Below are 68913 nucleotides of genomic sequence, written 5' to 3'. Positions count from 1 at the left end.
TGTAGCTAGGTTGTATTAGGGGTTGTGATGTAGCTAGGTGGTTGTATTAGGAGTTGTGATGTAGCTAGGTGGTTGTATTAGGGGTTGTGATGTAGCTAGGTCGTTGTATTAGGGGCTGGTTGTTATGTAGCTAGGTGGTTGTATTAGGGGTTGGTTGTTATGTAGCTAGGTGGTTGTATTAGTGGTTGTGATGTAGCTAGGTGGTTGTATTAGGGGTTGGTTGTGATGTAGCTATGTGGTTTTATTAGGGGTTGTGATGAAGCTAGGTGGTTGTATTAGGGGTTGTGATGTAGCTAGGTGGTTGTATTAGGGGTTGTAATGTAGCTAGGTGGTTGTATTAGGGGCTGGTTGTGATGTAGCTAGGTGGTTGTATTAGGGGCTGGTTGTGATGTAGCTAGGTGGTTGTATTAGGGGTTGTGATGTAGCTAGGTGGTTGTATTAGGGGTTGGTTGTGATGTAGCTATGTGGTTGTTTTAGGGGTTGTGATGAAGCTAGGTGGTTGTATTAGGGGTTGTGATGTAGCTTGGTGGTTGTATTAGGGGTTGTGATGTACCTAGTTGGTTGTATTAGGGGTTGTGATGCAGCCAGGTGGTTGTATTAGGGGTTGTGATGTAGCTAGGTGGTTGTATTAAGGGTTGTAATGAAGCTTGGTGGTTGTATTAGGGGCTGTGATGTAGCTAGGTGGTTGTATTAGAGGTTGTTATGTAGCTAGGTGGATGTATTAGGGGTTGTGATGTAGCTAAGTGGTTGTATTAGGGGTTGTGATGCAGCTAGGTGGTTGTATTAGGGGTTGTGTGTAGCTAGGTGGTTGTATTAGGGGTTTTGTTGTAGCTAGGTCTTTGTATTAGGGGTTGTAAGGTAGCTAGGTGGTTGTATTAGGGGCTTGTTGTGATGTAGCTAGGTGGTTGTATTAGGGGTTGTAATGTAGCTAGGTGGTTGTATTATGGGTTGGTTGTGATGTAGCTAGGTGGTTTTATTAGGGGTTGTGTGTAGCTAGGTGGTTGTATCAGGGGTTATAATGTATCTAGGTGGTTGTATTAGGGGTTGTGTTGTAGCTAGGTGGTTGTATCAGGGGTTGTGATGTAGCTTGGTGGTTGTATTAGGGGTTGTGATGTAGCTAGGTGGTTGTATTAGGGGCTGGTTGTGATGTAGCTAGGTGGTTGTATTAGGGGCTGGTTGTGATGTAGCTAGGTGGTTGTATTAGGGGCTGGTTGTGATGTAGCTAGGTGGTTGTATTAGGGGTTGTGATGTAGCTAGGTGGTTGTATTAAGGGTTGTGATGTAGCTAGGTGGTTGTATTAGGGGTTGTGATGTAGCTAGGTCGTTGTATTAGGGGCTGGTTGTTATGTAGCTAGGTAGTTGTATTAGGGTCTGGTTGTTATGTAGCTAGGTGGTTGTATTAGGGGTTTTAATGTAGCTAGGTGGTTGTATTAGGGGCTGGTTGTTATGTAGCTAGGTGGTTGTATTAGGGGTTGTGATGTAGCTTGGTAGTTGTATTAGGGGTTGTGATGTAGCTAGGTGGTTGTTTTAGGGGTTGTGATGTAGCTTGGTGGTTGTATTAGGGGCTGGTTGTGATGTAGCTAGGCGGTTGTATTAGGGGCTGGTTGTGATGTAGGTAGGAGGTTGTATTAGGGGCTGGTAGTGATGTAGCTAGGTGGTTGTATTAGGGGTTGTGATGTAGCTAGGTTGTTGTATTAGGGGTTGTGATGTAGCTAGGTGGTTGTATTAGGAGTTGTGATGTAGCTAGGTGGTTGTATTAGGGGCTGGTTGTGATGTAGCTAGGTGGTTGTATTAGGGGCTGGTTGTGATGTAGCTAGGTGGTTGTATTAGGGGCTGGTTGTTATGTAGCTAGGTGGTTGTATTAGGGGTTGTGATGTAGCTAGGTGGTTGTATTAGGGGTTGTGATGTAGCTAGGTGGTTGTATTAGGGGTTGTGATGTACCTAGTTGGTTGTATTAGGGGTTGTGATGCAGCCAGGTGGTTGTATTAGGGGTTGTGATGTAGCTAGGTGGTTGTATTAAGGGTTGTAATGAAGCTTGGTGGTTGTATTAGGGGTTGTGATGTAGCTAGGTTGTTGTATTAGAGGTTGTGATGTAGCTAGGTGGATGTATTAGGGGTTGTGATGTAGCTAAGTGTTTGTATTAGGGGTTGTGATGCAGCTAGGTGGTTGTATTAGGGGTTGTGTGTAGCTAGGTGGTTGTATTAGGGGTTTTGTTGTAGCTAGGTCTTTGTATTAGGGGTTGTAAGGTAGCTAGGTGGTTGTATTAGGGGCTTGTTGTGATGTAGCTAGGTGGTTGTATTAGGGGTTGTAATGTAGCTAGGTGGTTGTATTATGGGTTGGTTGTGATGTAGCTAGGTGGTTTTATTAGGGGTTGTGTGTAGCTAGGTGGTTGTATCAGGGGTTATAATGTATCTAGGTGGTTGTATTAGGGGCTGGTTGTGATTTAGGTAGGTGGTTGTGTTAGGGGTTGTGATGTAGCTAGGTGGTTGTATTAGGGGTCGTGATGTAGCTAGGTGGTTGTATTAGGGGTTGTGATGTAGCTAGGTGGTTGTATTAGGGGTTGTGATGCAACTAGGTGGTTGTATTAGCGGTTGTGATGTAGCTAGGTGGTTGTATTAGGGGTTGTAAGGTAGCTAGGTGGTTGTATTAGGGGTTGGTTTTGATGTAGCTAGGTGGTTATTTTAGGGGTTGTGATGTAGCTAGGTTGTTGTATTCGGGGTTGTAATGTAGCTAGGTGGTTGTATTAGGGGTTGGTTGTGATGTAGCTAGGTGGTTATATTAGAGGTTGTGATGTAGCTAGGTGGTTGTATTAGGGGCTGGTTGTTTTGTAGCTTGGTGGTTGTATTAGGGGTTGTGATGTAGCTAGGTGGTTGTATTAGGTGTTGTTATGTAGCTAGGTGGTTGTATTAGGGGCTGGTTTTGATGTAGCTAGGTGGTTGTATTAGGGGCTGGTTGTGATGTAGCTAGGTGGTTGTATTAGGGGTTGTGATGTAGCTAGGTGGTTGTATTAGGGGTTGTGATGTAGCTTGATGGTTGTATTAGGGGTTGTGAGGTAGCTAGGTGGTTGTATTAGGGGTTGTAATGTAGCTAGGTGGTTGTATTAGGGGCTGGTTGTGATGTAGCTAGGTGGTTGTATTAGGGGCTGGTTGTGATGTAGCTAGGTGGTTGTATTAGGGGTTGTGATGTAGCTAGGTGGTTGTATTAAGGGTTGTGATGTAGCTAGGTGGTTGTATTAGGGGTTGTGATGTAGCTAGGTCGTTTTATTAGGGGCTGGTTGTTATGTAGCTAGGTGGTTGTATTAGGGTCTGGTTGTTATGTAGCTAGGTGGTTGTATTAGGGGTTGTGATGTAGCTAGGTGGTTGTGTTAAGGGTTGGTTGTGATGAAGCTATGTGGTTGTATTAGGGGTTGTGATGAAGCTAGGTGGTTGTATTAGGGGTTGTGATGTAGCTTGGTGGTTGTATTAAGGGTTGTGATGCAGCCAGGTTGTTGTATTAGGGGTTTTAATGTAGCTAGGTGGTTGTATTAGGGGCTGGTTGTTATGTAGCTAGGTGGTTGTATTAGGGGTTGTAATGTAGCTAGGTGGTTATATTAGGGGTTGTGATGTAGGTAGGTGGCTGTATTAGGGGCTGGTTGTGATGTAGCTAGGTGGTTGTATTAGGGGCTGGTTGTGATGTAGCTAGGTGGTTGTATTATGGGTTGTGATGTAGCTAGGTGGTTGTATTAGGGGCTGGTTGTTTTGTAGCTTGGTGGTTGTATTAGGGGTTGTGATGTAGCTAGGTGGTTGTATTAGGTGTTGTTATGTAGCTAGGTGGTTGTATTAGGGGTTGTGATGTAGCTAGGTGGTTGTATCAGGGGTTGTGATGTAGCTTGGTGGTTGTATTAGGGGTTGTGATGTAGCTAGGTGGTTGTATTAGGGGCTGGTTGTGATGTAGCTAGGTGGTTGTATTAGGGGCTGGTTGTGATGTAGCTAGGTGGTTGTATTAGGGGCTGGTTGTGATGTAGCTAGGTGGTTGTATTAGGGGTTGTGATGTAGCTAGGTGGTTGTATTAAGGGTTGTGATGTAGCTAGGTGGTTGTATTAGGGGTTGTGATGTAGCTAGGTCGTTGTATTAGGGGCTGGTTGTTATGTAGCTAGGTAGTTGTATTAGGGTCTGGTTGTTATGTAGCTAGGTGGTTGTATTAGGGGTTTTAATGTAGCTAGGTGGTTGTATTAGGGGCTGGTTGTTATGTAGCTAGGTGGTTGTATTAGGGGTTGTGATGTAGCTTGGTAGTTGTATTAGGGGTTGTGATGTAGCTAGGTGGTTGTATTAGGGGTTGTGATGTAGCTTGGTGGTTGTATTAGGGGTTGTGATGTAGCTAGGTGGTTGTATTAGGGGTTGTAATGTAGCTAGGTGGTTGTATTAGGGGCTGGTTGTGATGTAGCTAGGTGGTTGTATTAGGGGCTGGTTGTGATGTAGGTAGGAGGTTGTATTAGGGGCTGGTAGTGATGTAGCTAGGTGGTTGTATTAGGGGTTGTGATGTAGCTAGGTGGTTGTATTAATGGTTGTGATGTAGCTAGGTTGTTGTATTAGGGGTTGTGATGTAGGTAGGTGGTTGTATTAGGAGTTGCGATGTAGCTAGGTGGTTGTATTAGGGGCTGGTTGTGATGTAGCTAGGTGGTTGTATTAGGGGCTGGTTGTGATGTAGCTAGGTGGTTGTATTAGGGGCTGGTTGTTATGTAGCTAGGTGGTTGTATTAGGGGTTGTGATGTAGCTAGGTGGTTGTATTAGGGGTTGGTTGTGATGTAGCTATGTGGTTGTTTTAGGGGTTGTGATGTAGCTAGGTGGTTGTATTAGGGGTTGTGATGTAGCTAGGTGGTTGTATTAGGGGTTGTGATGTACCTAGTTGGTTGTATTAGGGGTTGTGATGCAGCCAGGTGGTTGTATTAGGGGTTGTGATGTAGCTAGGTGGTTGTATTAAGGGTTGTAATGAAGCTTGGTGGTTGTATTAGGGGTTGTGATGTAGCTAGGTTGTTGTATTAGAGGTTGTGATGTAGCTAGGTGGATGTATTAGGGGTTGTGATGTAGCTAAGTGTTTGTATTAGGGGTTGTGATGCAGCTAGGTGGTTGTATTAGGGGTTGTGTGTAGCTAGGTGGTTGTATTAGGGGTTTTGTTGTAGCTAGATCTTTGTATTAGGGGTTGTAAGGTAGCTAGGTGGTTGTATTAGGGGCTTGTTGTGATGTAGCTAGGTGGTTGTATTAGGGGTTGTAATGTACCTAGGTGGTTGTATTATGGGTTGGTTGTGATGTAGCTAGGTGGTTTTATTAGGGGTTGTGTGTAGCTAGGTGGTTGTATCAGGGGTTATAATGTATCTAGGTGGTTGTATTAGGGGCTGGTTGTGATGTAGCTAGGTGGTTGTGTTAGGGGTTGTGATGTAGCTAGGTGGTTGTTTTAGGGGTTGTGATGTAGCTAGGTGGTTGTATTAGGGGTCGTGATGTAGCTAGGTGGTTGTATTAGGGGTTGTGATGTAGCTAGGTGGTTGTGTTAGGGGTTGTGATGCAACTAGGTGGTTGTATTAGCGGTTGTGATGTAGCTAGGTGGTTGTATTAGGGGTTGTAAGGTAGCTAGGTGGTTGTATTAGGGGTTGGTTGTGATGTAGCTAGGTGGTTATTTTAGGGGTTGTGATGTAGCTAGGTGGTTGTATTCGGGGTTGTAATGTAGCTAGGTGGTTGTATTAGGGGTTGGTTGTGATGTAGCTAGGTGGTTATATTAGAGGTTGTGATGTAGCTAGGTGGTTGTATTAGGGGCTGGTTGTTTTGTAGCTTGGTAGTTGTATTAGGGGTTGTGATGTAGCTAGGTGGTTTTATTAGGTGTTGTTATGTAGCTAGGTGGTTGTATTAGGGGTTGTGATGTAGCTAGGTGGTTGTATCAGGGGTTGTGATGTAGCTTGGTGGTTGTATTAGGGGTTGTGAGGTAGCTAGGTGGTTGTATTAGGGGTTGTAATGTAGCTAGGTGGTTGTATTAGGGGCTGGTTGTGATGTAGCTAGGTGGTTGTATTAGGGGCTGGTTGTGATGTAGCTAGGTGGTTGTATTAGGGGTTGTGATGTAGCTAGGTGGTTGTATTAAGGGTTGTGATGTAGCTAGGTGGTTGTATTAGGGGTTGTGATGTAGCTAGGTCGTTGTATTAGGGGCTGGTTGTTATGTAGCTAGGTGGTTGTATTAGGGTCTGGTTGTTATGTAGCTAGGTGGTTGTATTAGGGGTTGTGATGTAGCTAGGTGGTTGTTTTAGGGGTTGTGATGTAGCTAGGTGGTTGTATTAGGGGTCGTGATGTAGCTAGGTGGTTGTATTAGGGGTTGTGATGTAGCTAGGTGGTTGTATTAGGGGTTGTGATGCAACTAGGTGGTTGTAGTAGCGGTTGTGATGTAGCTAGGTGGTTGTATTAGGGGTTGTAAGGTAGCTAGGTGGTTGTATTAGGGGTTGGTTGTGATGTAGCTAGGTGGTTATTTTAGGGGTTGTGATGTAGCTAGGTGGTTGTATTCGGGGTTGTAATGTAGCTAGGTGGTTGTATTAGGGGTTGGTTGTGATGTAGCTAGGTGGTTATATTAGAGGTTGTGATGTAGCTAGGTGGTTGTATTAGGGGCTGGTTGTTTTGTAGCTTGGTGGTTGTATTAGGGGTTGTGATGTAGCTAGGTGGTTGTATTAGGTGTTGTTATGTAGCTAGGTGGTTGTATTAGGGGTTGTGATGTAGCTAGGTGGTTGTATCAGGGGTTGTGATGTAGCTTGGTGGTTGTATTAGGGGTTGTGAGGTAGCTAGGTGGTTGTATTAGGGGTTGTAATGTAGCTAGGTGGTTGTATTAGGGGCTGGTTGTGATGTAGCTAGGTGGTTGTATTAGGGGCTGGTTGTGATGTAGCTAGGTGGTTGTATTAGGGGTTGTGATGTAGCTAGGTGGTTGTATTAAGGGTTGTGATGTAGCTAGGTGGTTGTATTAGGGGTTGTGATGTAGCTAGGTCGTTGTATTAGGGGCTGGTTGTTATGTAGCTAGGTGGTTGTATTAGGGTCTGGTTGTTATGTAGCTAGGTGGTTGTATTAGGGGGTTGTGATGTAGCTAGGTGGTTGTGTTAAGGGTTGGTTGTGATGAAGCTATGTGGTTGTATTAGGGGTTGTGATGAAGCTAGGTGGTTGTATTAGGGGTTGTGATGTAGCTTGGTGGTTGTATTAGGGGTTGTGATGCAGCCAGGTTGTTGTATTAGGGGTTTTAATGTAGCTAGGTGGTTGTATTAGGGGCTGGTTGTTATGTAGCTAGGTGGTTGTATTAGGGGTTGTGATGTAGCTTGTTGGTTGTATTAGGGGTTGTGATGTAGCTAGGTGGTTGTATTAGGGGTTGTGATGTAGCTTGGTGGTTGTATTAGGGGTTGTGATGTAGCTAGGTGGTTGTATTAGGGGTTGTAATGTAGCTAGGTGGTTGTATTAGGGGCTGGTTGTGATGTAGCTAGGTGGTTGTATTAGGGGCTGGTTGTGATGTAGGTAGGAGGTTGTATTAGGGGCTGGTAGTGATGTAGCTAGGTGGTTGTATTAGGGGTTGTGATGTAGCTTGGTGGTTGTTGTATTAGGGGTTGTGATGTAGCTAGGTTGTTGTATTAGGGGTTGTAATGTAGCTAGGTGGTTGTATTATAGGTTGGTTGTGATGTAGCTAGGTGGTTTTATTAGGGGTTGTAAGGTAGCTAGGTGGTTGTATTAAGGGTTGGTTGTGATGTAGCTAGGTGGTTGTTTTAGGGGTTGTGATGTAGCTAGGTGGTTTTTTTCGGGGTTGTAATGTAGCTACGTGGTTGTATTAGGGGTTTGGTTGTGATGTAGCTAGGTGGTTGTATTAGAGGTTGTGATGTAGCTAGGTGGTTGTATTAGGGGCTGGTTGTTTTCTAGCTTGGTGGTTGTATTAGGGGTTGTGATGTAGCTAGGTGGTTGTATTAGGTGTTGTTATGTAGCTAGGTGGTTGTATTAGGGGTTGTGATGTAGCTAGGTGGTTGTATCAGGGGTTGTGATGTAGCTTGGTGGTTGTATTAGGGGTTGTGAGGTAGCTAGGTGGTTGTATTAGGGGTTATAATGTAGCTAGGTGGTTGTATTAGGGGCTGGTTGTGATGTAGCTAGGTGGTTGTATTAGGGGCTGGTTGTGATGTAGCTAGGTGGTTGTATTAGGGGTTGTGATGTAGCTAGGTGGTTGTATTAAGGGTTGTGATGTAGCTAGGTGGTTGTATTAGGGGTTGTGATGTAGCTAGGTCGTTGTATTAGGGGCTGGTTGTTATGTAGCTAGGTGGTTGTATTAGGGTCTGGTTGTTATGTAGCTAGGTGGTTGTATTAGGGGTTGTGATGTAGCTTGGTGGTTGTATTAGGGGTTGTGATGTAGCTAGGTGGTTGTATTAGGGGTTGTAATGTAGCTAGGTGGTTGTATTAGGGGCTGGTTGTGATGTAGCTACGTGGTTGTATTAGGGGCTGGTTGTGATGTAGGTAGGACGTTGTATTAGGGGCTGGTAGTGATGTAGCTAGGTGGTTGTATTAGGGGTTGTGATGTAGCTAGGTGGTTGTATTAGGGGTTGTGATGTAGCTAGGTTGTTGTATTAGGGGTTGTGATGTAGCTAGGTGGTTGTATTAGGAGTTGTGATGTAGCTAGGTGGTTGTATTAGGGGTTGTGATGTAGCTAGGTCGTTGTATTAGGGGCTGGTTGTTATGTAGCTAGGTGGTTGTATTATGGGCTGGTTGTTATGTAGCTAGGTGGTTGTATTAGGGGTTGTGATGTAGCTAGGTGGTTGTATTAGGGGTTGGTTGTGATGTAGCTATGTGGTTGTATTAGGGGTTGTGATGAAGCTAGGTGGTTGTATTAGGGGTTGTGATGTAGCTAGGTGGTTGTATTAGGGGTTGTGATGTACCTAGTTAGTTGTATTAGGGGTTGTGATGCAGCTAGGTGGTTGTATTAGGGGTTGTATTGTAGCTAGGTCATTGTATTAGGGGTTGTAATGTAGCTAGGTGGTTGTATTAGGGGCTGGTTGTGATGTAGCTAGGTGGTTGTATTAGGGGTTGTGTGTAGCTAGGTGGTTGTGTTAGCGATTGTAATGTAGCTAGGTGGTTGTATTACGGGATGGTTGTGATGTAGCTAGGAGGGTTGTATTAGGGGCTGGTTGTGATGTAGCTAGGTGGTTGTATTAGGTGATGGTTGTGATGTAGCTAATTGGTTGTGTTAGGGGTTGTAATGTAGCTAGGTGGTTGTATTAGGGGTTGTGATGTAGCTAGGTGGTTGTATTAGGGGCTGGTTGGGATGTAGCTAGGTGGTAATATTAGGGGTTGTGATGTAGCTAGGTGGTTGTATTAGGGGTTGTGATGTAGCTAGGTGGTTGTATTAGGGGTTGTGATGTAGCTAGGTGGTTGTATTAGGGGTTGTGATGTACCTAGGTGGTTGTATTAGGGGTTGGTTGTGATGTAGCTAGGTGGTTGTATTAGGGGTTGTGATGTAGCTAGGTGGTTGTATTAGGGGTTATGATGTTACTAGGTGGTTGTATTAGGGGTTGTGATGTAGCTAGGTCATCGTATTAGGGGCTGGTTGTTATGTAGCTAGGTGGTTGTATTAGGGGTTGGTTGTGATGTAGCTATGTGGTTGTATTAGGGGTTGTGATGTAGCTAGGTGGTTGTATTAGGGGTTGTGATGTAGCTAGGTGGTTGTATTAGGTGTTGTGATGTACCTAGTTGGTTGTATTAGGGGTTGTGATGCAGCCAGGTGGTTGTATTAGGGTTGTGATGTAGCTAGGTGGTTGTATTAAGGGTTGTAATGAAGCTTGGTGGTTGTATTATGGGTTGTGATGTAGCTAGGTTGTTGTATTGGGGGTTGTGATGTAGCCAGGTGGTTGTATTAGGGGTCGTGATGTAGCTAGGTGGTTGTATTAGGGGTTGTGATGTTGCTAGGTGGTTGTATTAGGGGTTGTGATGTAGCTAGGTCATCGTATTAGGGGCTGGTTGTTATGTAGCTAGGTGGAAGTATTAGGGGTTGGTTGTGATGTAGCTATGTGGTTGTATTAGGGGTTGTGATGTACCTAGTTTGTTGTATTAGGGGTTGTGATGCAGCCAGGTGGTTGTATTAGGGTTGTGATGTAGCTAGGTGGTTGTATTAAGGGTTGTAATGTAGCTAGGTGGTTGTATTAGGGGTTGTGATGTAGCTAAGTTGTTGTATTAGTGGTTGTGATGCAGCTAGGTGGTTGTATTAGGGGCTGGTTGTTATGTAGCTAGGTGGTTGTATTAGGGGTTGTGATGTAGCTTGTTGGTTGTATTAGGGGTTGTGATGTAGCTAGGTGGTTGTATTAGGGGTTGTGATGTAGCTTGGTGGTTGTATTAGGGGTTGTGATGTAGCTAGGTGGTTGTATTAGGGGTTGTAATGTAGCTAGGTGGTTGTATTAGGGGCTGGTTGTGATGTAGCTACGTGGTTGTATTAGGGGCTGGTTGTGATGTAGGTAGGACGTTGTATTAGGGGCTGGTAGTGATGTAGCTAGGTGGTTGTATTAGGGGTTGTGATGTAGCTAGGTGGTTGTATTAGGGGTTGTGATGTAGCTAGGTTGTTGTATTAGGGGTTGTGATGTAGCTAGGTGGTTGTATTAGGAGTTGTGATGTAGCTAGGTGGTTGTATTAGGGGTTGTGATGTAGCTAGGTCGTTGTATTAGGGGCTGGTTGTTATGTAGCTAGGTGGTTGTATTATGGGCTGGTTGTTATGGAGCTAGGTGGTTGTATTAGGGGTTGTGATGTAGCTAGGTGGTTGTATTAGGGGTTGGTTGTGATGTAGCTATGTGGTTGTATTAGGGGTTGTGATGAAGCTAGGTGGTTGTATTAGGGGTTGTGATGTAGCTAGGTGGTTGTATTAGGGGTTGTGATGTACCTAGTTGGTTGTATTAGGGGTTGTGATGCAGCTAGGTGGTTGTATTAGGGGTTGTATTGTAGCTAGGTCATTGTATTAGGGGTTGTAATGTAGCTAGGTGGTTGTATTAGGGGCTGGTTGTGATGTAGCTAGGTGGTTGTATTAGGGGTTGTGTGTAGCTAGGTGGTTGTGTTAGCGATTGTAATGTAGCTAGGTGGTTGTATTACGGGATGGTTGTGATGTAGCTAGGAGGTTGTATTAGGGGCTGGTTGTGATGTAGCTAGGTGGTTGTATTAGGTGATGGTTGTGATGTAGCTAATTGGTTGTGTTAGGGGTTGTAATGTAGCTAGGTGGTTGTATTAGGGGTTGTGATGTAGCTAGGTGGTTGTATTAGGGGCTGGTTGGGATGTAGCTAGGTGGTAATATTAGGGGTTGTGATGTAGCTAGGTGGTTGTATTAGGGGTTGTGATGTAGCTAGGTGGTTGTATTAGGGGTTGTGATGTAGCTAGGTGGTTGTATTAGGGGTTGTGATGTACCTAGGTGGTTGTATTAGGGGTTGGTTGTGATGTAGCTAGGTGGTTGTATTAGGGGTTGTGATGTAGCTAGGTGGTTGTATTAGGGGTTATGATGTTACTAGGTGGTTGTATTAGGGGTTGTGATGTAGCTAGGTCATCGTATTAGGGGCTGGTTGTTATGTAGCTAGGTGGTTGTATTAGGGGTTGGTTGTGATGTAGCTATGTGGTTGTATTAGGGGTTGTGATGTAGCTAGGTGGTTGTATTAGGGGTTGTGATGTAGCTAGGTGGTTGTATTAGGTGTTGTGATGTACCTAGTTGGTTGTATTAGGGGTTGTGATGCAGCCAGGTGGTTGTATTAGGGTTGTGATGTAGCTAGGTGGTTGTATTAAGGGTTGTAATGAAGCTTGGTGGTTGTATTAGGGGTTGTGATGTAGCTAGGTTGTTGTATTGGGGGTTGTGATGTAGCCAGGTGGTTGTATTAGGGGTCGTGATGTAGCTAGGTGGTTGTATTAGGGGTTGTGATGTTGCTAGGTGGTTGTATTAGGGGTTGTGATGTAGCTAGGTCATCATATTAGGGGCTGGTTGTTATGTAGCTAGGTGGAAGTATTAGGGGTTGGTTGTGATGTAGCTATGTGGTTGTATTAGGGGTTGTGATGTACCTAGTTTGTTGTATTAGGGGTTGTGATGCAGCCAGGTGGTTGTATTAGGGTTGTGATGTAGCTAGGTGGTTGTATTAAGGGTTGTAATGTAGCTAGGTGGTTGTATTAGGGGTTGTGATGTAGCTAAGTTGTTGTATTAGTGGTTGTGATGCAGCTAGGTGGTTGTATTAGGGGTTGTGATGCAGCTAGGTGGTTGTATTAGGGGTTGTGTTGTAGCTAGGTCATTGTATTAGGGGTTGTAATGTAGCTAGGTGGTTGTATTAGGGGCTGGTTGTGATGTAGCTAGTTGGTTGTATTAGGGGTTGTGTGTAGCTAGGTGGTTGTGTTAGCGATTGTAATGTAGCTAGGCGGTTGTATTACGGGATGGTTGTGATGTAGCTAGGAGGTTGTATTAGGGGCTGGTTGTGATGTAGCTAGGTGGTTGTATTAGGGGATGGTTGTGATGTACCTAGGTGGTTGTATTAGAGGTTGTTATGTAGCTAGGTGTTTGTATTAGGTGGTTGTGATGTAGCTAGGTGGTTGTATTAGGGGTTGTGATGTAGCTTGGTCGTTGTATTAGGGGCTGGTTGTTATGTAGCTAGGTGGTTGTATTAGGGTCTGGTTGTTATGTAGCTAGGTGGTTGTATTAGGGGTTGTGATGTAGCTAGGTGGTTGTATTAAGGGTTGGTTGTGATGTAGCTATGTGGGTGTATTAGAGGTTGTGATGAAGCTAGGTGGTTGTATTAGGGGTTGTGATGTAGCTTGGTGGTTGTATTAGGGGCCGGTTGTTATGTAGCTAGGTGGTTGTATTAGGGGTTGTGATGTAGCTAGGTGGTTGTATTAGAGGTTGTTATGTAGCTAGGTGTTTGTATTAGGTGGTTGTGATGTAGCTAGGTGGTTGTATTAGGGGTTGTGATGTAGCTTGGTGGTTGTATTAGGGGTTGTGATGTAGCTAGGTGGTTGTATTAGGGGTTGTAATGTAGCTAGGTGGTTGTATTAGGGGCTGGTTGTAATGTAGCTAGGTGGTTGTATTAGGGGTTGTGATGTAGCTAGGTGGTTGTATTAGGGTCTGGTTGTTATGTAGCTAGGTGCTTGTATTAGGGGTTGTGATGTAGCTAGGTGGTTGTATTAGGGGCTGGTTGTGATGTAGCTAGGTGGTTGTATTAGGGGTTGTGATGCAGCTAGGTGGTTGTATTAGGGGTTGTGATGTAGCTAGGTGGTTGTATTAGGGGCTGGTTGTAATGTAGCTAGGTGGTTGTATTATGGGTTGGTTGTGATGTAGCTAGGTGGTTGTATTAGGGGTTGTGATGTAGCTAGGTGTTGTATTATGGGTTGGTTGTAATGTAGCTAGTTGGTCGTATTAGGGGATGTGATGTAGCTAGGTGGTTGTATTAGGGTCTGGTTGTTATGTAGCTAGGTGGTTGTATTAGGGGTTGTGATATAGCTAGGTGGTTATATTAGGAGTTGTGATGTAGCTACGTGGTTGTATTAGAGGTTATGATGTAGCTAGGTGGTTGTATTAGTGGTTGTGATGTAGCTAGGTGGTTGTATTAGGGGTTGTGATGTAGCTAGGTGGTTGTATTAGGGGTTGTGATGTAGCTAGGTGGTTGTATTAGGGGCTGGTTGTGATGTAGCTAGGTGGTTGTATTAGGGGTTGGTTGTGATGTAGCTAGGTTGTTGTATTAGGGGCTGGTTGTGATGTAGCTAGGTGGTTGTATTAGGGGCTGGTTGTGATGTAGCTAGGTGGTTGTATTAGGGGTTGTGATGTAGCTAGGTGGTTGTATTAGGGCTTGTAATGTAGCTAGGTGGTTGTATTAGGGGCTGGTTGTGATGTAGCTAGGTGGTTGTATTAGGGTTTGTGATGCAGCTAGGTGGTTGTATTAGGGGTTGTGAGGTAGCTAGGTGGTTGTTTTATTGGCTGGTTGTGATCTAGCTAGGTGTTTGTATTATGGGTTGGTTGTGATGTTGCTAGGTGGTTGTATTAGGGGTTGTGATATAGCTAGGTGGTTGTATTAGGGGTTGGTTTTGATGTAGCTAGGTGGTTGTATTATTGGCTGGTTGTGATGTATCTAGGTGGTTGTATTAGGGGCTGGTTGTGATGTAGCTAGGTGGTTGTATAAGGGGTTGTGCTGTAGCTAGGTGGTTGTATTAGGGGTTGTGTTGTAGCTAGGTGGTTGTATTATGGGTTGTGATGTAGCTAGGGGGGTGTATTAGGGGTTGTGATTTAGCTAGGTGGTTGTTTTAGGGGCTGGTTGTGATGTAGCTAGGTGGTTGTATTAGGGGTTGTGATGTAGCTAGGTGGTTGTATTAGGGGTTGTAATGTAGCTAGGTGGTTGTATTAGGTGTTGCGATGTAGCTAGGTGGTTGTATTAGGGGCTGGTTGTGATGTATCTAGGTGGTTGTATTAGGGGTTGGTTGTGATGTAGCTAGGTGGTTGTATTATTGGCTGGTTTTGATGTATCTCGGTGGTTGTATTAGGGGCTGGTTGTGATGTAGCTAGGTGGTTGTATAAGGGGTTGTTCTGTAGCTAGGTGGTTGTATTAGGGGTTGTGTTGTAGCTAGGTGGTTGTATTAGGGGTTGTGATGTAGCTAGGTGGTTGTATTAGGGGCTGGTTGTGATGTAGCTAGGTGGTTGTATTAGGGGCTGGTTTTTATGTAGCTAGGTGGTTGTATTAGGTGTTGTTATTTAGCTAGGTGGTTGTATTAGGGGTTGTGAGGTAGCTAGGTGGTTGTATTAGGGGTTGTGATGTAGCTTGGTATTTGTATTAGGGGTTGTGATGTAGCTAGATGGTTGTATTAGGGGTTGTAATGTAGCTAGGTGGTTGTATTAGGGGCTGGTTGTGATGTAGCTAGGTGGTTGTATTAGGGGCTGGTTGTGATGTAGATAGGTGGTTGTATTAGGGGCTGGTTGTGATGTAGCTAGGTGGTTGTATTAGGGGTTGTGATGTAGCTAGGTGGTTGTATTAGGGGTTGTGATTTAGCTAAGTGGTTGTATTAGAGGTTGTGATGTAGGTTGGTCGTTGTATTAGGGGCTGGTTGTTATGTAGCTAGGTGGTTGTATTAGGATCTGGTTGTTATGTAGCTAGGTGGTTGTATTAGGGGTTGTGATGTAGCTAGGTGGTTGTATTAAGGGTTGGTTGTGATGTAGCTATGTGGTTGTATTAGGGGTTGTGATGTAGCTTGGTGGTTGTATTAGGGGTTGTGATGCAGCCAGGTTGTTGTATTTGGGGTTTTAATGTAGCTAGGTGGTTGTATTAGGGGTTGTGATGTAGCTAGGTCGTTGTATTAGAGGTTATGTAGCTAGGTGTTTGTATTAGGTGGTTGTGATGTAGCTAGGTGGTTGTATTAGGGGTTGTGATGTAGCTTGGTGGTTGTATTAGGGGTTGTGATGTAGCTAGGTGGTTGTATTAGGGGTTGTAATGTAGCTAGGTGTTTGTATTAGGGGCTGGTTGTGATGTAGCTAGGTGGTTGTATTAGGGGCTGGTTGTGATGTAGGTAGGTGGTTGTATTAGGGTCTGGTTGTGATGTAGCTAGGTGGTTGTATTAGGAGTTGTGATGTAGCTAGGTGGTTGTATTGGGGGTTGTGATGTAGCTAGGTGGTTGTATTAGGGGTTGTGATGTAGCTAGGTGGTTGTATTAGGGGTTGTGATGTTGCTAGGTGGTTGTATTAGGGGTTGTGATGTAGCTAGGTCGTCGTATTAGGGGCTGGTTGTTATGTAGCTAGGTGGTTGTATTAGGGGTTGTGATGTAGCTAGGTGGTTGTATTAGGGGTTGTGATGTAGCTAGGTGGTTGTATTAGGGGTTGTGATGTAGCTAGGTGGTTGTATTAGGTGTTGTGATGTACCTAGTTGGTTGTATTAGGGGTTGTGATGTAGCTAAGTGGTTGTATTAGGGGTTGTGATGCAGCTAGGTGGTTGTATTAGGGGTTGTGATGTAGCTAGGTGGTTGTATTAGGGGTTGTGTTGTAGCTAGGTCATTGTATTAGGGGTTGTAATGTAGCTAGGTGGTTGTATTAGGGGCTGGTTGTGATGTAGCTAGGTGGTTGTATTAGGGGTTGTGTGTAGCTAGGTGGTTGTGTTAGCGATTGTAATGTAGCTAGGTGGTTGTATTACGGGATGGTTGTGATGTAGCTAGGAGCTTGTATTAGGGGCTGGTTGTGATGTAGCTAGGTGGTTGTATTAGGGGGTGGTTGTGATGTAGCTAATTGGTTGTGTTAGGGGTTGTAATGTAGCTAGGTGGTTGTATTAGGGGTTGTGGTGTAGCTAGGTGGTTGTATTAGGGGTTGTGATGTACCTAGGTGGTTGTATTAGGGGTTGGTTGTGATGTAGCTATGTGGTTGTATTAGGGGTTGTGATGTAGCTAGGTGGTTATATTAGGAGTTGTGATTAAGCTTGGTGGTTGTATTAGGGGTCGTGATGTAGCTAGGTGGTTGTATTAGAGGTTGTGATGTAGCTAGGTGGTTGTATTAGGGGTTGAGATGTAGCTAAGTGGTTGTATTAGGGGTTGTGATGTAGCTAGGTGGTTGTATTAGGGGTTGTGTTGTAGCTAGGTCATTGTATTAGGGGGTTGTAAGGTAGCTAGGTGGTTGTATTAGGGGCTGGTTTTGATGTAGCTAGGTGGTTGTATTAGGGGTTGTAATGTAGCTAGGTGGTTGTATTAGGGCTTGGTTGTGATGTAGCTAGGTGGTTGTATTAGGGGCTGGTTGTGATGTAGCTAGGTGGTTGTATTAGGGGTTGTGATGTAGCTAGGTGGTTGTATTAGGGGTTGTGATGTAGCTAGGTGGTTGTATTAGGGGTTGTGATGTAGCTAGGTCGTTGTATTACGGGCTGTTTGTTATGTAGCTAGGTGGTTGTATTAGGGGTTGTGATGTAGCTAGGTGGTTGTATTAAGGGTTGGTTGTGATGTAGCTATGTGGTTGTATTAGGGGTTGTGATGAAGCTAGGTGGTTGTATTAGGGGTTGTGATGTAGCTAGGTGGTTGTATTAGGGGTTGTGATGTAGCTAGTTGGTTGTATTAGGGGTTGTGATTCAGCCTTGTTGTTGTATTAGGGGTTTTGATTTTGCTAGGTGATTGTATTAGGGGCTGGTTGTAATGTAGCTAGGTGGTTGAATTGGGGGTTGTGATGTAGCTAGGTGGTTGTATTAGGGTCTGTTTGTTATGTAGCTAGGTGGTTGTATTAGGGGTTGTGATGAAGCTAGGTGGTTGTATTAGGGGTTGTTATGTTGCTAGGTGGTTGTAATAGGGGTTGTGATGTAGCTAGGTGGTTGTATTAGGGGTTGTGATGTAGCTAGGTGGTTGTATTAGGGGCTGGTTGTAATGTAGCTAGGTGGTTGTATTAGGGGTTGTGTTGTAGCTAGGTGGTTGTATTAGGGTCTGGTTGTTATGTAGGTAGGTGCTTGTATTAGTGGTTGTGATGTAGCTCGGTGGTTGTATTAGGGGCTGGTTGTGATGTAGCTAGGTGGTTGTATTAGGGGTTGTGATGCAGCTAGGTGGTTTTATTAGGGGTTGTGATGTAGCTAGGTGGTTGTATTAGGGGCTGGTTGTGATGTAGCTAGGTGGTTGTATTATGGGTTGGTTGTGATGTAGCTAGGTGGTTGTATTAAGGGGTTGTGATGTAGCTAGGTGTTGTATTATGGGTTGGTTGTAATTTAGCTAGTTGGTTGTATTAGGGGATGTGATGTAGCTAGGTGGTTGTATTAGGGTCTGGTTGTTATGTAGCTAGGTGGTTGTATTAGGGGTTGTGATATAGCTAGGTGGTTGTATTAGGGGCTGGTTGTAATGTAGCTAAGTGGTTGTATTAGGGGTTTTAATGTAGCTAGGTGGTTATATTAGGAGTTGTGATGTAGCTACGTGGTTGTATTAGAGGTTATGATGTAGCTAGGTGGTTGTATTAGGGGTTGAGATGTAGCTAGGTGGTTGTATTAGGGGTTGTGTTGTAGCTAGGTCATTGTATTAGGGGTTGTAAGGTAGCTAGGTGGTTGTATTAGGGGCTGGTTTTGATATAGCTAGGTGGTTGTATTAGGGGTTGTAATGTAGCTAGGTGGTTGTATTAGGGGTTGGTTGTGATGTAGCTAGGTGGTTATATTAGAGGTTGTGATGTACCTAAGTGGTTTTATTTGGGTTGTGATGTAGCTTGGTGGTTGTATTAGGGTTTGGGAGGTAGCTAGGTGGTTGTATTAGGGGTTGTAATGTAGCTAGGTGGTTGTATTAGGGGCTGGTTGTGATGTAGCTAGGTGGTTGTATTAGGGGCTGGTTGTGATGTAGCTAGGTGGTTGTATTAGGGGTTGTGATGTAGCTAGGTGGTTATATTAGGAGTTGTGATGTAGCTACGTGGTTGTATTAGAGGTTATGATGTAGCTAGGTGGTTGTATTAGGGGTTGAGATGTAGCTAGGTGGTTGTATTAGGGGTTGTGTTGTAGCTAGGTCATTGTATTAGGGGTTGTAAGGTAGCTAGGTGGTTGTATTAGGGGCTGGTTTTGATATAGCTAGGTGGTTGTATTAGGGGTTGTAATGTAGCTAGGTGGTTGTATTAGGGGTTGGTTGTGATGTAGCTAGGTGGTTATATTAGAGGTTGTGATGTACCTAAGTGGTTTTATTTGGGTTGTGATGTAGCTTGGTGGTTGTATTAGGGTTTGGGAGGTAGCTAGGTGGTTGTATTAGGGGTTGTAATGTAGCTAGGTGGTTGTATTAGGGGCTGGTTGTGATGTAGCTAGGTGGTTGTATTAGGGGCTGGTTGTGATGTAGCTAGGTGGTTGTATTAGGGGTTGTGATGTAGCTAGGTGGTTGTATTAGGGGTTGTGATGTAGCTAGGTGGTTGTATTAGGGGTTGTGATGTAGCTAGGTCGTTGTATTAGGGGCTGGTTGTGATGTAGCTAGGTGGTTGTATTAGGGGTTGGTTGTGATGTAGCTAGGTTGTTGTATTAGGGGCTGGTTGTGATGTAGCTAGGTGGTTGTATTAGGGGCTGGTTGTGATGTAGCTAGGTGGTTGTATTAGGGGTTGTGATGTAGCTAGGTGGTTGTATTAGGGGTTGTAATGTAGCTAGGTGGTTGTATTAGGGGCTGGTTGTGATGTAGCTAGGTGGTTGTATTAGGGTTTGTGATGCAGCTAGGTGGTTGTATTAGGGGTTGTGAGGTAGCTAGGTGGTTGTTTTATGGGCTGGTTGTGATCTAGCTAGGTGTTTGTATTATGGGTTGGTTGTGATGTTGCTAGGTGGTTGTATTAGGGGTTGTGATATAGCTAGGTGGTTGTATTAGGGGTTGGTTTTGATGTAGCTAGGTGGTTGTATTATTGGCTGGTTGTGATGTATCTAGGTGGTTGTATTAGGGGCTGGTTGTGATGTAGCTAGGTGGTTGTATAAGGGGGTTGTGCTGTAGCTAGGTGGTTGTATTAGGGGTTGTGTTGTAGCTAGGTGGTTGTATTATGGGTTGTGATGTAGCTAGGGGGTGTATTAGGGGTTGTGATTTAGCTAGGTGTTTGTTTTAGGGGCTGGTTGTGATGTAGCTAGGTGGTTGTATTAGGGGTTGTGATGTAGCTAGGTGGTTGTATTAGGGGTTGTAATGTAGCTAGGTGGTTGTATTAGGTGTTGCGATGTAGCTAGGTGGTTGTATTAGGGGCTGGTTGTGATGTATCTAGGTGGTTGTATTAGGGGTTGGTTGTGATGTAGCTAGGTGGTTGTATTATTGGCTGGTTTTGATGTATCTCGGTGGTTGTATTAGGGGCTGGTTGTGATGTAGCTAGGTGGTTGTATAAGGGGTTGTTCTGTAGCTAGGTGGTTGTATTAGGGGTTGTGTTGTAGCTAGGTGGTTGTATTAGGGGTTGTGATGTAGCTAGGTGGTTGTATTAGGGGCTGGTTGTGATGTAGCTAGGTGGTTGTATTAGGGGCTGGTTTTTATGTAGCTAGGTGGTTGTATTAGGTGTTGTTATTTAGCTAGGTGGTTGTATTAGGGGTTGTGAGGTAGCTAGGTGGTTGTATTAGGGGTTGTGATGTAGCTTGGTATTTGTATTAGGGGTTGTGATGTAGCTAGATGTTTGTATTAGGGGTTGTAATGTAGCTAGGTGGTTGTATTAGGGGCTGGTTGTGATGTAGCTAGGTGGTTGTATTAGGGGCTGGTTGTGATGTAGATAGGTGGTTGTATTAGGGGCTGGTTGTGATGTAGCTAGGTGGTTGTATTAGGGGTTGTGATGTAGCTAGGTGGTTGTATTAGGGGTTGTGATTTAGCTAAGTGGTTGTATTAGAGGTTGTGATGTAGGTTGGTCGTTGTATTAGGGGCTGGTTGTTATGTAGCTAGGTGGTTGTATTAGGATCTGGTTGTTATGTAGCTAGGTGGTTGTATTAGGGGTTGTGATGTAGCTAGGTGGTTGTATTAAGGGTTGGTTGTGATGTAGCTATGTGGTTGTATTAGGGGTTGTGATGTAGCTTGGTGGTTGTATTAGGGGTTGTGATGCAGCCAGGTTGTTGTATTTGGGGTTTTAATGTAGCTAGGTGGTTGTATTAGGGGCTGGTTGTGATGTAGCTAGGTGGTTGTATTAGAGGTTATGTAGCTAGGTGTTTGTATTAGGTGGTTGTGATGTAGCTAGGTGGTTGTATTAGGGGTTGTGATGTAGCTTGGTGGTTGTATTAGGGGTTGTGATGTAGCTAGGTGGTTGTATTAGGGGTTGTAATGTAGCTAGGTGTTTGTATTAGGGGCTGGTTGTGATGTAGCTAGGTGGTTGTATTAGGGGCTGGTTGTGATGTAGGTAGGTGGTTGTATTAGGGGCTGGTTGTGATGTAGCTAGGTGGTTGTATTAGGAGTTGTGATGTAGCTAGGTGGTTGTATTGGGGGTTGTGATGTAGCTAGGTGGTTGTATTAGGGGTTGTGATGTAGCTAGGTGGTTGTATTAGGGGTTGTGATGTTGCTAGGTGGTTGTATTAGGGGTTGTGATGTAGCTAGGTCGTCGTATTAGGGGCTGGTTGTTATGTAGCTAGGTGGTTGTATTAGGGGTTGGTTGTGATGTAGCTATGTGGTTGTATTAGGGGTTGTGATGTAGCTAAGTGGTTGTATTAGGGGTTGTGATGTAGCTAGGTGGTTGTATTAGGTGTTGTGATGTACCTAGTTGGTTGTATTAGGGGTTGTGATGTAGCTAAGTTGTTGTATTAGGGGTTGTGATGCAGCTAGGTGGTTGTATTAGGGGTTGTGATGTAGCTAGGTGGTTGTATTAGGGGTTGTGTTGTAGCTAGGTCATTGTATTAGGGGTTGTAATGTAGCTAGGTGGTTGTATTAGGGGCTGGTTGTGAAGTAGCTAGGTGGTTGTATTAGGGGTTGTGTGTAGCTAGGTGGTTGTGTTAGCGATTGTAATGTAGCTAGGTGGTTGTATTACGGGATGGTTGTGATGTAGCTAGGAGGTTGTATTAGGGGCTGGTTGTGATGTAGCTAGGTGGTTGTATTAGGGGGTGGTTGTGATGTAGCTAATTGGTTGTGTTAGGGGTTGTAATGTAGCTAGGTGGTTGTATTAGGGGTTGTGGTGTAGCTAGGTGGTTGTATTAGGGGTTGTGATGTACCTAGGTGGTTGTATTAGGGGTTGGTTGTGATGTAGCTATGTGGTTGTATTAGGGGTTGTGATGTAGCTAGGTGGTTATATTAGGAGTTGTGATTAAGCTTGGTGGTTGTATTAGGGGTCGTGATGTAGCTAGGTGGTTGTATTAGAGGTTGTGATGTAGCTAGGTGGTTGTATTAGGGGTTGAGATGTAGCTAAGTGGTTGTATTAGGGGTTGTGATGTAGCTAGGTGGTTGTATTAGGGGTTGTGTTGTAGCTAGGTCATTGTATTAGGGGTTGTAAGGTAGCTAGGTGGTTGTATTAGGGGCTGGTTTTGATATAGCTAGGTGGTTGTATTAGGGGTTGTATTGTAGCTAGGTGGTTGTATTAGGGGCTGGTTGTGATGTAGCTAGGTGGTTGTATTAGGGGCTGGTTGTGATGTAGCTAGGTGGTTGTATTAGGGGTTGTGATGTAGCTAGGTGGTTGTATTAGGGGTTGTGATGTAGCTAGGTGGTTGTATTAGGGGTTGTGATGTAGCTAGGTCGTTGTATTACGGGCTGTTTGTTATGTAGCTAGGTGGTTGTATTAGGGGTTGTGATGTAGCTAGGTGGTTGTATTAAGGGTTGGTTGTGATGTAGCTATGTGGTTGTATTAGGGGTTGTGATGAAGCTAGGTGGTTGTATTAGGGGTTGTGATGTAGCTAGGTGGTTGTATTAGGGGTTGTGATGTAGCTAGTTGGTTGTATTAGGGGTTGTGATTCAGCCTTGTTGTTGTATTAGGGGTTTTGATTTTGCTAGGTGATTGTATTAGGGGCTGGTTGTAATGTAGCTAGGTGGTTGAATTGGGGGTTGTGATGTAGCTAGGTGGTTGTATTAGGGTCTGTTTGTTATGTAGCTAGGTGGTTGTATTAGGGGTTGTGATGAAGCTAGGTGGTTGTATTAGGGGTTGTTATGTTGCTAGGTGGTTGTAATAGGGGTTGTGATGTAGCTAGGTGGTTGTATTAGGGGTTGTGATGTAGCTAGGTGGTTGTATTAGGGGCTGGTTGTAATGTAGCTAGGTGGTTGTATTAGGGGTTGTGTTGTAGCTAGGTGGTTGTATTAGGGTCTGGTTGTTATGTAGGTAGGTGCTTGTATTAGTGGTTGTGATGTAGCTCGGTGGTTGTATTAGGGGCTGGTTGTGATGTAGCTAGGTGGTTGTATTAGGGGTTGTGATGCAGCTAGGTGGTTTTATTAGGGGTTGTGATGTAGCTAGGTGGTTGTATTAGGGGCTGGTTGTGATGTAGCTAGGTGGTTGTATTATGGGTTGGTTGTGATGTAGCTAGGTGGTTGTATTAAGGGTTGTGATGTAGCTAGGTGTTGTATTATGGGTTGGTTGTAATTTAGCTAGTTGGTTGTATTAGGGGATGTGATGTAGCTAGGTGGTTGTATTAGGGTCTGGTTGTTATGTAGCTAGGTGGTTGTATTAGGGGTTGTGATATAGCTAGGTGGTTGTATTAGGGGCTGGTTGTAATGTAGCTAAGTGGTTGTATTAGGGGTTTTAATGTAGCTAGGTGGTTATATTAGGAGTTGTGATGTAGCTACGTGGTTGTATTAGAGGTTATGATGTAGCTAGGTGGTTGTATTAGGGGTTGAGATGTAGCTAGGTGGTTGTATTAGGGGTTGTGTTGTAGCTAGGTCATTGTATTAGGGGTTGTAAGGTAGCTAGGTGGTTGTATTAGGGGCTGGTTTTGATATAGCTAGGTGGTTGTATTAGGGGTTGTAATGTAGCTAGGTGGTTGTATTAGGGGTTGGTTGTGATGTAGCTAGGTGGTTATATTAGAGGTTGTGATGTACCTAAGTGGTTTTATTTGGGTTGTGATGTAGCTTGGTGGTTGTATTAGGGTTTGGGAGGTAGCTAGGTGGTTGTATTAGGGGTTGTAATGTAGCTAGGTGGTTGTATTAGGGGCTGGTTGTGATGTAGCTAGGTGGTTGTATTAGGGGCTGGTTGTGATGTAGCTAGGTGGTTGTATTAGGGGTTGTGATGTAGCTAGGTGGTTATATTAGGAGTTGTGATGTAGCTACGTGGTTGTATTAGAGGTTATGATGTAGCTAGGTGGTTGTATTAGGGGTTGTGATGTAGCTAGGTGGTTGTATTAGGGGTTGTGTTGTAGCTAGGTCATTGTATTAGGGGTTGTAATGTAGCTAGGTGGTTGTATTAGGGGCTGGTTTTGATATAGCTAGGTGGTTGTATTAGGGGTTGTAATGTAGCTAGGTGGTTGTATTAGGGGTTGGTTGTGATGTAGCTAGGTGGTTATATTAGAGGTTGTGATGTACCTAAGTGGTTTTATTTGGGTTGTGATGTAGCTTGGTGGTTGTATTAGGGTTTGGGAGGTAGCTAGGTGGTTGTATTAGGGGTTGTAATGTAGCTAGGTGGTTGTATTAGGGGCTGGTTGTGATGTAGCTAGGTGGTTGTATTAGGGGCTGGTTGTGATGTAGCTAGGTGGTTGTATTAGGGGTTGTGATGTAGCTAGGTGGTTGTATTAGGGGTTGTGATGTAGCTAGGTGGTTGTATTAGGGGTTGTGATGTAGCTAGGTCGTTGTATTACGGGCTGGTTGTTATGTAGCTAGGTGGTTGTATTAGGGGTTGTGATGTAGCTAGGTGGTTGTATTAAGGGTTGGTTGTGATGTAGCTATGTGGTTGTATTAGGGGTTGTGATGAAGCTAGGTGGTTGTATTAGGGGTTGTGATGTAGCTAGGTGGTTGTATTAGGGGTTGTGATGTAGCTAGTTGGTTGTATTAGGGGTTGTGATGCAGCCAGGTTGTTGTATTAGGGGTTTTGATTTTGCTAGGTGATTGTATTAGGGGCTGGTTGTAATGTAGCTAGGTGGTTGAATTGGGGGTTGTGATGTAGCTAGGTGGTTGTATTAGGGTCTGTTTGTTATGTAGCTAGGTGGTTGTATTAGGGGTTGTGATGTAGCTAGGTGGTTGTATTAGGGGTTGTTATGTTGCTAGGTGGTTGTAATAGGGGTTGTGATGTAGCTAGGTGGTTGTATTAGGGGTTGTGATGTAGCTAGGTGGTTGTATTAGGGGCTGGTTGTAATGTAGCTAGGTGGTTGTATTAGGGGTTGTGATGTAGCTAGGTGGTTGTATTAGGGTCTGGTTGTTATGTAGGTAGGTGCTTGTATTAGTGGTTGTGATGTAGCTCGGTGGTTGTATTAGGGGCTGGTTGTGATGTAGCTAGGTGGTTGTATTAGGGGTTGTGATGCAGCTAGGTGGTTGTATTAGGGGTTGTGATGTAGCTAGGTGGTTGTATTAGGGGCTGGTTGTGATGTAGCTAGGTGGTTGTATTATGGGTTGGTTGTGATGTAGCTAGGTGGTTGTATTAGGGGTTGTGATGTAGCTAGGTGTTGTATTATGGGTTGGTTGTAATTTAGCTAGTTGGTTGTATTAGGGGATGTGATGTAGCTAGGTGGTTGTATTAGGGTCTGGTTGTTATGTAGCTAGGTGGTTGTATTAGGGGTTGTGATATAGCTAGGTGGTTGTATTAGGGGCTGGTTGTAATGTAGCTAAGTGGTTGTATTAGGGGTTGTGATGTAGCTAGGTGGTTATATTAGGAGTTGTGATGTAGCTATGTGGTTGTATTAGAGGTTATGATGTAGCTAGGTGGTTGTATTAGTGGTTGTGATGTAGCTAGGTGGTTGTATTAGGGGTTGTGATGTACCTAGGTGGTCGTATTAGGGGTTGTGATGTAGCTAGGTGGTTGTATTAGGGTCTGGTTGTGATGTAGCTAGGTGGTTGTATTAGGGGCTGGTTGTGATGTAGCTAGGTGGTTGTATTTGGGGCTGGTTGTGATGTAGCTAGGTGGTTGTATTAGGGGTTGTGATGTAGCTAGGTGGTTGTATTAGGGGTTGTAATGTAGCTAGGTGGTTGTATTAGGGGCTGGTTGTGATGTAGCTAGGTGGTTGTATTAGGGGTTGTGATGCAGCTAGGTGGTTGTATTAGGGGTTGTGAGGTAGCTAGGTGGTTGTATTAGGGGCTGGTTGTGATCTAGCTAGGTGTTTGTATTATGGTTTGGTTGTGATGTTGCTAGGTGGTTGTATTAGGTGTTGAGATGTAGCTAAGTGGTTGTATTAGGGGTTGTGATGCAGCTAGGTGGTTGTATTAGGGGTTGTGAGGTAGCTAGGTGGTTGTATTAGGGGTTGTGTTGTAGCTAGTTCATTGTATTAGGGGTTATAATGTAGCTAGGTGGTTGTATTAGGGGCTGGTTGTGATGTAGCTAGGTGGTTGTATTAGGGTCTGGTTGTGATGTAGCTAGGTGGTTGTATTAGGGTTTGTGATGTAGCTAGGTGGTTGTATTAGGGGTTGTGATGTAGCTAGGTGGTTGTATTAGGGGTTGTGATGTAGCTAGGTCGTTGTATTACGGGCTGGTTTTTATGTAGCTAGGTGGTTGTATTAGGGGTTGTGATGTAGCTAGGTGGTTGTATTAAGGGTTGGTTGTGATGTAGCTATGTGGTTGTATTAGGGGTTGTGATGAAGCTAGGTGGTTGTATTAGGGGTTGTGATGTAGCTAGGTGGTTGTATTAGGGGTTGTGATGTAGCTAGTTGGTTGTATTAGGGGTTGTGATGCAGCCAGGTTGTTGTATTAGGGGTTTTGATTTTGCTAGGTGATTGTATTAGGGGCTGGTTGTAATGTAGCTAGGTGGTTGAATTGGGGGTTGTGATGTAGCTAGGTGGTTGTATTAGGGTCTGTTTGTTATGTAGCTAGGTGGTTGTATTAGGGGTTGTGATGTAGCTAGGTGGTTGTATTAGGGGTTGTTATGTTGCTAGGTGGTTGTAATAGGGGTTGTGATGTAGCTAGGTGGTTGTATTAGGGGTTGTGATGTAGCTAGGTGGTTGTATTAGGGGCTGGTTGTAATGTAGCTAGGTGGTTGTATTAGGGGTTGTGATGTAGCTAGGTGGTTGTATTAGGGTCTGGTTGTTATGTGGTAGGTGCTTGTATTAGTGGTTGTGATGTAGCTCGGTGGTTGTATTAGGGGCTGGTTGTGATGTAGCTAGGTGGTTGTATTAGGGGTTGTGATGCAGCTAGGTGGTTGTATTAGGGGTTGTGATGTAGCTAGTTGGTTGTATTAGGGGCTGGTTGTGATGTAGCTAGGTGGTTGTATTATGGGTTGGTTGTGATGTAGCTAGGTGGTTGTATTAGGGGTTGTGATGTAGCTAGGTGTTGTATTATGGGTTGGTTGTAATTTAGCTAGTTGGTTGTATTAGGGGATGTGATGTAGCTAGGTGGTTGTATTAGGGTCTGGTTGTTATGTAGCTAGGTGGTTGTATTAGGGGTTGTGATATAGCTAGGTGGTTGTATTAGGGGCTGGTTGTGATGTAGCTAGGTGGTTGTATTAGGGGTTGTGATGTAGCTAGGTGGTTATATTAGGAGTTGTGATGTAGCTATGTGGTTGTATTAGAGGTTATGATGTAGCTAGGTGGTTGTATTAGTGGTTGTGATGTAGCTAGGTGGTTGTATTAGGGGTTGTGATGTACCTAGGTGGTCGTATTAGGGGTTGTGATGTAGCTAGGTGGTTGTATTAGGGTCTGGTTGTGATGTAGCTAGGTGGTTGTATTAGGGGCTGGTTGTGATGTAGCTAGGTGGTTTTATTAGGGGCTGGTTGTGATGTAGCTAGGTGGTTGTATTAGGGGTTGTGATGTAGCTAGGTGGTTGTATTAGGGGTTGTAATGTAGCTAGGTGGTTGTATTAGGGGCTGGTTGTGATGTAGCTAGGTGGTTGTATTAGGGGTTGTGATGCAGCTAGGTGGTTGTATTAGGGGTTGTGATGTAGCTAGGTGGTTGTATTAGGGGTTGTGATCTAGCTAGGTGTTTGTATTAGGTTTGGTTGTGATGTTGCTAGGTGGTTGTATTAGGTGTTGTGATGTAGCTAAGTGGTTGTATTAGGGGTTGTGATGCAGCTAGGTGGTTGTATTAGGGGGTTGTGATGTAGCTAGGTGGTTGTATTAGGGGGTTGTGTTGTAGCTAGGTCGTTGTATTAGGGGTTATAATGTAGCTAGGTGGTTGTATTAGGGCGTTGTGATGTAGCTAGGTGGTTGTATTAGGGTCTGTTGTGATGTAGCTAGGTGGTTGTATTAGGGTGTTGTGATGTAGCTAGTGGTTGTATTAGGGGTTTGTGATGTAGCTAGGTGGTTGTATTAGGGTCGTTGTGATGTAGCTAGGTGGTTGTATTAGGGTTGGTTGTGATGTAGCTAGGTGGTTGTATTAGGGGTTGTGATGTAGCTAGGTGGTTGTATTAGGGGTTGTGATGTAGCTAGGTGGTTGTATTGGGCTGTTTATGTAGCTAGGTGGTTGTATTAGGGGTTGTGATGTAGCTAGGTGGTTGTATTAGGGGCTGGTTGTGATGTAGCTAGGTGGTTGTATTAGGGGTTGTGATGTAGCTAGGTGGTTGTATTAGGGGTTGTGATGTAGCTAGGTGGTTGTATTAGGGGTTGTGATGTAGCTAGGTGGTTGTATTAGGGTGGTTGTGATGTAGCTAGGTGGTTGTATTAGGGGTTGTGATGTAGCTAGGTGGTTGTATTAGGGGTTGTGATGTAGCTAGGTGGTTGTATTGGGGCGTTGTGATGTAGCTAGGTGGTTGTATTAGGGGTTGTGATGTAGCTAGGTGGTTGTATTAGGGGTTGTGATGTAGCTAGGTGGTTGTATTAGGGGGTTGTGATGTAGCTAGGTGGTTGTATTAGGGGTTGTGATGTAGCTAGGTGGTTGTATTAGGGGCGGTTGTGATGTAGCTAGGTGGTTGTATTAGGGGGTTGTGATGTAGCTAGGTGGTTGTATTAGGGGTTGTGATGTAGCTAGGTGGTTGTATTAGGGGTTGTGATGTAGCTAGGTGGTTGTATTAGGGGTTGTGATGTAGCTAGGTGGTTGTATTAGGGGTTGTGATGTAGCTAGGTGGTTGTATTGGGGGTTGTGATGTAGCTAGGTGGTTGTATTAGGGGTTGTGATGTAGCTAGGTGGTTGTATTAGGGGTTGTGATGTAGCTAGGTGGTTGTATTAGGGTTGTGATGTAGCTAGGTGGTTGTATTAGGGGTTGTGATGTAGCTAGGTGGTTGTATTAGGGGCTGTTGTGATGTAGCTAGGTGGTTGTATTAGGGGTTGTGATGTAGCTAGGTGGTTGTATTAGGGGTTGTGATGTAGCTAGGTGGTTGTATTAGGGGCTGTTGTGATGTAGCTAGGTGGTTTATTGGTTGTGATGTAGCTAGGTGGTTGTATTAGGGGTTGTGATGTAGCTAGGTGGTTGTATTAGGGGTTGTGATGTAGCTAGGTGGTTGTATTAGGGGTTGTGATGTAGCTAGGTGGTTGTATTAGGGGTTGTGATGTAGCTAGGTGGTTGTATTAGGGGTTGTGATGTAGCTAGGTGGTTGTATTAGGCGGGTTGTGATGTAGCTAGGTGGTTGTATTAGGGGTTGTGATGTAGCTAGGTGGTTGTATTAGGGGTTGTGATGTAGCTAGGTGGTTGTATTAGGGGTTGTGATGTAGCTAGGTGGTTGTATTAGGGGCTGGTTGTGATGTAGCTAGGTGGTTGTATTAGGGGTTGTGATGTAGCTAGGTGGTTGTATTAGGGGTTGTGATGTAGCTAGGTGGTTGTATTAGGGTGTTGTGATGTAGCTAGGTGGTTGTATTGGGGGTTGTGATGTAGCTAGGTGGTTGTATTAGGGGTTGTGATGTAGCTAGGTGGTTGTATTAGGGTTGTGATGTAGCTAGGTGGTTGTATTATGGTGTTGTGATGTAGCTAGGTGGTTGTATTAGGGGTTGTGATGTAGCTAGGTGGTTGTATTAGGGTTTGTGATGTAGCTAGGTGGTTGTATTAGGGGTTGTGATGTAGCTAGGTGGTTGTATTAGGGGTTGGATGTAGCTAGGTGGTTGTATTAGGGGTTGTGATGTAGCTAGGTGGTTGTATTAGGGGTTGTGATGTAGCTAGGTGGTTGTATTAGGGGTTGTGATGTAGCTAGGTGGTTGTATTAGGGGTTGTGATGTAGCTAGGTGGTTGTATTAGGGGTTGTGATGTAGCTAGGTGGTTGTATTAGGGGTTGTGATGTAGCTAGGTGGTTGTATTAGGGGTTGTGATGTAGCTAGGTGGTTGTATTAGGGGTTGTGATGTAGCTAGGTGGTTGTATTAGGGGCTTTGTGATGTAGCTAGGTGGTTGTATTAGGGGTTGTGATGTAGCTAGGTGGTTGTATTGGGGGTTGTGATGTAGCTAGGTGGTTGTATTAGGGGTTGTGATGTAGCTAGGTGGTTGTATTAGGGGTTGTAATGTAGCTAGGTGGTTGTATTAGGGGTTGTGATGTAGCTAGGTGGTTGTATTAGGGGTTGTGATGTAGCTAGGTGGTTGTATTAGGGGTTGTGATGTAGCTAGGTGGTTGTATTAGGGGTTGTGATGTAGCTAGGTGGTTGTATTAGGGGTTGTGATGTAGCTAGGTGGTTGTATTAGGGGTTGTGATGTAGCTAGGTGGTTGTATTAGGGGCTGGTTGTGATGTAGCTAGGTGGTTGTATTAGGGGGTTGTGATGTAGCTAGGTGGTTGTATTAGGGGTTGTGATGTAGCTAGGTGGTTGTATTGGGGGTTGTGATGTAGCTAGGTGGTTGTATTGGGGGTTGTGATGTAGCTAGGTGGTTGTATTAGGGGTTGTGATGTAGCTAGGTGGTTGTATTAGGGGTTGTGATGTAGCTAGGTGGTTGTATTAGGGGTTGTGATGTAGCTGGTGGTTGTATTAGGGGGTTGTGATGTAGCTAGGTGGTTGTATTAGGGGTTGTGATGTAGCTAGGTGGTTGTATTAGGGGTTGTGATGTAGCTAGGTGGTTGTATTAGGGGTTGTGATGTAGCTAGGTGGTTGTATTAGGGGTTGTGATGTAGCTAGGTGGTTGTATTAGGGGTTGTGATGTAGCTAGGTGGTTGTATTAGGGGTTGTGATGTAGCTAGGTGGTTGTATTAGGGGTTGTGATGTAGCTAGGTGGTTGTATTAGGGGTTGTGATGTAGCTAGGTGGTTGTATTAGGGTGTTGTGATGTAGCTAGGTGGTTGTATTAGGGGTTGTGATGTAGCTAGGTGGTTGTATTAGGGGTTGTGATGTAGCTAGGTGGTTGTATTAGGGTGTTGTGATGTAGCTAGGTGGTTGTATTAGGGGTTTGTGATGTAGCTAGGTGGTTGTATTAGGGGTTTGTGATGTAGCTAGGTGGTTGTATTAGGGGTTGTGATGTAGCTAGGTGGTTGTATTAGGGGTTGTGATGTAGCTAGGTGGTTGTATTGGGGGTTGTGATGTAGCTAGGTGGTTGTATTAGGGGTTGTGATGTAACTAGGTGGTTGTATTAGGGGTTGTGATGTAGCTAGGTGGTTGTATTAGGGGTTGTGATGTAGCTAGGTGGTTGTATTAGGGGTTGTGATGTAGCTAGGTGGTTGTATTAGGGGTTGTGATGTAGCTAGGTGGTTGTATTAGGGGTTGTGATGTAGCTAGGTGGTTGTATTAGGGGTTGTGATGTAGCTAGGTGGTTGTATTAGGGGTTGTGATGTAGCTAGGTGGTTGTATTAGGGGTTGTGATGTAGCTAGGTGGTTGTATTAGGGGTTGTGATGTAGCTAGGTGGTTGTATTAGGGGTTGTGATGTAGCTAGGTGGTTGTATTAGGGGTTGTGATGTAGCTAGGTGGTTGTATTAGGGGTTGTGATGAAGCTAGGTGGTTGTATTAGGGGTTGTGATGTAGCTAGGTGGTTGTATTAGGGGTTGTGATGTAGCTAGGTGGTTGTATTAGGGGTTGTGATGTAGCTAGGTGGTTGTATTAGGGGCTGTTGTGATGTAGCTAGGTGGTTGTATTAGGGGTTGTGATGTAGCTAGGTGGTTGTATTGGGGCTGTTGTGATGTAGCTAGGTGGTTGTATTAGGGGTTGTGATGTAGCTAGGTGGTTGTATTAGGGGTTGTGATGTAGCTAGGTGGTTGTATTAGGGGTTGTGATGTAGCTAGGTGGTTGTATTAGGGGTTGTGATGTAGCTAGGTGGTTGTATTAGGGGTTGTGATGTAGCTAGGTGGTTGTATTAGGGGCTGGTTGTGATGTAGCTAGGTGGTTGTATTAGGGGTTGTGATGTAGCTAGGTGGTTGTATTAGGGGGTTGTGATGTAGCTAGGTGGTTGTATTAGGGGTTGTGATGTAGCTAGGTGGTTGTATTAGGGGTTGTGATGTAGCTAGGTGGTTGTATTAGGGGTTGTGATGTAGCTAGGTGGTTGTATTAGGGGTTGTGATGTAGCTAGGTGGTTGTATTAGGGGTTGTGATGTAGCTAGGTGGTTGTATTAGGGGTTGTGATGTAGCTAGGTGGTTGTATTAGGGGTTGTGATGTAGCTAGGTGGTTGTATTAGGGGTTGTGATGTAGCTAGGTGGTTGTATTAGGGCTTTGTGATGTAGCTAGGTGGTTGTATTAGGGGTTGTGATGTAGCTAGGTGGTTGTATTAGGGGTTGTGATGTAGCTAGGTGGTTGTATTAGGGTGTTGTGATGTAGCTAGGTGGTTGTATTAGGGGTTGTGATGTAGCTAGGTGGTTGTATTAGGGTTGTGATGTAGCTAGGTGGTTGTATTAGGGGTTGTGATGTAGCTAGGTGGTTGTATTAGGGGGTTGTGATGTAGCTAGGTGGTTGTATTAGGGGCTTTGTGATGTAGCTAGGTGGTTGTATTAGGGGTTGTGATGTAGCTAGGTGGTTGTATTAGGGGTTGTGATGTAGCTAGGTGGTTGTATTAGGGGTTGTGATGTAGCTAGGTGGTTGTATTAGGGGTTGTGATGTAGCTAGGTGGTTGTATTAGGGGTTGTGATGTAGCTAGGTGGTTGTATTAGGGGTTGTGATGTAGCTAGGTGGTTGTATTGGGGGTTGTGATGTAGCTAGGTGGTTGTATTAGGGGTTGTGATGTAGCTGGGTGGTTGTATTAGGGGGTTGTGATGTAGCTAGGTGGTTGTATTAGGGGTTGTGATGTAGCTAGGTGGTTGTATTAGGGGTTGTGATGTAGCTAGGTGGTTGTATTAGGGGTTGTGATGTAGCTAGGTGGTTGTATTAGGGGTTGTGATGTAGCTAGGTGGTTGTATTAGGGGTTGTGATGTAGCTAGGTGGTTGTATTAGGGTGTTGTGATGTAGCTAGGTGGTTGTATTAGGGGGTTGTGATGTAGCTAGGTGGTTGTATTAGGGGTTGTGATGTAGCTAGGTGGTTGTATTAGGGGTTGTGATGTAGCTAGGTGGTTGTATTAGGGGTTGTGATGTAGCTAGGTGGTTGTATTAGGGGTTGTGATGTAGCTAGGTGGTTGTATTAGGGGTTGTGATGTAGCTAGGTGGTTGTATTAGGGGTTGTGATGTAGCTAGGTGGTTGTATTAGGGGGTTGTGATGTAGCTAGGTGGTTGTATTAGGGGTTGTGATGTAGCTAGGTGGTTGTATTAGGGGCTGGTTGTGATGTAGCTAGGTGGTTGTATTAGGGGTTGTGATGTAGCTAGGTGGTTGTATTAGGGGTTGTGATGTAGCTAGGTGGTTGTATTAGGGGTTGTGATGTAGCTAGGTGGTTGTATTAGGGGTTGTGATGTAGCTAGGTGGTTGTATTAGGGGCTTGTGATGTAGCTAGGTGGTTGTATTAGGGGTTTGTGATGTAGCTAGGTGGTTGTATTAGGGGTTGTGATGTAGCTAGGTGGTTGTATTAGGGGTTGTGATGTAGCTAGGTGGTTGTATTAGGGGCGTTGTGATGTAGCTAGGTGGTTGTATTAGGGGTTGTGATGTAGCTAGGTGGTTGTATTAGGGTTGGTTGTGATGTAGCTAGGTGGTTGTATTAGGGGTTGTGATGTAGCTAGGTGGTTGTATTAGGGGTTGTGATGTAGCTAGGTGGTTGTATTAGGGTTGTGATGTAGCTAGGTGGTTGTATTGGGGGTTGTGATGTAGCTAGGTGGTTGTATTAGGGGCTGGTTTTGATGTTGCTAGGTGGTTGTATTAGGGGCTGGTTGTGATGTAGCTAGGTGGTTGTATTAGGGGTTGTGATGTAGCTAGGTGGTTGTATTAGGGTGTTTGTGATGTAGCTAGGTGGTTGTATTAGGGGTTGTGATGTAGCTAGGTGGTTGTATTAGGGGTTGTGATGTAGCTAGGTGGTTGTAATAGGGGTTGTGATGTAGCTAGGTGGTTGTATTAGGGGTTGTGATGTAGCTAGGTGGTTGTATTAGGGGTTTGTAATGTAGCTAGGTGGTTGTATTAGGGGTTGTGATGTAGCTAGGTGGTTGTATTAGGGGTGGTTGTGATGTAGGTTGGTGGTTGTATTAGGGTGGTTGTGATGTAGCTCGGTGGTTGTATTAGGGGTGTTGTGATGTAGCTAGGTGGTTGTATTAGGGGTTGTGATGTAGCTAGGTGGTTGTATTAGGGGTTGTGATGTAGCTAGGTGGTTGTATTAGGGGTCTTGTGATGTAGCTAGGTGGTTGTATTAGGGGTTGTTGTGATGTAGCTAGGTGGTTGTATTAGGGGTTGTGATGTAGCTAGGTGGTTGTATTAGGGGTTGTTGTGATGTAGCTAGGTGGTTGTATTAGGGGTTGTGATGTAGCTAGGTGGTTGTATTAGGGGCTGTTGTGATGTAGCTAGGTGGTTGTATTAGGGGTTGTGATGTAGCTAGGTGGTTGTATTAGGGGGTTGTGATGTAGCTAAGTGGTTGTATTAGGGGTTGTGATGTAGCTAGGTGGTTGTATTAGGGGTTGTGATGTAGCTAGGTGGTTGTATTAGGGGTTGTGATGTAGCTAGGTGGTTGTATTAGGGGTTGTGATGTAGCTAGGTGGTTGTATTAGGGGTTGTGATGTAGCTAGGTGGTTGTATTAGGGGTTGTGATGTAGCTAGGTGGTTGTATTAGGGGCTGGTTGTGATGTAGCTAGGTGGTTGTATTAGGGCTGTTGTGATGTAGCTAGGTGGTTGTATTAGGGGTTGTGATGTAGCTAGGTGGTTGTATTAGGGGTTGTGATGTAGCTAGGTGGTTGTATTAGGGGTTGTGATGTAGCTAGGTGGTTGTATTAGGGGTTGTGATGTAGCTAGGTGGTTGTATTAGGGGTTGTGATGTAGCTAGTTGGTTGTATTAGGGGTTGTGATGTAGCTAGGTGGTTGTATTAGGGGTTGTGATGTAGCTAGGTGGTTGTATTAGGGGTTGTGATGTAGCTAGTTGGTTGTATTAGGGGTTGTGATGTAGCTAGGTGGTTGTATTAGGGGTTGTGATGTAGCTAGGTGGTTGTATTAGGGGTTGTGATGTAGCTAGGTGGTTGTATTAGGGGTTGTGTTGTAGCTAGGTGGTTGTATTAGGGGTTGTAATGTAGCTAGGTGGTTGTATTAGGGGCTTTGTGATGTAGCTAGGTGGTTGTATTAGGGGTTGTGGTGTAGCTAGGTGGTTGTATTAGGGGTTTGTGATGTAGCTAGGTGGTTGTATTAGGGGTTGTGATGTAGCTAGGTGGTTGTATTAGGGGTTGTGATGTAGCTAGGTGGTTGTATTAGGGGTTGTGATGTAGCTAGGTGGTTGTATTAGGGGTTGTGATGTAGCTAGGTGGTTGTATTAGGGGTTGTGATGTAGCTAGGTGGTTGTATTAGGGGTTGTGATGTAGCTAGGTGGTTGTATTAGGGGTTGTGATGTAGCTAGGTGGTTGTATTAGGGGTTGTGATGTAGCTAGTTGGTTGTATTAGGGGTTGTGATGTAGCTAGGTGGTTGTATTAGGGGTTGTGATGTAGCTAGGTGGTTGTATTAGGGGCTGGTTGTGATGTAGCTAGTTGGTTGTATTAGGGGTTGTGATGTAGCTAGGTGGTTGTATTAGGGTCTGTTTGTGATGTAGCTAGGTGGTTGTATTAGGGGTTGTGATGTAGCTAGGTGGTTGTATTAGGGGTTGCGATGTTGCTAGGTGGTTGTATTAGGGGTTGTGATGTAGCTAGGTGGTTGTATTAGGGGTTGTGATGTAGCTAGGTGGTTGTATTAGGGGTTGTGATGTAGCTAGGTGGTTGTATTAGGGGTTGTGATGTAGCTAGGTGGTTGTATTAGGGGTTGTGATGTAGCTAGGTGGTTGTATTAGGGGTTGTGATGTAGCTAGGTGGTTGTATTAGGGGTTGTGATGTAGCTAGGTGGTTGTATTAGGGGTTGTGTTGTAGCTAGGTGGTTGTATTGGGGGTTGTGATGTAGCTAGTTGGTTGTATTAGGGGCTTTGTGATGTAGCTAGGTGGTTGTATTAGGGGGTTGTGGTGTAGCTAGGTGGTTGTGTTAGGGGTTGTGATGTAGCTAGGTGGCTGTATTATGGGTTGGTTGTGATGTAGCTAGGTGGTTGTATTAGGGGTTGTGATGTAGCTAGGTGGTTGTATTAGGGGCTGGTTGTGATGTAGCTAGGTGGTTGTATTAGGGGTTGTGATGTAGCTAGGTGGTTGTATTAGGGGTTGTGATGTAGCTAGGTGGTTGTATTAGGGGGGTTGTGATGTAGCTAGGTGGTTATATTAGGGGTTGTGATGTAGCTAGGTGGTTGTATTAGGGGTTGTGATGTAGCTAGGTGGTTGTATTAGGGGTTGTGATGTAGCTAGGTGGTTGTATTAGGGGTTGTGATGTAGCTAGGTGGTTGTATTAGGGGCTGGTTGTGATGTAGCTAGGTGGTTGTATTAGGGGCTGGTTGTGATGTAGCTAGGTGGTTGTATTAGGGTTGTGATGTAGCTAGGTGGTTGTATTAGGGGTTGTGATTTAGCTAGGTGGTTGTATTAGGGGTTGTGATGTAGCTAGGTGGTTGTATTAGGGGTTGTGATGTAGCTAGGTGGTTGTATTAGGGGTTGTGATGTAGCTAGGTGGTTGTATTAGGGGTTGTGATGTAGCTAGGTGGTTGTATTAGGGGTTGTGATGTTGCTAGGTGGTTGTATTAGGGGGTTGTGATGTAGCTAGGTGGTTGTATTAGGGGGTTGTGATGTAGCTAGGTGGTTGTATTAGGGGTTGTGATGTAGCTAGTTGGTTGTATTAGGGGTTGTGATGTAGCTAGGTGGTTGTATTAGGGGTTGTGATGTAGCTAGGTGGTTGTATTAGGGGTTGTGATGTAGCTAGGTGGTTGTATTAGGGGTTGTGATGTAGCTAGGTGGTTGTATTAGGGGTGTTGTGATGTAGCTAGGTGGTTGTATTAGGGGTTTGTGATGTAGCTAGGTGGTTGTATTAGGGGTGGTTGTGATGTAGCTAGGTGGTTGTATTAGGGGCTGTTGTGATGTAGCTAGGTGGTTGTATTAGGGGTTGTGATGTAGCTAGGTGGTTGTATTAGGGGTTGTGATGTAGCTAGGTGGTTGTATTAGGGGTTGTGATGTAGCTAGGTGGTTGTATTAGGGGTTGTGATGTAGCTTGGTGGTTGTATTAGGAGTTGTGATGTAGCTAGGTGGTTGTATTATGGGTTGTGATGTAGCTAGGTGGTGGTATTAGGGGTTGTGATGTAGCTAGGTGGTTGTATTAGGGGTTGTGATGTAGCTAGGTGGTTGTATTAGGGGCTGGTTGTAATGTAGCTAGGTGGTTGTATTAGGGGTTGTGATGTAGCTAGGTGGTTGTATTTGGGTCTGGTTGTTATGTAGCTAGGTGCTTGTATTAGGGGTTGTGATGTAGCTCGGTGGTTGTATTAGGGGCTGGTTGCGATGTAGCTAGGTGGTTGTATTATGGGTTGTGATGTAGCTAGGTGGTTGTATTAGGGTCTGGTTGTGATGTAGCTAGGTGGTTGTATTAGGGGCTGGTTGTGATGTAGCTAGGTGGTTGTATTATGGGCTGGTTGTGATGTAGCTAGGTGGTTGTATAAGGGGTTGTGCTGTAGCTAGGTGGTTGTATTAGAGGTTGTGATGTACCTAAGTGGTTTTATTAGGGTTGTGATGTAGTTTGGTGGTTGTATTAGGGGTTGTGGTGTAGCTAGGTGGTTGTATTAGGGGTTGTGATTTAGCTAGGTGGTTGTATTAGAGGTTGTGATGTACCTAAGTGGTTTTATTAGGGTTGTGATGTAGTTTGGTGGTTGTATTAGGGGTTGTGATGTAGCTAGGTGGTTATATTAGGGGTTGTGATTAAGCTTGGTGGTTGTATTAGGGGTCGTGATGTAGCTAGGTGGTTGTATTAGGGGTTGTGATGTAGCTAGGTGGTTGTATTAGGGGTTGAGATGTAGCTAGGTGGTTGTATTAGGGGTTGTGATGTAGCTAGGTGGTTGTATTAGGGGTTGTGAGGTAGCTAGGTGGTTGTATTAGGGGTTGTGTTGTAGCTAGGTCATTGTATTAGGGGTTGTAAGGTAGCTAGGTGGTTGTATTAGGGGCTGGTTTTGATGTAGCTAGGTGGTTGTATTAGGGGTTGTAATGTAGCTAGGTGGTTGTATTAGGGGTTGGTTGTGATGTAGCTAGGTGGTTATATTGGGGGTTGTGATGTAGCTAAGTGGTTTTATTAGGGTTGTGATGTTGCTTGGTGGTTGTATTAGGGGTTGTGAGGTAGCTAGGTGGTTGTATTAGGGGTTGTAATGTAGCTAGGTGGTTGTATTAGGGGCTGGTTGTGACCTAGCTAGGTGGTTGTATTAGGGGCTGGTTGTGATGTAGCTAGGTGGTTGTATTAGGGGTTGTGATGTAGCTAGGTGGTTGTATTAGGGGTTGTAATGTAGCTAGGTGGTTGTATTAGGGGTTGTGATGTACCTAGGTGGTTGTATTAGGGTTGGTTGTGATGTAGCTATGTGGTTGTATTGGGGTTGTGATGTAGCTAGGTGGTTGTATTAGGAGTTGTGATTTAGCTTGGTGGTTGTATTAGGGGGTCGTGATGTAGCTAGGTGGTTGTATTAGGGGTTGTGATGTAGCTAGGTGGTTGTATTAGGGGTTGTGATGTAGCTAAGTGGTTGTATTAGGGGTTGTGATGTAGCTAGGTGGTTGTATTAGGGGTTGTGATGTAGCTAGGTGGTTGTATTAGGGGTTGTGTTGTAGCTAGGTCGTTGTATTCGGGTTGTAATGTAGCTAGGTGGTTGTATTAGGGGCTGGTTTGATGTAGCTAGGTGGTTGTATTAGGGGTTGTAATGTAGCTAGGTGGTTGTATTAGGGGTTGGTTGTGATGTAGCTAGGTGGTTATATTAGAGGTTGTGATGTACCTAAGTGGTTTTATTAGGGTTGTGATGTTGCTTGGTGGTTGTATTAGGGGTTGTGAGGTAGCTAGGTGGTTGTATTAGGGGTTGTAATGTAGCTAGGTGGTTGTATTAGGGGCTGGTTGTGATGTAGCTAGGTGGTTGTATTAGGGGCTGGTTGTGATGTAGCTAGGTGGTTGTATTAGGGGCTTGTTGTGATGTAGCTAGGTGGTTGTATTAGGGGTTGTGATGTAGCTAGGTGGTTGTATTAGGGGTTGTGATGTAGCTAGGTGGTTGTATTAGGGGTTGTGATGTAGCTAGGTCGTTGTATTAGAGGTTATGTAGCTAGGTGGTTGTATTAGGGGTTGTGATGTAGCTAGGTGGTTGTATTAGGGTCGGTTGTGATGTAGCTAGGTGGTTGTATTAGGGGCTGGTTGTGATGTAGCTAGGTGGTTGTATTAGGGGTTGTGATGTAGCTAGGTGGTTGTATTAGGGGTTGTGATGTAGCTAGGTGGTTGTATTAGGGGTTGTAATGTAGCTAGGTGGTTGTATTAGGGGCTGGTTGTGATGTAGCTAGGTGGTTGTATTAGGGGTTGTGATGTAGCTAGGTGGTTGTATTAGGGGCTGGTTGTGATCTAGCTAGGTGTTTGTATTATGGTTTGGTTGTGATGTTGCTAGGTGGTTGTATTAGGGGTTGTGATTTAGCTAGGTGGTTGTATTAGGGGTTGGTTGTGATGTAGCTAGGTGGTTGTATTATTGGCTGGTTGTGATGTATCTAGGTGGTTGTATTAGGGGCTGGTTGTGATGTAGCTAGGTGGTTGTATAAGGGGTTGTGCTGTAGCTAGGTGGTTGTAATAGGGGTTGAGATGTAGCTAAGTGGTTGTATTAGGGGTTGTGATGCAGCTAGGTGGTTGTATTAGGGGTTGTGAGGTAGCTAGGTGGTTGTATTAGGGGTTGTGTTGTAGCTAGGTCATTGTATTAGGGGTTGTAAGGTAGCTAGGTGGTTGTATTAGGGGCTGGTTTTGATGTAGCTAGGTGGTTGTATTAGGGGTTGTAATGTAGCTAGGTGGTTGTATTAGGGGTTGGTTGTGATGTAGCTAGGTGGTTGTATTAGGGGTTGTGATGTACCTAGGTGGTTTTATTAGGGTTGTGATGTTGCTTGGTGGTTGTATTAGGGGTTGTGAGGTAGCTAGGTGGTTGTATTAGGGGTTGTAATGTAGCTAGGTGGTTGTATTAGGGGCTGGTTGTGATGTAGCTAGGTGGTTGTATTAGGGGCTGGTTGTGATGTAGCTAGGTGGTTGTATTAGGGGCTTGTTGTGATGTAGCTAGGTGGTTGTATTAGGGGTTGTGATGTAGCTAGGTGGTTGTATTAGGGGTTGTGATGTAGCTAGGTGGTTGTATTAGGGGTTGTGATGTAGCTAGGTCGTTGTATTAGAGGTTATGTAGCTAGGTGTTTGTATTAGGTGGTTGTGATGTAGCTAGGTGGTTGTATTAGGGGTTGTGATGTAGCTTGGTGGTTGTATTAGGGGTTGTGATGTAGCTAGGTGGTTGTATTAGGGGTTGTAATGTAGCTAGGTGTTTGTATTAGGGGCTGGTTGTGATGCAGCTAGGTGGTTGTATTAGGGGTTGTGATGTAGCTAGGTGGTTGTATTAGGGGTTGTGTTGTAGCTAGGTCATTGTATTAGGGGTTGTAATGTAGCTAGGTGGTTGTATTAGGGGCTGGTTGTGATGTAGCTAGGTGGTTGTATTAGGGGTTGTGGGTAGCTAGGTGGTTGTGTTAGCGATTGTAATGTAGCTAGGTGGCTGTATTACGGGATGGTTGTGATGTAGCTAGGAGCTTGTATTAGGGGCTGGTTGTGATGTAGCTAGGTGGTTGTATTAGGGGATGGTTGTGATGTAGCTAATTGGTTGTGTTAGGGGTTGTAATGTAGCTAGGTGGTTGTATTAGGGGTTGTGGTGTAGCTAGGTGGTTGTATTAGGGGCTGGTTGGGATGTAGCTAGGTGGTAATATTAGGGGTTGTGATGTAGCTAGGTGGTTGTATTAGGGGTTGTGATGTAGCTGGGTGGTTGTATTAGGGGTTGTGATGTAGCTAGGTGGTTGTATTAGGGGTTGTAATGTAGCTAGGTGTTTGTATTAGGGGCTGGTTGTGATGTAGCTAGTTGGTTGTATTAGGGGCTGGTTGTGATGTAGGTAGGTGGTTGTATTAGGGGCTGGTTGTGATGTAGCTAGGTGGTTGTATTAGGAGTTGTGATGTAGCTAGGTGGTTGTATTTGGGGTTGTGATGTACCTAGGTGGTTGTATTAGGGGTTGTGATGTACCTAGTTGGTTGTATTAGGGGTTGTGATGTAGCTAAGTGGTTGTATTAGGGGTTGTGATGCAGCTAGGTGGTTGTATTAGGTGTTGTGATGTACCTAGTTGGTTGTATTAGGGGTTGTGATGTAGCTAAGTGGTTGTATTAGGGGTTGTGATGTAGCTAGGTGGTTGTATTAGGGGTTGTGATGTAGCTAGGTGGTTGTATTAGGGGTTGTGTTGTAGCTAGGTCATTGTATTAGGGGTTGTAATGTAGCTAGGTGGTTGTATTAGGGGCTGGTTGTGATGTAGCTAGGTGGTTGTATTAGGGGTTGTGGGTAGCTAGGTGGTTGTGTTAGCGATTGTAATGTAGCTAGGTGGCTGTATTACGGGATGGTTGTGATGTAGCTAGGAGCTTGTATTAGGGGCTGGTTGTGATGTAGCTAGGTGGTTGTATTAGGGGATGGTTGTGATGTAGCTAATTGGTTGTGTTAGGGGTTGTAATGTAGCTAGGTGGTTGTATTAGGGGTTGTGGTGTAGCTAGGTGGTTGTATTAGGGGCTGGTTGGGATGTAGCTAGGTGGTAATATTAGGGGTTGTGATGTAGCTAGGTGGTTGTATTAGGGGTTGTGATGTAGCTGGGTGGTTGTATTAGGGGTTGTGATGTAGCTAGATGGTTGTATTAGGGGTTGTGATGTACCTAGGTGGTTGTATTAGGGGTTGGTTGTGATGTAGCTATGTGGTTGTATTAGGGTTTGTGATGTAGCTAGGTGGTTATATTAGGAGTTGTGATTAAGCTAGGTGGTTGTATTAGGGGTCGTGATTTAGCTAGGTGGTTGTCTTAGAGGTTGTGATGTAGCTAGGTGGTTGTATTAGGGGTTGAGATGTAGCTAAGTGGTTGTATTAGGGGTTGTGATGCAGCTAGGTGGTTGTATTAGGGGTTGTGATGCAGCTAGGTGGTTGTATTAGGGGTTGTAAGGTAGCTAGGTGGTTGTATTAGGGGCTGGTTTTGATGTAGCTAGGTGGTTGTATTAGGGGTTGTAATGTAGCTAGGTGGTTGTATTAGGGGTTGGTTGTGATGTAGCTAGTTGGTTATATTAGAGGTTGTGATGTACCTAAGTGGTTTTATTAGGGTTTTGATGTAGCTTGGTGGTTGTATTAGGGGTTGTGAGGTAGCTAGGTGGTTGTATTAGGGGTTGTAATGTAGCTAGGTGGTTGTATTAGGGGCTGGTTGTGATGTAGCTAGGTGGTTGTATTAGGGGCTGGTTGTGATGTAGCTAGGTGGTTGTATTAGGGGCTGGTTGTGATGTAGCTAGGTGGTTGTATTAGGGGTTGTGATGTAGCTAGGTGGTTGTATTAGGGGTTGTGATGTAGCTAGGTGGTTGTATTAGGGGTTGTGATGTAGCTTGGTGGTTGTATTAGGAGTTGTGATGTAGCTAGGTGGTTGTATTATGGTTTGTGATGTAGCTAGGTGGTGGTATTAGGGGTTGTGATGTAGCTAGGTGGTTGTATTAGGGGTTGTGATGTAGCTAGGTGGTTGTATTAGGGGCTGGTTGTAATGTAGCTAGGTGGTTGTATTAGGGGTTGTGATGTAGCTAGGTGGTTGTATTTGGGTCTGGTTGTTATGTAGCTAGGTGCTTGTATTAGGGGTTGTGATGTAGCTCGGTGGTTGTATTAGGGGCTGGTTGCGATGTAGCTAGGTGGTTGTATTAGGGGTTGTGATGCAGCTAGGTGGTTGTATTAGGGGTTGTGATGTAGCTAGGTGGTTGTATTAGGGGCTGGTTGTGATGTAGCTAGGTGGTTGTATTATGGGCTGGTTGTGATGTAGCTAGGTGGTTGTATAAGGGGTTGTGCTGTAGCTAGGTGGTTGTATTAGAGGTTGTGATGTACCTAAGTGGTTTTATTAGGGTTGTGATGTAGCTTGGTGGTTGTATTAGGGGTTGTGAGGTAGCTAGGTGGTTGTATTAGGGGTTGTAATGTAGCTAGGTGGTTGTATTAGAGGTTGTGATGTACCTAGGTGGTTGTATTAGGGGTTGGTTGTGATGTAGCTATGTGGTTGTATTAGGGGTTGTGATGTAGCTAGGTGGTTATATTAGGAGTTGTGATTAAGCTTGGTGGTTGTATTAGGGGTCGTGATGTAGCTAGGTGGTTGTATTAGAGGTTGTGATGTAGCTAGGTGGTTGTATTAGGGGTTGAGATGTAGCTAAGTGGTTGTATTAGGGGTTGTGATGCAGCTAGGTGGTTGTATTAGGGGTTGTGAGGTAGCTAGGTGGTTGTATTAGGGGTTGTGTTGTAGCTAGGTCATTGTATTAGGGGTTGTAAGGTAGCTAGGTGGTTGTATTAGGGGCTGGTTTTGATGTAGCTAGGTGGTTGTATTAGGGGTTGTAATGTAGCTAGGTGGTTGTATTAGGGGTTGGTTGTGATGTAGCTAGGTGGTTATATTAGAGGTTGTGATGTACCTAAGTGGTTTTATTAGGGTTGTGATGTTGCTTGGTGGTTGTATTAGGGGTTGTGAGGTAGCTAGGTGGTTGTATTAGGGGTTGTAATGTAGCTAGGTGGTTGTATTAGGGGCTGGTTGTGATGTAGCTAGGTGGTTGTATTAGGGGCTGGTTGTGATGTAGCTAGGTGGTTGTATTAGGGGTTGTGAGGTAGCTAGGTGGTTGTATTAGGGGTTGTAATGTAGCTAGGTGGTTGTATTAGAGGTTGTGATGTACCTAGGTGGTTGTATTAGGGGTTGGTTGTGATGTAGCTATGTGGTTGTATTAGGGGTTGTAATGTAGCTAGGTGGTTATATTAGGAGTTGTGATTAAGCTTGGTGGTTGTATTAGGGGTCGTGATGTAGCTAGGTGGTTGTATTAGAGGTTGTGATGTAGCTAGGTGGTTGTATTAGGGGTTGAGATGTAGCTAAGTGGTTGTATTAGGGGTTGTGATGCAGCTAGGTGGTTGTATTAGGGGTTGTGAGGTAGCTAGGTGGTTGTATTAGGGGTTGTGTTGTAGCTAGGTCATTGTATTACGGGTTGTAAGGTAGCTAGGTGGTTGTATTAGGGGCTGGTTTTGATGTAGCTAGGTGGTTGTATTAGGGGTTGTAATGTAGCTAGGTGGTTGTATTAGGGGTTGGTTGTGATGTAGCTAGGTGGTTATATTAGAGGTTGTGATGTACCTAAGTGGTTTTATTAGGGTTGTGATGTTGCTTGGTGGTTGTATTAGGGGTTGTGAGGTAGCTAGGTGGTTGTATTAGGGGTTGTAATGTAGCTAGGTGGTTGTATTAGGGGCTGGTTGTGACGTAGCTAGGTGGTTGTATTAGGGGCTGGTTGTGATGTAGCTAGGTGGTTGTATTAGGGGCTTGTTGTGATGTAGCTAGGTGGTTGTATTAGGGGTTGTGATGTAGCTAGGTGGTTGTATTAGGGGTTGTGATGTAGCTAGGTGGTTGTATTAGAGGTTATGATGTAGCTAGGTGGTTGTATTAGTGGTTGTGATGTAGCTAGGTGGTTGTATTAGGGGTTGTGATGTAGCTAGGTGGTTGTATTAGGGTCTGGTTGTGATGTAGCTAGGTGGTTGTATTAGGGGCTGGTTGTGATGTAGCTAGGTGGTTGTATTAGGGGCTGGTTGTGATGTAGCTAGGTGGTTGTATTAGGGGTTGTGATGTAGCTAGGTGGTTGTATTAGGGGTTGTAATGTAGCTAGGTGGTTGTATTAGGGGCTGGTTGTGATGTAGCTAGGTGGTTGTATTAGGGGTTGTGAGGTAGCTAGGTGGTTGTATTAGGGGCTGGTTGTGATCTAGCTAGGTGTTTGTATTATGGTTTGGTTGTGATGTTGCTAGGTGGTTGTATTAGGGGTTGTGATTTAGCTAGGTGGTTGTATTAGGGGTTGGTTGTGATGTAGCTAGGTGGTTGTATTATTGGCTGGTTGTGATGTATCTAGGTGGTTGTATTAGGGGCTGGTTGTGATGTAGCTAGGTGGTTGTATAAGGGGTTGTGCTGTAGCTAGGTGGTTGTATTAGGGGTTGTGTTGTAGCTAGGTGGTTGTATTATGGGTTGTGATGTAGCTAGGGGTGTGTATTAGGGGTTGTGATTTAGCTAGGTGGTTGTTTTAAGGGCTCGTTGTGATGTAGCTAGGTGGTTGTATTAGGGGTTGTGATGTAGCTAGGTGGTTGTATTAGGGGTTGTAATGTAGCTAGGTGGTTGTATTAGGGGCTGGTTGTGATGTAGCTAGGTGGTTATATTAGGGGTTGTGATGTAGCTTGGTGGTTGTATTAGGAGTTGTGATGTAGCTAGGTGGTTGTATTATGGGTTGTGATGTAGCTAGGTGGTGGTATTAGGGGTTGTGATGTAGCTAGGTGGTTGTATTAGGGGTTGTGATGTAGCTAGGTGGTTGCATTAGGGGCTGGTTGTAATGTAGCTAGGTGGTTGTATTAGGGGTTGTGATGTAGCTAGGTGGTTGTATTTGGGTCTGGTTGTTATGTAGCTAGGTGCTTGTATTAGGGGTTGTGATGTAGCTCGGTGGTTGTATTAGGGGCTGGTTGCGATGTAGCTAGGTGGTTGTATTAGGGGTTGTGATGCAGCTAGGTGGTTGTATTAGGGGTTGTGATGTAGCTAGGTGGTTGTATTATGGGTTGGTTGTGATGTAGCTAGGTGGTTGTATTAGGGGTTGTGATGTAGCTAGGTGTTGTATTATGGGTTGGTTGTAATTTAGCTAGTTGGTTGTATTAGGGGATGTGATGTTGCTAGGTGGTTGTATTAGGGTCTGGTTGTTATGTAGCTAGGTGGTTGTATTAGGGGTTGTGATATAGCTAGGTGGTTGTATTAGGGGCTGGTTGTAATGTAGCTAAGTGGTTGTATTAGGGGTTGTGATGTAGCTAGGTGGTTATATTAGGAGTTGTGATGTAGCTACGTGGTTGTATTAGAGGTTATGATGTAGCTAGGTGGTTGTATTAGTGGTTGTGATGTAGCTAGGTGGTTGTATTAGGGGTTGTGATGTAGCTAGGTGGTTGTATTAGGGGTTGTGAGGTAGCTAGGTGATTGTATTAGGGGCTGGTTGTGATGTAGCTAGGTGGTTGTATTAGGGGTTGGTTGTGATGTAGCTAGGTGGTTGTATTAGGGGCTGGTTGTGATGTAGCTAGGTGGTTGTATTAGGGGCTGGTTGTGATGTAGCTAGGTGGTTGTATTAGGGGTTGTGATGTAGCTAGGTGGTTGTATTAGGGGTTGTAATGTAGCTAGGTGGTTGTATTAGGGGCTGGTTGTGATGTAGCTAGGTGGTTGTATTAGGGGTTGAGAGGTAGCTAGGTGGTTGTATTAGGGGCTGGTTGTGATCTAGCTAGGTGTTTGTATTATGGGTTGGTTGTGATGTTGCTAGGTGGTTGTATTAGGGGTTGTGATTTAGCTAGGTGGTTGTATTAGGGGTTGGTTGTTATGTAGCTAGGTGCTTGTATTAGGGGTTGTGATGTAGCTCGGTGGTTGTATTAGGGGCTGGTTGTGATGTAGCTAGGTGGTTGTATTAGGGGTTGTGATGCAGCTAGGTGGTTGTATTAGGGGTTGTGATGTAGCTAGGTGGTTGTATTAGGGGCTGGTTGTGATGTAGCTAGGTGGTTGTATTATGGGCTGGTTGTGATGTAGCTAGGTGGTTGTATAAGGGGTTGTGCTGTAGCTAGGTGGTTGTATTAGAGGTTGTGATGTACCTAAGTGGTTTTATTAGGGTTGTGATGTAGCTTGGTGGTTGTATTAGGGGTTGTGATATAGCTAGGTGGTTGTATTAGGGGTTGTGATGTAGCTAGGTGGTTATATTAGGAGTTGTGATGTAGCTACGTGGTTGTATTAGAGGTTATGATGTAGCTAGGTGGTTGTATTAGTGGTTGTGATGTAGCTAGGTGGTTGTATTGGGGGTTGTGATGTAGCTAGGTGGTTGTATTAGGGGTTGTGAGGTAGCTAGGTGGTTGTATTAGGGGCTGGTTGTGATGTAGCTAGGTGGTTGTATTAGGGGTTGGTTGTGATGTAGCTAGGTGGTTGTATTAGGGGCTGGTTGTGATGTAGCTAGGTGGTTGTATTAGGGGCTGGTTGTGATGTAGCTAGGTGGTTGTATTAGGGGTTGTGATGTAGCTAGGTGGTTGTATTAGGGGTTGTAATGTAGCTAGGTGGTTGTATTAGGGGCTGGTTGTGATGTAGCTAGGTGGTTGTATTAGGGGTTGAGAGGTAGCTAGGTGGTTGTATTAGGGGCTGGTTGTGATCTAGCTAGGTGTTTGTATTATGGGTTGGTTGTGATGTTGCTAGGTGGTTGTATTAGGGGTTGTGATTTAGCTAGGTGGTTGTATTAGGGGTTGGTTGTTATGTAGCTAGGTGCTTGTATTAGGGGGTTGTGATGTAGCTCGGTGGTTGTATTAGGGGCTGGTTGTGATGTAGCTAGGTGGTTGTATTAGGGGTTGTGATGCAGCTAGGTGGTTGTATTAGGGGTTGTGATGTAGCTAGGTGGTTGTATTAGGGGCTGGTTGTGATGTAGCTAGGTGGTTGTATTATGGGCTGGTTGTGATGTAGCTAGGTGGTTGTATAAGGGGTTGTGCTGTAGCTAGGTGGTTATATTAGAGGTTGTGATGTACCTAAGTGGTTTTATTAGGGTTGTGATGTAGCTTGGTGGTTGTATTAGGGGTTGTGATATAGCTAGGTGGTTGTATTAGGGGTTGTAATGTAGCTAGGTGGTTGTATTAGGGGCTGGTTTTGATGTAGCTAGGTGGTTGTATTAGGGGTTGTAATGTAGCTAGGTGGTTGTATTAGGGCTTGGTTGTGATGTAGCTAGGTGGTTATATTAGAGGTTGTGATGTACCTAAGTGGTTTTATAAGGGTTGTGATGTAGCTTGGTGGTTGTATTAGGGGTTGTGAGGTAGCTAGGTGGTTGTATTAGGGGTTGTAATGTAGCTAGGTGGTTGTATTAGGGGCTGGTTGTGATGTAGCTAGGTGGTTGTATTAGGGGCTGGTTGTGATGTAGCTAGGTGGTTGTATTAGGGGCTGGTTGTGATGTAGCTAGGTGGTTGTATTAGGGGTTGTGATGTAGCTAGGTGGTTGTATTAGGGGTTGTGATGTAGCTAGGTGGTTGTATTAGGGGTTGTGATGTAGCTAGGTGGTTGTATTAGGGGTTGTGATGTAGCTAGGTCGTAGTATTAGGGGCTGGTTGTTTGTACTAGGTGGTTGTATTAGGGGTTGTGATGTAGCTAGGTGGTTGTATTAGGGGTTGGTTGTGATGTAGCTATGTGGTTGTATTAGGGGTTGTGATGAAGCTAGGTGGTTGTATTAGGGGTTGTGATGTAGCTAGGTGGTTGTATTAGGGGTTGTGATGTAGCTAGTTGGTTGTATTAGGGGTTGTGATGCAGCCAGGTTGTTGTATTAGGGGTTTTGATTTTGCTAGGTGATTGTATTAGGGGCTGGTTGTAATGTAGCTAGGTGGTTGAATTGGGGGTTGTGATGTAGCTAGGTGGTTGTATTAGGGTCTGGTTGTTATGTAGCTAGGTGGTTGTATTAGGGGTTGTGATGTAGCTAGGTGGTTGTATTAGGGTCTGGTTGTTATGTAGCTAGTTGCTTGTATTAGGGGTTGTGATGTAGCTCGGTGGTTGTATTAGGGGCTGGTTGTGATGTAGCTAGGTGGTTGTATTAGGGGTTGTGATGCAGCTAGGTGGTTGTATTAGGGGTTGTGATGTAGCTAGGTGGTTGTATTAGGGGCTGGTTGTGATGTAGCTAGGTGGTTGTATTATGGGCTGGTTGTGATGTAGCTAGGTGGTTGTATAAGGGGTTGTGCTGTAGCTAGGTGGTTGTATTAGAGGTTGTGATGTACCTAAGTGGTTTTATTAGGGTTGTGATGTAGCTTGGTGGTTGTATTAGGGGTTGTGATATAGCTAGGTGGTTGTATTAGGGGTTGTAATGTAGCTAGGTGGTTGTATTAGGGGCTGGTTTTGATGTAGCTAGGTGGTTGTATTAGGGGTTGTAATGTAGCTAGGTGGTTGTATTAGGGCTTGGTTGTGATGTAGCTAGGTGGTTGTATTAGGGGTTGTGATGTACCTAAGTGGTTTTATAAGGGTTGTGATGTAGCTTGGTGGTTGTATTAGGGGTTGTGAGGTAGCTAGGTGGTTGTATTAGGGGTTGTAATGTAGCTAGGTGGTTGTATTAGGGGCTGGTTGTGATGTAGCTAGGTGGTTGTATTAGGGGCTGGTTGTGATGTAGCTAGGTGGTTGTATTAGGGGCTGGTTGTGATGTAGCTAGGTGGTTGTATTAGGGGTTGTGATGTAGCTAGGTGGTTGTATTAGGGGTTGTGATGTAGCTAGGTGGTTGTATTAGGGGTTGTGATGTAGCTAGGTGGTTGTATTAGGGGTTGTGATGTAGCTAGGTCGTTGTATTAGGGGCTGGTTGTTATGTAGCTAGGTGGTTGTATTAGGGGTTGTGATGTAGCTAGGTGGTTGTATTAAGGGTTGGTTGTGATGTAGCTATGTGGTTGTATTAGGGGTTGTGATGAAGCTAGGTGGTTGTATTAGGGGTTGTGATGTAGCTAGGTGGTTGTATTAGGGGTTGTGATGTAGCTAGTTGGTTGTATTAGGGGTTGTGATGCAGCCAGGTTGTTGTATTAGGGGTTTTGATTTTGCTAGGTGATTGTATTAGGGGCTGGTTGTAATGTAGCTAGGTGGTTGAATTGGGGGTTGTGATGTAGCTAGGTGGTTGTATTAGGGTCTGGTTGTTATGTAGCTAGGTGGTTGTATTAGGGGTTGTGATGTAGCTAGGTGGTTGTATTAGGGTCTGGTTGTTATGTAGCTAGTTGCTTGTATTAGGGGTTGTGATGTAGCTCGGTGGTTGTATTAGGGGCTGGTTGTGATGTAGCTAGGTGGTTGTATTAGGGGTTGTGATGCAGCTAGGTGGTTGTATTAGGGGTTGTGAGGTAGCTAGGTGGTTGTATTAGGGGCTGGTTGTGATGTAGCTAGGTGGTTGTATTATGGGCTGGTTGTGATGTAGCTAGGTGGTTGTATAAGGGGTTGTGCTGTAGCTAGGTGGTTGTATTAGAGGTTGTGATGTACCTAAGTGGTTTTATTAGGGTTGTGATGTAGCTTGGTGGTTGTATTAGGGGTTGTGATATAGCTAGGTGGTTGTATTAGGGGTTGTAATGTAGCTAGGTGGTTGTATTAGGGGCTGGTTTTGATGTAGCTAGGTGGTTGTATTAGGGGTTGTAATGTAGCTAGGTGGTTGTATTAGGGCTTGGTTGTGATGTAGCTAGGTGGTTATATTAGAGGTTGTGATGTACCTAAGTGGTTTTATAAGGGTTGTGATGTAGCTTGGTGGTTGTATTAGGGGTTGTGAGGTAGCTAGGTGGTTGTATTAGGGGTTGTAATGTAGCTAGGTGGTTGTATTAGGGGCTGGTTGTGATGTAGCTAGGTGGTTGTATTAGGGGCTGGTTGTGATGTAGCTAGGTTGTTGTATTAGGGGCTGGTTGTGATGTAGCTAGGTGGTTGTATTAGGGGTTGTGATGTAGCTAGGTGGTTGTATTAGGGGTTGTGATGTAGCTAGGTGGTTGTATTAGGGGTTGTGATGTAGCTAGGTGGTTGTATTAGGGGTTGTGATGTAGCTAGGTCGTTGTATTAGGGGCTGGTTGTTATGTAGCTAGGTGGTTGTATTAGGGGTTGTGATGAAGCTAGGTGGTTGTATTAGGGGTTGTGATGTAGCTAGGTGGTTGTATTAGGGGTTGTGATGTAGCTAGTTGGTTGTATTAGGGGTTGTGATGCAGCCAGGTTGTTGTATTAGGGGTTTTGATTTTGCTAGGTGATTGTATTAGGGGCTGGTTGTAATGTAGCTAGGTGGTTGAATTGGGGGTTGTGATGTAGCTACGTGGTTGTATTAGGGTCTGGTTGTTATGTAGCTAGGTGGTTGTATTAGGGGTTGTGATGTAGCTAGGTGGTTGTATTAGGGTCTGGTTGTTATGTAGCTAGGTGCTTGTATTAGGGGTTGTTATGTAGCTCGGTCTTGTATTAGGGGCTGGTTGTTATGTAGCTAGGTGGTTGTATTAGGGGTTGTGATGTAGCTAGGTGGTTGTATTAGGGTCTGGTTGTAATGTAGCTAGGTGCTTGTATTAGGGATTGTTATGTAGCTCGGTGGTTGTATTAGGGGCTGGTTGTGATGTAGCTAGGTGGTTGTATTAGGGGTTGTGATGCAGCTAGGTGGTTGTATTAGGGGTTGTGATGTAGCTAGGTGGTTGTATTATGGGTTGTGATGTAGCTAGGTGGTTGTATTAGGGGTTGTGATGTAGCTAGGTCGTTGTATTAGGTGCTGGTTGTTATGTAGATAGGTGGTTGTATTAGGGGTTGTGATGTAGCTAGGTGGTTGTATTAAGGGTTGGTTGTGATGTAGCTATGTGGTTGTATTAGGGGTTGTGTTGAAGCTAGGTGGTTGTATTAGGGGTTGTGATGTAGCTAGGTGGTTGTATTAGGGGTTGTGATGCAGCTAGTTGGTTGTATTAGGGGTTGTGATGCAGCCAGGTTGTTGTATTAGGGGTTTTGATTTTGCTAGGTGATTGTGTTAGGGGCTGGTTGTAATGTAGCTAGGTGGTTGAATTGGGGGTTGTGATGTAGCTAGGTGGTTGTATTAGGGTCTGGTTGTTATGTAGCTAGGTGGTTGTATTAGGGGTTGTGATGTAGCTAGGTGGTTGTATTAGGGGTTGTTATGTTGCTAGGTGGTTGTAATAGGGGTTGTGATGTAGCTAGGTGGTTGTATTAGGGGTTGTGATGTAGCTAGGTGGTTGTATTAGGGGCTGGTTGTAATGTAGCTAGGTGGTTGTATTAGGGTCTGGTTGTGATGTAGCTAGGTGCTTGTATTAGGGGTTGTTATGTAGCTCGGTGGTTGTATTAGGGGCTGGTTGTGATGTAGCTAGGTGGTTGTATTAGGGGTTGTGATGCAGCTAGGTGGTTGTATTAGGGGTTGTGATGTAGCTAGGTGGTAGTATTAGGGACTGGTTGTGATGTAGCTAGGTGGTTGTATTATGGCTTGGTTGTGATGTAGCTAGGTGGTTGTATTAGGGGTTGTGATGTAGCTAGGTGTTGTATTATGGGTTGGTTGTAATTTAGCTAGTTGGTTGTGTTAGGGGATGTGATGTTGCTAGGTGGTTGTATTAGGGTCTGGTTGTTATGTAGCTAGGTGGTTGTATTAGGGGTTGTGATATAGCTAGGTGGTTGTATTAGGGGCTGGTTGTAATGTAGCTAAGTGGTTGTATTAGGGGTTGTGATGTAGCTAGGTGGTTATATTAGGAGTTGTGATGTAGCTACGTGGTTGTATTAGAGGTTATGATGTAGCTAGGTGGTTGTATTAGTGGTTGTGATGTAGCTAGGTGGTTGTATTAGGGGTTGTGATGTAGCTAGGTGGTTGTATTATGGGTTGTGATGTAGCTAGGTGGTTGTATTAGGGGCTGGTTGTGATGTAGCTAGGTGGTTGTATTAGGGGTTGGTTGTGACGTAGCTAGGTGGTTGTATTAGGGGCTGGTTGTGATGTAGCTAGGTGGTTGTATTAGGGGCTGGTTGTGATGTAGCTAGGTGGTTGTATTAGGGGTTGTGATGTAGCTAGGTGGTTGTATTAGGGGTTGTAATGTAGCTAGGTGGTTGTATTAGGGGCTGGTTGTGATGTAGCTAGGTGGTTGTATTAGGGGTTGTGAGGTAGCTAGGTGGTTGTATTAGGGGCTGGTTGTGATCTAGCTAGGTGTTTGTATTATGGGTTGGTTGTGATGTTGCTAGGTGGTTGTATTAGGGGTTGTGATTTAGCTAGGTGGTTGTATTAGGGGTTGGTTGTGATGTAGCTAGGTGGTTGTATTATTGGCTGGTTGTGATGTATCTAGGTGGTTGTATTAGGGGCTGGTTGTGATGTAGCTAGGTGGTTGTATTAGGGGTTGTGATGTAGCTAGGTGGTTGTATTAGGGGTTGTGATGTAGCTAGGTGGTTGTATTAGGGGTTGTAATGTAGCTAGGTGGTTGTATTAGGGGCTGGTTGTGATGTAGCTAGGTGGTTGTATTAGGGGTTGTGATGTAGCTTGGTGGTTGTATTAGGAGTTGTGATGTAGCTAGGTGGTTGTATTATGGGTTGTGATGTAGCTAGGTGGTGGTATTAGGGGTTGTGATGTAGCTAGGTGGTTGTATTAGGGGTTGTGATGTAGCTAGATGGTTGTATTAGGGGCTGGTTGTAATGTAGCTAGGTGGTTGTATTAGGGGTTGTGATGTAGCTCGGTGGTTGTATTAGGGGCTGGTTGTGATGTTGCTAGGTGGTTGTATTATGGGCTGGTTGTGATGTAGCTATGTCGTTGTATAAGGGGTTGTGCTGTAGCTAGGTGGTTGTATTAGGGGTTGTGTTGTAGCTAGGTGGTTGTATTATGGGTTGTGATGTAGCTAGGGGGGTGTATTAGGGGTTGTGATTTAGCTAGGTGGTTGTTTTAGGGGCTGGTTGTGATGTAGCTAGGTGGTTGTATTAGGGGTTGTGATGTAGCTAGGTGGTTGTATTAGGGGTTGTAATGTAGCTAGGTGGTTGTATTAGGGGCTGGTTGTGATGTAGCTAGGTGGTTGTATTAGGGGTTGTGATGTAGCTTGGTGGTTGTATTAGGAGTTGTGATGTAGCTAGGTGGTTGTATTATGGGTTGTGATGTAGCTAGGTGGTGGTATTAGGGGTTGTGATGTAGCTAGGTGGTTGTATTAGGGGTTGTGATGTAGCTAGGTGGTTGTATTAGGGGTTGTGATGTTGCTAGGTAGTTGTATTAGGGGTTTAATGTAGCTAGGTTGTTGTATAAGGGGCTGGTTGTTATCTAGCTAGGTGGTTGTATTAGTTGCTGGTTGTTATGTAGCTAGGTGGTTGTATTAGGGGTTAGTTGTGATGTAGCTATGTGGTTGTATTAGGGGTTGTGATGTAGCTAGGTGGTTGTATTAGGGGTTATGATGTAGCTAGGTGGTTGTATTAGGGGTCGTGATGTAGCTAGGGGGTTGTATTAGGGGTTGTGATGTAGCTAGGTGGTTGTATTAGGGGTTGTGATGTAGCTAGGTGGTGGTATTAGGGGTTGTGATGTAGCTAGGTGGTTGTATTAGGGGTTGTGATGTAGCTAGATGGTTGTATTAGGGGCTGGTTGTAATGTAGCTAGGTGGTTGTATTAGGGGTTGTGATGTAGCTCGGTGGTTGTATTAGGGGCTGGTTGTGATGTAGCTAGGTGGTTGTATTATGGGCTGGTTGTGATGTAGCTATGTCGTTGTATAAGGGGTTGTGCTGTAGCTAGGTGGTTGTATTAGGGGTTGTGTTGTAGCTAGGTGGTTGTATTATGGGTTGTGATGTAGCTAGGGGGGTGTATTAGGGGTTGTGATTTAGCTAGGTGGTTGTTTTAGGGGCTGGTTGTGATGTAGCTAGGTGGTTGTATTAGGGGTTGTGATGTAGCTAGGTGGTTGTATTAGGGGTTGTAATGTAGCTAGGTGGTTGTATTAGGGGCTGGTTGTGATGTAGCTAGGTGGTTGTATTAGGGGTTGTGATGTAGCTTGGTGGTTGTATTAGGGGTTGTGATGTAGCTAGGTGGTTGTATTATGGGTTGTGATGTAGCTAGGTGGTGGTATTAGGGGTTGTGATGTAGCTAGGTGGTTGTATTAGGGGTTGTGATGTAGCTAGGTGGTTGTATTAGGGGTTGTGATGTTGCTAGGTAGTTGTATTAGGGGTTTAATGTAGCTAGGTTGTTGTATAAGGGGCTGGTTGTTATCTAGCTAGGTGGTTGTATTAGTTGCTGGTTGTTATGTAGCTAGGTGGTTGAATTAGGGGTTAGTTGTGATGTAGCTATGTGGTTGTATTAGGGGTTGTGATGTAGCTAGGTGGTTGTATTAGGGGTTATGATGTAGCTAGGTGGTTGTATTAGGGGTCGTGATGTAGCTAGGGGGTTGTATTAGGGGTTGTGATGTAGCTAGGTGGTTGTATTAGGGGTTGTGATGCAGCTAGGTGGTTATATTAAGGGTTGTGATGTAGCTAGGTGGTTGTATTAGCGGATGTAATGTAGCTAGGTGTTTGTATTAGGGGCTGGTTTTGATGTAGCTAGGTGGTTGTATTAGGGGCTGGTTGTGATGTAGCTAGGTGGTTGTATTAGGGGTTGGTTGTGATGTAGCTATGTGGTTGTATTAGGGGTTGTGATGTAGCTAGGTGGTTGTATTAGGGGTTGTGATGTAGCTAGGTGGTTGTATTATGGGTTGTGATGTAGCTAGGTGGTTGTATTAGGGGCTGGTTGTGATGTAGCTAGGTGGTTGTATTAGGGGTTGGTTGTGACGTAGCTAGGTGGTTGTATTAGGGGCTGGTTGTGATGTAGCTAGGTGGTTGTATTAGGGGCTGGTTGTGATGTAGCTAGGTGGTTGTATTAGGGGTTGTGATGTAGCTAGGTGGTTGTATTAGGGGTTGTAATGTAGCTAGGTGGTTGTATTAGGGGCTGGTTGTGATGTAGCCAGGTGGTTGTATTAGGGGTTGTGAGGTAGCTAGGTGGTTGTATTAGGGGCTGGTTGTGATCTAGCTAGGTGTTTGTATTATGGGTTGGTTGTGATGTTGCTAGGTGGTTGTATTAGGGGTTGTGATTTAGCTAGGTGGTTGTATTAGGGTTGGTTGTGATGTAGCTAGGTGGTTGTATTTTGGCTGGTTGTGATGTATCTAGGTGGTTGTATTAGGGGCTGGTTGTGATGTAGCTAGGTGGTTGTATTAGGGGTTGTGATGTAGCTAGGTGGTTGTATTAGGGGTTGTGATGTAGCTAGGTGGTTGTATTAGGGGTTGTAATGTAGCTAGGTGGTTGTATTAGGGGCTGGTTGTGATGTAGCTAGGTGGTTGTATTAGGGGTTGTGATGTAGCTTGGTGGTTGTATTAGGAGTTGTGATGTAGCTAGGTGGTTGTATTATGGGTTGTGATGTAGCTAGGTGGTGGTATTAGGGGTTGTGATGTAGCTAGGTGGTTGTATTAGGGGTTGTGATGTAGCTAGATGGTTGTATTAGGGGCTGGTTGTAATGTAGCTAGGTGGTTGTATTAGGGGTTGTGATGTAGCTCGGTGGTTGTATTAGGGGCTGGTTGTGATGTTGCTAGGTGGTTGTATTATGGGCTGGTTGTGATGTAGCTATGTCGTTGTATAAGGGGTTGTGCTGTAGCTAGGTGGTTGTATTAGGGGTTGTGTTGTAGCTAGGTGGTTGTATTATGGGTTGTGATGTAGCTAGGGGGGTGTATTAGGGGTTGTGATTTAGCTAGGTGGTTGTTTTAGGGGCTGGTTGTGATGTAGCTAGGTGGTTGTATTAGGGGTTGTGATGTAGCTAGGTGGTTGTATTAGGGGGTTGTAATGTAGCTAGGTGGTTGTATTAGGGGCTGGTTGTGATGTAGCTAGGTGGTTGTATTGGGGGTTGTGATGTAGCTTGGTGGTTGTATTAGGAGTTGTGATGTAGCTAGGTGGTTGTATTATGGGTTGTGATGTAGCTAGGTGGTGGTATTGGGGGTTGTGATGTAGCTAGGTGGTTGTATTAGGGGTTGTGATGTAGCTAGGTGGTTGTATTAGGGGTTGTGATGTTGCTAGGTGGTTGTATTAGGGGTTTAATGTAGCTAGGTTGTTGTATAAGGGGCTGGTTGTTATGTAGCTAGGTGGTTGTATTAGTTGCTGGTTGTTATGTAGCTAGGTGGTTGTATTAGGGTTGGTTGTGATGTAGCTATGTGGTTGTATTAGGGGTTGTGATGTAGCTAGGTGGTTGTATTAGGGGTTGTGATGTAGCTAGGTGGTTGTATTAGGGGGTTGTGATGTAGCTAGGGGGTTGTATTAGGGGTTGTGATGTAGCTAGGTGGTTGTATTAGGGGTTGTGATGTACTAGGTGGTGGTATTAGGGGTTGTGATGTAGCTAGGTGGTTGTATTAGGGGTTGTGATGTAGCTAGGTGGTTGTATTAGGGGCTGGTTGTAATGTAGCTAGGTGGTTGTATTAGGGGTTGTGATGTGGCTCGGTGGTTGTATTAGGGGCTGGTTGTGATGTAGCTAGGTGGTTGTATTATGGGCTGGTTGTGATGTAGCTATGTCGTTGTATAAGGGGTTGTGCTGTAGCTAGGTGGTTGTATTAGGGGTTGTGTTGTAGCTAGGTGGTTGTATTATGGGTTGTGATGTAGCTAGGTGGGTGTATTAGGGGTTGTGATTTAGCTAGGTGGTTGTTTTAGGGGCTGGTTGTGATGTAGCTAGGTGGTTGTATTAGGGGTTGTGATGTAGCTAGGTGGTTGTATTAGGGGTTGTAATGTAGCTAGGTGGTTGTATTAGGGGCTGGTTGTGATGTAGCTAGGTGGTTGTATTAGGGGTTGTGATGTAGCTTGGTGGTTGTATTAGGGGTTGTGATGTAGCTAGGTGGTTGTATTATGGGTTGTGATGTAGCTAGGTGGTGGTATTAGGGGTTGTGATGTAGCTAGGTGGTGGTATTAGGGGTTGTGATGTAGCTAGGTGGTTGTATTAGGGGTTGTGATGTAGCTAGGTGGTTGTATTAGGGGTTGTGATGTTGCTAGTAGTTGTATTAGGGGTTGTGATGTAGCTAGGTTGTTGTATAAGGGGCTGGTTGTTATCTAGCTAGGTGGTTGTATTAGTTGCTGGTTGTTATGTAGCTAGGTGGTTGTATTAGGGGTTAGTTGTGATGTAGCTATGTGGTTGTATTAGGGGTTGTGATGTAGCTAGGTGGTTGTATTAGGGGTTATGATGTAGCTAGGTGGTTGTATTAGGGGTCGTGATGTAGCTAGGGGGTTGTATTAGGGGTTGTGATGTAGCTAGGTGGTTGTATTAGGGGTTGTGATGCAGCTAGGTGGTTATATTAAGGGTTGTGATGTAGCTAGGTGGTTGTATTAGCGGATGTAATGTAGCTAGGTGTTTGTATTAGGGGCTGGTTTTGATGTAGCTAGGTGGTTGTATTAGGGGCTGGTTGTGATGTAGCTAGGTGGTTGTATTAGGGGTTGGTTGTGATGTAGCTATGTGGTTGTATTAGGGGTTGTGATGTAGCTAGGTGGTTGTATTAGGGGCTGGTTGTGATCTAGCTAGGTGTTTGTATTATGGGTTGGTTGTGATGTTGCTAGGTGGTTGTATTAGGGGTTGTGATTTAGCTAGGTGGTTGTATTAGGGGTTGGTTGTGATGTAGCTAGGTGGTTGTATTATTGGCTGGTTGTGATGTATCTAGGTGGTTGTATTAGGGGCTGGTTGTGATGTAGCTAGGTGGTTGTATAAGGGGTTGTGCTGTAGCTAGGTGGTTGTTTTAGGGGTTGTGTTGTAGCTAGGTGGTTGTATTATGGGTTGTGTGGTAGCTAGGGGGGTGTATTAGGGGTTGTGATTTAGCTAGGTGGTTGTTTTAAGGGCTGGTTGTGATGTAGCTAGGTGGTTGTATTAGGGGTTGTGATGTAGCTAGGTGGTTGTATTAGGGGTTGTGATGTAGCTAGGTGGTTGTATTAGGGGTTGTGATGTAGCTTGGTGGTTGTATTAGGAGTTGTGATGTAGCTAGGTGGTTGTATTATGGGTTGTGATGTAGCTAGGTGGTGGTATTAGGGGTTGTGATGTAGCTAGGTGGTTGTATTAGGGGTTGTGATGTAGCTAGGTGGTTGTATTAGGGGCTGGTTGTAATGTAGCTAGGTGGTTGTATTAGGGGTTGTGATGTAGCTCGGTGGTTGTATTAGGGGCTGGTTGTGATGTAGCTAGGTGGTTGTATTAGGGGTTGTGATGCAGCTAGGTGGTTGTATTAGGGGTTGTGATGTAGCTAGGTGGTTGTATTAGGGGCTGGTTGTGATGTAGCTAGGTGGTTGTATTATGGGCTGGTTGTGATGTAGCTATGTCGTTGTATAAGGGGTTGTGCTGTAGCTAGGTGGTTGTATTAGGGGTTGTGTTGTAGCTAGGTGGTTGTATTATGGGTTGTGATGTAGCTAGGGGGGTGTATTAGGGGTTGTGATTTAGCTAGGTGGTTGTTTTAGGGGCTGGTTGTGATGTAGCTAGGTGGTTGTATTAGGGGTTGTGATGTAGCTAGGTGGTTGTATTAGGGGTTGTAATGTAGCTAGGTGGTTGTATTAGGGGCTGGTTGTGATGTAGCTAGGTGGTTGTATTAGGGGTTGTGATGTAGCTTGGTGGTTGTATTAGGAGTTGTGATGTAGCTAGGTGGTTGTATTATGGGTTGTGATGTAGCTAGGTGGTGGTATTAGGGGTTGTGATGTAGCTAGGTGGTTGTATTAGGGGTTGTGATGTAGCTAGGTGGTTGTATTAGGGGTTGTGATGTTGATAGGTAGTTGTATTAGGGGTTTAATGTAGCTAGGTTGTTGTATAAGGGGCTGGTTGTTATCTAGCTAGGTGGTTGTATTAGTTGCTGGTTGTTATGTAGCTAGGTGGTTGTATTAGGGGTTGGTTGTGATGTAGCTATGTGGTTGTATTAGGGGTTGTGATGTAGCTAGGTGGTTGTATTAGGGGTTATGATGTAGCTAGGTGGTTGTATTAGGGGTCGTGATGTAGCTAGGGGGTTGTATTAGGGGTTGTGATGTAGCTAGGTGGTTGTATTAGCGGATGTAATGTAGCTAGGTGTTTGTATTAGGGGCTGGTTTTGATGTAGCTAGGTGGTTGTATTAGGGGCTGGTTGTGATGTAGCTAGGTGGTTGTATTAGGGGTTGGTTGTGATGTAGCTATGTGGTTGTATTAGGGGTTGTGATGTAGCTAAGTGGTTGTATTAGGGGCTGGTTGTGATGTAGCTAGGTGGTTGTATTAGGGGTTGTAATGTAGCTAGGTGGTTGTATTAGGGGTTGGTTGTGATGTAGCTAGGTGGTTGTATTAGGGGTTGTGATGCAGCTAGGTGGTTGTATTAGGGGTTGTGAGGTAGCTAGGTGGTTGTATTATGGGCTGGTTGTGATCTAGCTAGGTGTTTGTATTATGGGTTGGTTGTGATGTTGCTAGGTGGTTGTATTAGGTGTTGTGATTTAGCTAGGTGGTTGTATTAGGGGTTGGTTGTGATGTAGCTAGGTGGTTGTATTATTGGCTGGTTGTGATGTATCTAGGTGGTTGTATTAGGGGCTGGTTGTGATGTAGCTAGGTGGTTGTATAAGGGGTTGTGCTGTAGCTAGGTGGTTGTATTAGGGGTTGTGTTGTAGCTAGGTGGTTGTATTATGGGTTGTGATGTAGCTAGGGGGGTGTATTAGGGGTTGTTATTTAGCTAGGTGGTTGTTTTAAGGGCTGGTTGTGATGTAGCTAGGTGGTTGTATTAGGGGTTGTGAGGTAGCTAGGTGGTTGTATTAGGGTTTGTAATGTAGCTAGGTGGTGGTATTAGGGGCTGGTTGTGATGTAGCTAGGTGGTTGTATTAGGGGTTGTGATGCAGCTAGGTGGTTGTATTAGGGGTTGTGATGTAGCTAGGTGGTGGTATTAGGGGTTGTGATGTAGCTAGGTGGTTTTATTAGGGGTTGTGATGTAGCTAGGTGGTTGTATTAGGGGCTGGTTGTGATGTAGCTAGGTGGTTGTATTAGGGGCTGGTTGTGATGTAGCTAGGTGGTTGTATTAGGGGTTGTGATGTAGCTAGGTGTTTGTATTAGGGGTTGTGATGTAGCTAGGTGGTTGTATTAGGGGTTGTGATGTAGCTAGGTCGTTGTATTTGGGGCTGGTTGTTATGTAGCTAGGTGGTTGTATTAGGGGTTGTGATGTAGCTAGGTGGTTGTATTAAGGGTTGGTTGTGATGTAGCTATGTGGTTGTATTAGGGGTTGTGATGAAGCTAGGTGGTTGTATTAGGGGTTGTGATGTAGCTAGGTGGCTGTATTAGGGGTTGTGATGTAGCTAGTTGGTTGTATTAGGGGTTGTGATGCAGCCAGGTTGTTGTATTAGGGGTTTTGATTTTGCTAGGTGATTGTATTAGGGGCTGGTTGTAATGTAGCTAGGTGGTTGAATTGGGGGTTGTGATGTAGCTAGGTGGTTGTATTAGGGTCTGTTTGTTATGTAGCTAGGTGGTTGTATTAGGGGTTGTGATGTAGCTAGGTGGTTGTATTAGGGGTTGCTATGTTGCTAGGTGGTTGTAATAGGGGTTGTGATGTAGCTAGGTGGTTGTATTAGGGGTTGTGATGTAGCTAGGTGGTTGTATTAGGGGCTGGTTGTAATGTAGCTAGGTGGTTGTATTAGGGGTTGTGATGTAGCTAGGTGGTTGTATTAGGGTCTGGTTGTTATGTAGCTAGGTGCTTGTATTAGGCGTTGTGATGTTGCTCGGTGGTTGTATTAGGGGCTGGTTGTGATGTAGCTAGGTGGTTGTATTAGGGGTTGTGATGCAGCTAGGTGGTTGTATTAGGGGTTGTGATGTAGCTAGGTGGTTGTATTAGGGGCTGGTTGTGATGTAGCTAGGTGGTTGTATTAGGGGTTGTGATGTAGCTAGGTGTTGTATTATGGGTTGGTTGTAATTTAGCTAGTTGGTTGTATTAGGGGATGTGATGTAGCTAGGTGGTTGTAATAGGGTCTGGTTGTTATGTAGCTAGGTGGTTGTATTAGGGGTTGTGATATAGCTAGGTGGTTGTATTAGGGGCTGGTTGTAATGTAGCTAAGTGGTTGTATTAGGGGTTGTGATGTAGCTAGGTGGTTATATTAGGAGTTGTGATGTAGCTACGTGGTTGTATTAGAGGTTATGATGTAGCTAGGTGGTTGTATTAGTGGTTGTGATGTAGCTAGGTGGTTGTATTAGGGGTTGTGATGTAGCTAATTGGTTGTATTAGGGGTTGTGATGTAGCTAGGTGGTTGTATTAGGGGCTGGTTGTGATGTAGCTAGGTGGTTGTATTAGGGGTTGTGATGTAGCTAAGTGGTTGTATTAGGGGCTGGTTGTGATGTAGCTAGGTGGTTGTATTAGGGGTTGTAATGTAGCTAGGTGGTTGTAGTTGGGGTTGGTTGTGATGTAGCTAGGTGGTTGTATTAGGGGTTGTGATGCAGCTTGGTGGTTGTATTAGGGGTTGTGATGTAGCTAGGTGGTTGTATTAGGGGGGTTGTGATGTAGCTAGGTGTTTGTATTAAGGGTTGGTTGTGATGTTGCTAGGTGGTTGTATTAGGGGTTGTGATTTATCTAGGTGGTTGTATTAGGGGTTGGTTGTGATGTAGCTAGGTGGTTGTATTAGGCGGTTGTGATGTAGCTAGGTGGTTGTATTAGGGGTTGGTTGTGATGTAGCTAGGTGGTTGTATTAGGGGTTGTGATGCAGCTAGGTGGTTGTATTAGGGGTTGTGAGGTAGCTAGGTGGTTGTATTAGGGGCTGGTTGTGATGTAGCTAGGTGTTTGTATTATGGGTGGTTGTGATGTTGCTAGGTGGTTGTATTAGGGGTTGTGATTTAGCTAGGTGGTTGTATTAGGGGTTGGTTGTGATGTAGCTAGGTGGTTGTATTATTGGCTGGTTTTGATGTATCTAGGTGGTTGTATTAGGGGCTGGTTGTGATGTAGCTAGGTGGTTGTATAAGGGGTTGTGCTGTAGCTAGGTGGTTGTATTAGGGGTTGTGTTGTAGCTAGGTGGTTGTATTATGGGTTGTGATGTAGCTAGGGGGGTGTATTAGGGGTTGTGATTTAGCTAGGTGGTTGTTTTAAGGGCTGGTTGTGATGTAGCTAGGTGGTTGTATTAGGGGTTGTGATGTAGCTAGGTGGTTGTATTAGGGGTTGTGATGTAGCTAGGTGGTTGTATTAGGTGCTGGTTGTGATGTAGCTAGGTGGTTGTATTAGGTGCTGGTTGTGATGTAGCTAGGTGGTTGTATTAGGGGTTGTGATGTAGCTAGGTGGTTGTATTAGGGGTTGTGATGTAGCTAGGTGGTTGTATTAGGGGTTGTGATGTAGCTAGGTGGTTGTATTAGGGGCTGGTTGTAATGTAGCTAGGTGGTTGTATTAGGGGTTGTGATGTAGCTAGGTGGTTGTATTTGGGTCTGGTTGTTATGTAGCTAGGTGCTTGTATTAGGGGTTGTGATGTAGCTCGTTGGTTGTATTAGGGGCTGGTTGTGATGTAGCTAGGTGGTTGTATTAGGGGTTGTGATGCAGCTAGGTGGTTGTATTAGGGGTTGTGATGTAGCTAGGTGGTTGTATTAGGGGCTGGTTGTGATGTAGCTAGGTGGTTGTATTATGGGCTGGTTGTGATGTAGCTAGGTGGTTGTATAAGGGGTTGTGCTGTAGCTAGGTGGTTGTATTAGAGGTTGTGATGGACCTAAGTGGTTTTATTAGGGTTGTGATGTAGCTTGGTGGTTGTATTAGGGGTTGTGAGGTAGCTAGGTGGTTGTATTAGGGGTTGTAATGTAGCTAGGTGGTTGTATTAGGGGCTGGTTTTGATGTAGCTAGGTGGTTGTATTAGGGGTTGTAATATAGCTAGGTGGTTGTATTAGGGGTTGGTTGTGATGTAGCTAGGTGGTTATATTAGAGGTTGTGATGTACCTAAGTTGTTTTATTAGGGTTGTGATGTAGCTTGGTGGTTGTATTAGGGGTTGTGAGGTAGCTAGGTGGTTGTATTAGGGGTTGTAATGTAGCTAGGTGGTTGTATTAGGGGCTGGTTGTGATGTAGCTAGGTGGTTGTATTAGGGGCTGGTTGTGATGTAGCTAGGTGGTTGTATTAGGGGCTGGTTGTGATGTAGCTAGGTGGTTGTATTAGGGGTTGTGAGTAGCTAGGTGGTTGTATTAGGGGTTGTGATGTAGCTAGGTGGTTGTATTAGGGGTTGTGATGTAGCTAGGTGGTTGTATTTGGGTCTGGTTGTTATGTAGCTAGGTGGTTGTATTAGGGGTTGTGATGTAGCTAGGTGGTTGTATTAAGGGTTGGTTGTGATGTAGCTATGTGGTTGTATTAGGGGTTGTGATGAAGCTAGGTGGTTGTATTAGGGGTTGTGATGTAGCTAGGTGGTTGTATTAAGGGTTGTGATGTAGCTAGTTGGTTGTATTAGGGGTTGTGATGCAGCCAGGTTGTTGTATTAGGGGTTTTGATTTTGCTAGGTGATTGTATTAGGGGCTGGTTGTAATGTAGCTAGGTGGTTGAATTGGGGGTTGTGATGTAGCTAGGTGGTTGTATTAGGGTCTGTTTGTTATGTAGCTAGGTGGTTGTATTAGGGGTTGTGATGTAGCTAGGTGGTTGTATTAGGGGTTGCTATGTTGCTAGGTGGTTGTAATAGGGGTTGTGATGTAGCTAGGTGGTTGTATTAGGGGTTGTGATGTAGCTAGGTGGTTGTATTAGGGGCTGGTTGTAATGTAGCTAGGTGGTTGTATTAGGGGTTGTGATGTAGCTAGGTGGTTGTATTAGGGGTTGTGATGTAGCTAGGTGGTTGTATTAGGGGCTGGTTGTGATGTAGCTCGGTGTTTGTATTAGGGGCTGGTTGTGATGTTGCTAGGTGGTTGTATTAGGGGTTGTGATTTAGCTAGGTGGTTGTATTAGGGGTTGTTGTGATGTAGCTAGTTGGTTGTATTAGGGGCTGGTTGTGATGTATCTAGGTGGTTGTATTAGGGGTTGGTTGTGATGTAGCTAGGTGGTTGTATAAGGGGTTGTGCTGTAGCTAGGTGGTTGTATTAGGGGTTGTGTTGTAGCTAGGTGGTTGTATTTGGGTTGTGATGTAGCTAGGTGGTTGTATTAGGGTTGTGATTTAGCTAGGTGGTTGTTTTAGGGCTGGTTGTGATGTAGCTAGGTGGTTGTATTAGGGGTTGTGATGTAGCTAGGTGGTTGTATTAGGGGTTGTGATGTAGCTAGGTGGTTGTATTAGGGGCTGGTTGTGATGTAGCTAGGTGGTTGTATTAGGGGCTGGTTGTGATGTAGCTAGGTGGTTGTATTAGGGGTTGTGATGTAGCTAGGTGGTTGTATTAGGGGTTGTGATGTAGCTAGGTGGTTGTATTAGGGGTTGTGATGTAGCTAGGTGGTTGTATTAGGGGCTGGTTGTAATGTAGCTAGGTGGTTGTATTAGGGGTTGTGATGTAGCTAGGTGGTTGTATTTGGGTCTGGTTGTTATGTAGCTAGGTGCTTGTATTAGGGGTTGTGATGTAGCTCGTTGGTTGTATTAGGGGTTGTGATGTAGCTAGGTGGTTGTATTAGGGGTTGTGATGCAGCTAGGTGGTTGTATTAGGGGTTGTGATGTAGCTAGGTGGTTGTATTAGGGGCTGGTTGTGATGTAGCTAGGTGGTTGTATTATGGGCTGGTTGTGATGTAGCTAGGTGGTTGTATAAGGGGTTGTGCTGTAGCTAGGTGGTTGTATTAGAGGTTGTGATGTACCTAAGTGGTTTTATTAGGGTTGTGATGTAGCTTGGTGGTTGTATTAGGGGTTGTGAGGTAGCTAGGTGGTTGTATTAGGGGTTGTAATGTAGCTAGGTGGTTGTATTAGGGGCTGGTTTTGATGTAGCTAGGTGGTTGTATTAGGGGTTGTAATATAGCTAGGTGGTTGTATTAGGGGTTGGTTGTGATGTAGCTAGGTGGTTATATTAGAGGTTGTGATGTACCTAAGTTGTTTTATTAGGGTTGTGATGTAGCTTGGTGGTTGTATTAGGGGTTGTGATGTAGCTAGGTGGTTGTATTAGGGGTTGTAATGTAGCTAGGTGGTTGTATTAGGGGGCTGGTTGTGATGTAGCTAGGTGGTTGTATTAGGGGCTGGTTGTGATGTAGCTAGGTGGTTGTATTAGGGCTGGTTGTGATGTAGCTAGGTGGTTGTATTAGGGGTTGTGAGTAGCTAGGTGGTTGTATTAGGGGTTGTGATGTAGCTAGGTGGTTGTATTAGGGGTTGTGATGTAGCTAGGTCGTTGTATTAGGGGCTGGTTGTTATGTAGCTAGGTGGTTGTATTAGGGGTTGTGATGTAGCTAGGTGGTTGTATTAAGGGTTGGTTGTGATGTAGCTATGTGGTTGTATTAGGGGTTGTGATGAAGCTAGGTGGTTGTATTAGGGGTTGTGATGTAGCTAGGTGGTTGTATTAGGGGTTGTGATGTAGCTAGTTGGTTGTATTAGGGGTTGTGATGCAGCCAGGTTGTTGTATTAGGGGTTTTGATTTTGCTAGGTGATTGTATTAGGGGCTGGTTGTAATGTAGCTAGGTGGTTGTATTGGGGTTTGTGATGTAGCTAGGTGGTTGTTTAGGGTCCGGTTGTTATGTAGCTAGGTGGTTGTATTAGGGGTTGTGATGTAGCTAGGTGGTTGTATTAGGGGTTGTGATGTTGCTAGGTGGTTGTAATAGGGGTGTTGTGATGTAGCTAGGTGGTTGTATTAGGGGTTGTGATGCAGCTAGGTGGTTGTATTAGGGGTTGTGATGTAGCTAGGTGGTTGTATTAGGGGCTGGTTGTGATGTAGCTAGGTGGTTGTATTATGGGTCGGTTGTGATGTAGCTAGGTGGTTGTATTAGGGGTTGTGATGTAGCTAGGTGTTGTATTATGGGTTGGTTGTAATTTAGCTAGTTGGTTGTATTAGGGGATGTGATGTAGCTAGGTGGTTGTATTAGGGTCTGGTTGTTATGTAGCTAGGTGGTTGTATTAGAGGTTGTGATATAGCTAGGTGGTTGTATTAGGGGCTGGTTGTAATGTAGCTAAGTGGTTGTATTAGGGGTTGTGATGTAGCTAGGTGGTTATATTAGGAGTTGTGATGTAGCTATGTGGTTGTATTAGAGGTTATGATGTAGCTAGGTGGTTGTATTAGTGGTTGTGATTTATCTAGGTGGTTGTATTAGGGGTTGTGATGTAGCTAAGTGGTTGTATTAGGGGTTGTGATGTAGCTAGGTGGTTGTATTAGGGGCTGGTTGTGATGTAGCTAGGTGGTTGTATTAGGGGTTGGTTGTGATGTAGCTAGGTGGTTGTATTAGGGGCTGGTTGTGATGTAGCTAGGTGGTTGTATTAGGGGCTGGTTGTGATGTAGCTAGGTGGTTGTATTAGGGGTTGTGATGTAGCTAGGTGGTTGTATTAGGGGTTGTAATGTAGCTAGGTGGTTGTATTAGGGGCTGGTTGTGATGTAGCTAGGTGGTTGTATTAGGGGTTGTGATGTAGCTAGGTGGTTGTATTAGGGGTTGTGATGTAGCTAGGTGGTTGTATTAGGGGCTGGTTGTGATGTAGCTAGGTGGTTGTATTAGGGGTTGTGATGCAGCTAGGTGGTTGTATTAGGGGTTGTGAGGTAGCTAGGTGGTTGTATTAGGGGCTGGTTGTGATGTAGCTAGGTGTTTGTATTATGGGTTGGTTGTGATGTTGCTAGGTGGTTGTATTAGGGGTTGTGATTTAGCTAGGTGGTTGTATTAGGGGTTGGTTGTGATGTAGCTAGGTGGTTGTATTATTGGCTGGTTGTGATGTATCTAGGTGGTTGTATTAGGGGCTGGTTGTGATGTAGCTAGGTGGTTGTATAAGGGGTTGTGCTGTAGCTAGGTGGTTGTATTAGGGGTTGTGTTGTAGCTAGGTGGTTGTATTATGGGTTGTGTTGTAGCTAGGTGGTTGTATTAGGGTTGTGATTTAGCTAGGTGGTTGTTTTAAGGGCTGGTTGTGATGTAGCTAGGTGGTTGTATTAGGGGTTGTGATGTAGCTAGGTGGTTGTATTAGGGGTTGTAATGTAGCTAGGTGGTTGTATTAGGGTTGTGATGTAGCTTGGTGGTTGTATTAGGGGTTGTGAGGTAGCTAGGTGGTTGTATTAGGGGTTGTAATGTAGCTAGGTGGTTGTATTAGGGGCTGGTTTTGATGTAGCTAGGTGGTTGTATTAGGGGTTGTAATGTAGCTAGGTGGTTGTATTAGGGGTTGGTTGTGATGTAGCTAGGTGGTTGTATAAGGGGTTGTGCTGTAGCTAGGTGGTTGTATTAGGGGTTGTGTTGTAGCTAGGTGGTTGTATTATGGGTTGTGTGGTAGCTAGGGGGGTGTATTAGGGTTGTGATATAGCTAGGTGGTTCTTTTAAGGGCTGGTTGTGATGTAGCTAGGTGGTTGTATTAGGGGTTGTGCTGTAGCTAGGTGGTTGTATTAGAGGTTGTGATGTACCAAAGTGGTTTTATTAGGGTTGTGATGTAGCTTGGTGGTTGTATTAGGGGTTGTGATGTAGCTAGGTGGTTGTATTAGGGGTTGTAATGTAGCTAGGTGGTTGTATTAGGGGCTGGTTTTGATGTAGCTAGGTGGTTGTATTAGGGGTTGTAATGTAGCTAGGTGGTTGTATTAGGGGTTGGTTGTGATGTAGCTAGGTGGTTAAATTAGAGGTTGTGATGTACCTAAGTGGTTTTATTAGGGTTGTGATGTAGCTTGGTGGTTGTATTAGGGGTTGTGAGGTAGCTAGGTGGTTGTATTAGGGGTTGTAATGTAGCTAGGTGGTTGTATTAGGGGCTGGTTGTGATGTAGCTAGGTGGTTGTATTAGGGGCTGGTTGTGATGTAGCTAGGTGGTTGTATTAGGGGTTGTGATGTAGCTAGGTGGGTGTATTAGGGGTTGTGATGTAGCTAGGTGGTTGTATTAGGGGTTGTAATGTAGCTAGGTCGTTTTATTAGGGGCTGGTTGTTATGTAGCTAGGTGGTTGTATTAGGGGTTGTGATGTAGCTAGGTGGTTGTATTAGGGGCTGGTTGTGATGTAACTAGGTGGTTGTATTAGGGGCTGGTTGTGATGTAGCTAGTTGGTTGTATTAGGGGTTGTGATGCAGCCAGGTTGTTGTATTAGGGGTTTTGATTTTGCTAGGTGATTGTATTAGGGGCTGGTTGTAATGTAGATAGGTGGTTGAATTGGGGGTTGTGATGTAGCTAGGTGGTTGTATTAGGGTCTGGTTGTTATGTAGCTAGGTGGTTGTATTAGGGGTTGTGATGTAGCTAGGTGGTTGTATTAGGGGTTGTGATGTTGCTAGGTTGTTGTAATAGGGGTTGTGATGTAGCTAGGTGGTTGTATTAGGGGTTGTGATGTAGCTAGGTGGTTGTATTAGGGGCTGGTTGTGGTTATATTAGGTGGTTATATTAGAGGTTGTGATGTACCTAAGTGGTTTTATTAGGGTTGTGATGTAGCTTGGTGGTTGTATTAGGGGTTGTGAAGTAGCTAGGTGGTTGTATTAGGGGTTGTATTGTAGCTAGGTGGTTGTATTAGGGGCTGGTTTTGATGTAGCTAGGTGGTTGTAT

The sequence above is a fragment of the Salmo salar genome, chromosome ssa19 (assembly GCF_905237065.1).
Source record: "Salmo salar chromosome ssa19, Ssal_v3.1, whole genome shotgun sequence".
Lineage (NCBI taxonomy): Eukaryota > Metazoa > Chordata > Actinopteri > Salmoniformes > Salmonidae > Salmo > Salmo salar.
Note: the sequence above shows the minus strand (reverse complement) of the source record.